Source organism: Peromyscus leucopus, chromosome 22 (assembly GCF_004664715.2).
Source record: "Peromyscus leucopus breed LL Stock chromosome 22, UCI_PerLeu_2.1, whole genome shotgun sequence".
Classification (NCBI taxonomy): domain Eukaryota; kingdom Metazoa; phylum Chordata; class Mammalia; order Rodentia; family Cricetidae; genus Peromyscus; species Peromyscus leucopus.
The window spans coordinates 1,407,251-1,474,434 of NC_051081.1; the positions used below are offsets into that span (position 1 = coordinate 1,407,251).

Genomic DNA, 67,184 nt, shown 5'->3' on the forward strand with positions numbered 1-67,184 from the left:
TCTTTCACGCTTGCTGAGTGATTGGCTTCATGACTGGGGCCAGGATAGGGGGAGTGGAGCGGAGAAAGGGCAGGCCAGGATAACTGTGCTGGCTGCCGGACCTGCCACCCCAGCTACTCCGGAGCCACCCAGGCTAGACAGAGAGTCTGTCTCAAAGAAGTTAGAGCAGGGCTGGGGGCGTGGTCAGGGTGGAGCCCCGCCTAGAATCCCCAGTGAGGGGCTGGGGGCGTGGTCAGGGTGGAGCCCCGCCCAGAATCTCCAGTGAGGGGCTGGGGGCGTGGTCAGGTGGAGCCCCGCCTAGAATCCCCCAGTGAGGGCTGGGGGCGTGGTCAGGGTGGAGCCCCACCCAGAATCCCCAGTGAGGGGCTGGGGGCGTGGTCAGGGTGGAGCCCCGCCCAGAATCTCCAGTGAGGGGCTGGGGGCGTGGTCAGAGTGGAGCTCCGCCCAGATTCCCCAGTGAGCGGCTGGGGGCGTGGTCAGGGTGGAGCCCCGCCCAGAATTCCCTAGTGAGGGCTGGGGGCGTGGTCGGGGTGTAGCCCCGCCCAGAATCCCCTAGTGAGGGTTGGGGGCGTGGTCAGGGTGGAGCCCCGCCCAGAATCCCCAGTGAGGGCTGGGGGCGTGGTCAGGGTGGAGCCCCGCCCAGAATCCCCAGTGAGGGCTGGGGGCGTGGTCAGGGTGGAGCCCCGCCCAGAATCCCCCAGTGAGGGCTGGGGGCGTGGCTAGTCGGTGGCAAGACTCCTGGCTCGTCCCACTCTGTGAGAACTGACAGTGCCAAGTGTCAGGGTGGCACTGAGGACACGCTGGCCGGGAACCGAGACTCCCCTGGCATGCCCAGGAGTCTGGAAACAGAAGTCGCCGGCCGCGTTCACAGTCACAGCTCTGTCCACTGCCCTCCCACTTCACACAGTCTGGGAAGGCCCGACTCGTTCCAGGTTCCCGGTCACCAATGCAGTCAGGAGAAGAAAAGGTCAACCAAACGATGTCCTGGCTGGAACGGCATCGGGACCCTGGGTGGCTGGAATGACAGCCCGGTCTCTAGTTTTTCTTTTGTTTTTTGTTTATTTTTATTTATTTATTTTTTTGTTTTTTCCGAGACAGGGTTTCTCTGTGTAGCTTTGCGCCTTTCCTGGAACTCACTCTGTAGACCAGGCTGGCCTCGAACTCACAGAGATCTACCTGCCTCTGCCTCCCGAGTGCTGGGATTAAAGGTGTGCACCACCACCGCCTGCCTAGCTTTTCTTTTTGAGACAGGGTCTCATACGTGAGATCAGGCTGGCCTCCTTGTAGCCCAGGATGACCTTGAATTCCTCTATGTCCTGCCTCCAGTGCAGGGGACACAGGCCTGTACCCCACATGTCTGTGTGGTGCTGGAGTGGAACCCTGGCTTCCTGAGTGGTAGAGGAGCCCTGGTCCCACTGAGCAGGGTCTTATACAGCCCTAGCTGGCCTCAAACCAACGACCCTCCTGCCTCAGTCTCCTGAGCGCTCTGCTTCCCAGAGGGTGTCCCCTGCAGGCTCAGACACCGATCTGGTCACTTGTGACCTTGCTTGGGTTAGCTGTGGTCTGGATTGTACAGGAACCTGCTGGAAGCTTTTGGTGGCCATTCTTGAACTGCGGGAGGGCAGGTTTTCTCCAACTGCTGATGTGTGGGTCCGTGGGTCTGGTCTGGGCTGTTCTCACATCTCCCTAAGCAGCTGATAATTTAGTCTTTCCTGTGGCTTTGGAAAAAATGTGTGCCAGGGACGCTCTGGCTCAAGGTCACCTTGGGATGACAATGACGTCCCTCTTGGTTACCCTTAATCAGCTATCTTACCGCCCACTCCACCTTCCGTTGGCTGCCACCCCCAGTCTTCGGAAAGCAGTGGGAATAAAAACCCATCCTAGAACACATTTTTGTAGCCTAAGATCATCGGCTTGGACGATCTTCCAGCACCTTCTATCTTGTTAAAACACCGCCTTGTCAGAGACAGCCGTCCCCATGCGTCCCTGGGGATGGAGTGACGATCCCCCCCCTTCAGGGTGCTGTTTGCTGCCCCTCGGCTCCGCCAAATCCACGTACTTATTTCACTTGCACTTGTGTGCTGTAAGCATGCCACAGTGCACATCTGCAGGTCGGGGCAGCTCTGGGTGCCGGCTCTCTCCTGGGTGGCACTGTGGCATCAGGCTCAACCGTAAGTGCCCTTACCCGATGAGCTGTCTCCGCCGCCCAGTACGTGTGCTCCACCGTGCCGGGTAAATGTATATGACATAAAACTTCTTACAATGTGAGGGGGCGCACGCCTTTAATCCCAGCCCTCGGGAGGCGGAGGCAGGGGGATCTCTGTGAGTTCGAGGCCAGCCTGGTCTACAGAGCGAGATCCAGGACAGCCAGGGCTACACAGAGAAACCCTGTCTCAACAGCAAAAGCCATTGTAAGCCAGGTGTGGTGGCACACACCTGTGGTCACAATGGTCAGGAGGCTGAAGCAGGAGAATCACAGATTCCAGACTGCAGACCTAGAGTCTGTCAAAAAGAAAAAGGCAAAAGCAAATCCAGAAAACAAAACAACAACCAGACCACCACTGCAGCACGAACCAGGCTGCTCTCCACCACACTTGCGTGGGTGGGTCAGGGCTGCTCCCTCCCGGAGCCTCAGGGAGCACCCAAACCCCATCCATCTCCGAGGCAGAGGCCCCCCATCCCTTGGCTTTCTGCCCCTTCCTCCCTCTTCCCAGCTGCTCCACCCTCCCCTGGCCCTGAGAACCTCATGGGGAAAGTGGCCCCTCGTGGTGACCCCGAGTGGTTCCCAGCCAAGTCCTCAGCCCAGGGCCACGGGCAGAGATCTGTTTCCTCACGCGAGGTGATATATTCACAGACTCTGGGGACCCGGGCGGCGCAGCCAGTGCAGACATCTTCAGAGGCCACAGCTCCCCAAGACCCCTAAAAAATGTCACTCAAGGACCCGCATGGGCAGGGGCTGCCGGGGGCTCCTGGCTTCTCTGATTGTCTCTGGCTGGCTTTGTTCCCTCTGTGCCATTTCCTGCCCTCGAGAGGCCCTGGCCAGATCTGGCCAGAGCAGCCCCAGGCTGCCGTGAGTCTGTCGGAGTCTCCCTGGGAATGTGGGCCCAGGGTCAGCTCAGGTAGGAGCAGCCCCTGCTCGCCGCAGAGCGGCATCTTCCCGAGTGGCCGTTGATTAACCACTCCTGGTACGCACGGGCAGCGTTTTTCTGGATGGAAACCAGCCAGGCCTGTGCCACCGTGGGGCGGCCGTTGGCTGCATGTCTCCTGGGCGCGGTCTGTCACCCCATCTCTTCACAGGTCAGTCTCTGGTGCCTGCGAGTCTGCCCCTCACTCCCTTTCTTTCTTTCTTTTCTTTTTTTTTTTTTTTTGGTTTTTCGAGACAGGGTTTCCCTGTGCAGCCCTGGCTGTCCTGGATCTCTCACTCTGTAGCCCAGGCTGGCCTCGAACTCACAGAGATCCTCCTGCCTCTGCCTCCCGGGTGCTGGGACTAAAGGCTGCACCTCCACCGCCCGGCTTGTGGCTGGCTTTTAAATTCTTAGTTTGTTTTGATTCTGTGTTTATTGATTCGTGTGTGTGTGTGTGTGTTTTGTGTGTGTGTGTTTTTGTGTGTGTGTATTTGTGTGTGTGTTTTGTGTTTTTGTGTGTGTTGTGTTGTGTGTGTGTATTTTTTTTTTTTGTGTTGTGTGTGTTTGTGTGTGTGTATTTGTGTGTGTGTGTGTGTGTGTGTGTGTATTTGTGTGGGTGTGTACCACTGAGGACAGGGACAGCTGTTGGAGCTCCCACCACATGGGTCCCATGATGGAACTCACCAGGTCTGACGGCAAGTGCGCTACCCACAGAGCCATCCCACCAGCTGGACTTCTTTTTCATTTTTCAATTTTTTTTTTTTAATTTTAAGTTTTGGCAGGTCACGATAGTACATGTCTTTAATCCCAGCACTCGGGAGGCAGAGGCAGGAGGATATCTGTGAGTTCAAGGCCAGCCTGGGCTACAGAGCGAGATCCAGGACAGCCAAGGCCACGTGCAGAGACCCTGTCTCAAAAAAATAATTAAGGTTTATTTATTTATTTATTTATTTATTTATTTTACTTGCATGAGTGTTTTCCCTGAATGCATGTCTGTGTGCCAAAGAGGATGCTGAGTCCTGGAACTGGGGTCACAGGTGGCTGTGAGCCGCCATGTGGGTGCTGGGAATCACAGTCAGGACTTCCACAAGCACAGCTGGTGCTCTAACCACTGAGCCACCTCTCCAGGCCCTAATAACAATTTTAAAAGACATTTATTTTTATTTCATGTGCGTTGGTGTTTTGACCTTCATGTATGTCTGTGTGAGGGTGTTGGATTTTCCGGAACTGAAATCACAGACAGTTGTGAGCTGCGAATTGTGAGCTCTGAGCTGTAAGTGCTGGGAACTGAACCGGGTCCTCTGGGAGAGCAGCCAGTGCTCTTAACCACTGAGCCATCTCTCCAGCCCTCCTAATAACAATTTTTAAACATGGTCAATTTTTGCCACACTGGTCTGAGAGTCCCTTGTTCCTCTGCGTCGGGCGGAGAACGCCACCACTTCCCAGTCTTCACTGCTGGGTGGCCTCCTTCGGTGGCCTGCCTGCTCACTAACCATCTCCGGGGAGACGTGGGCACGCCACTTCACCCAGACAGGGCACCAGCCACAGACCACAGAACTGATCCCACGGAGTGGAGCTTAAGCGACCCGTGAGTTCACTGGGGTTACTTGGTGCACGTGGGTGACTCACCCTGGCGTGGTGACTTCTGGGGTTCCCTGCAAGCCTTGGCCAGCTGCCCACTTCAGTCCCCTCCCAGCACTTGTGATCATGGAAGTTTCCGGAAGGTTTTTAGTCTCTGGGAGCCTTCCTGCGGGGTGGGATGCTTCCGTTCCGAGGACACCGCCACCCACCCACCCGCATCACCAATGCACAAAACTGCGGCTGTGGCCGAACGGACGCCACCGTCAGGTTAGATCTGCAGACCCGTCTGCACCAGAGCTGGCCACACAAATCCTGTGTGTTCCAGACCCTCAGCTACCATTCCCCTCGGTTTGGTGACGGCGTCTCACTCGGTAGCTCATGCTTGCCTGGAACGCGCCATGTACCCAGGGGACGACTTGGAACTTCTCACTGGTGACCCCTCTCATCCCGGTACAGGGATGACAGATGTGTGTCACCGCGTCCGTCCGGTAGTGTTGTTTGAAGGTTTGTTTGTTTTTATGTATCTCCCCTTAGTCTGGACCTTGCCATGTAGCCCAGGCTAGCCTTGAACTCACAGCAAACCCCCTGCCTCAGCTTCCTGAGTGACGGAAGGACAGGTGTGCCCCCTCCCCTGGCTCTTGTGGCGCAGTTCTCGGAGGCCTGGTCTCCCCAGCCCAGGGTTCCCAGGGTTCCCAGGGTTTGATCTGCCCCTTTCTGCGCTGTGTGTTTTGCAGCCGGGGTGGCCCCCGGGTAATTACGGGAGAGAAAGTGCTGAATGGTGCTTCTGTGCTCGCGCCCAGCAGCCACAAGTCGTCTGTGAGGGGGGCCACTGCTGGCAGGACTGTGTGCAGGCCGTGGGCACGGGACGCATGGGCACAGCGAGTGTGTGAGTGTGTGTGTGTGTGTGAGTGTACATACGTGTGTGCGAGAGCATGCGTGTGTATGTACCTGTGTGTGTATGCATGTGCATATGTGTTCGTGCATGTGTAATGTAATCCACGCAGTCTATTTAATGAGCAAAGGAATTTCTTTGGGGGTTAACTCACAACCATGAAGATTTATCGTAGGGTCCCGGGAAAGCTGAGCCATGTCCCACGCTGATCTGCCCGGTCCAAGATCTCAGCACCTGAAACCGTGAGGTGGCGAGGAGAGAGCGCACACGTGCATCCCAGGTCTTGAGGGGTCCCCGAGCAGCCACACCCCAGGAGCACGTACCTCAAGGCCATAGCCAGGTGTAACAGTTACCTGCCACCTCACAGGGGCGGTGCTTCAGGGCGAGGCTCTGTAGCCACCCACCACACATGTGCACATATGTGTTTGTGCATGTGCACGTGGGTGTGTGGTCTGGACCTCCCCAGCCGTTCCAGGCTGCAGCCTCGCTGCTCAGCACGTCTCTGTGGCCTTTGCGCCTCTCTTACTTCGTGGAGCGATTCGCACAGGCAGTTTCTCATCCTCCAGGAGCCGGGAAGCGAAGTGTAAGAACCCAGACGTGAGTGTGAGTGTTGCACAGCCAGGCTGCCCCTCTGCCCGCGGTGACCGCTTCAGGCAGACAGGTCCCCGAGGGCCGGGCCTCAGCCTGGAGGTGCCAGGATCAGCAGAGGGTGTCGGGGTGCCACCGGCACTCCAGGGTGGAGTCAGGAGGACCTGCCTCGGAATGAAACGAAACGGTTAATTTTTCCCTTTCTTTTCTTTCTCTGTTTTCCTTTTGTGGCAGGATCTCCCAATGGAGCCCTTGCTGGCCTGGAACTCACAGAGATCCTCCTGTCTCTGCCTCTGAATGCCGGGATCAAAGGCATGCGCCACCACACCCAGCAACTGAAGTGAAAATAAATATCTTTGTGCTTGAGGCAGGGGAATTGTGAGTTTGAAGCCAGCCTGGGCTACGTGAAAGAGAGGTGCTCAGAAAAAAAAGTAGAAACATTTCTTCAAGTGTGGGTGTGGGCGTCTCAAGAAGAGGAGGGGGAGCCGGGGGCCCACGGGGGGGGGGCAGAGGTGGGGGAGAGGGGCATGGGGGAGGCGCGTAGGGGGGAAGTGGGGGCCAGTGGGCTTTCCTTGTTTATTCCGAGTGTGGGGAGGTCAGAGAACCAACTGCAGGACTCAGCGCTCTCCTCCCTTCCTCCACGTGGGTCTCGGGATTGAACTCGGGTCGTTAGGCTTGGCCACAAGTCCCTCCACCCTCTGAGCCCTCTCGCCAGCCCTTCGTGTCTTTACTGGAGTATTCATGTGTTTGCTTTACTAAGTGTGTTGTTTTAGCTGGCCAGTGGTGGCGTGCGCCTTTAATCCCAGCCCTCGGGAGGCAGAGCCAGGCGGATCTCTGTGATTTCGAGGCCAGCCTGGGCTACAGAGTGAGTTCCAGGACAGCCAGAGCTACAGAGAGAAAGCCTGGCTTGGGGGTGTGTGTGTTTTGATAACAAAAAACAGATTTCATTCTGTAGCCCAGGTTAGCCTCAAACACACAGCGATCACTGTGGAGCACTAAATCACAGATGTGCACTAACAGTCAGTTTCTAGAGTAATTTTGTTCTTTTTTTTTCTCCTTTTTTTTTTTTTTCCTGGCTGTCCTGGAACTGTCTCTGTAGACCAGGCTGGCCTCAAACAGAGATCTGCTGCCTCCCAAGTGCTGGGGTTAAACCAGCTAGAGTAATTAAAAAAAAAAAAGTCCCGACAGCCTCACCAGAGTCTGATACAGGTGTGGATGCATTGCAAGGACAAAGTTCACCTACAGATCTGTGTCTGCCTCACTCACCTGGGCATTCTCATTTTTTAAAATTATTTAGTTAATTATTTATTTATTAAGATTTATTTATTTATTATGTATACAGCATGTGTCCCTGCAGGCCAGAAGAGGGCACCAGGTCTCATCACAGATGGTTGTGAGCCACCATGTGGGTGCTGGGAATTGAACTCAGGACCTCTGGAAGAGCAGCCAGTGCTCTAACCTCTGAGCCATCTCTCCAGCCCCTGGGCATTCTCATTTAATGAACATTTAGTTAGTCTGTTTTAATGTGTATGTGTGCACATGAGTGCAGTTCCCACAGAGGCCAGAAGGGGGCGTCAGAACCCTCTGTAGCTGGAGTCACAGATGGTTGTGAGCTGCCATGTGGGTGCTGGGAACTGAACTCCTGTCCTCTGAGAGAGCAGTCAGCTCTCCTAAGCACTGAGCCAGCCCTAGCACCCCAGAAGTATTGGCATGTTTTTCTGGGCGCATCCTCCATCCCACCGCCTTGGCCCCATTGGGCTACAGTGGCCAGGAAGAGCCCATCCGTGCCCTCCCTCCCTCCCAGAAGGCGCAGGCCCGGTGTGGCTGAATATCAGACAAATCCTGGTCTCTTTTTTGCAGGTGTCTGCCTGGAGCCTTGAGTTGCTGAGCCATGGAGCCCACCGCACCTGACTTACATCTCGTGCCGGAGACGGCAAAGGATGTCCACGTCCCTGCTCCGGACTCTGGCTGCTGCCGAACGGCGGTCACCGCGGTTGTGGCCATCAGTGTGGTCGTCCTCGCCCTGGGAGTCCTTCTGGGTAGGTGTCAGGAGGCAGGCTGGGTCCCCGGAGCAGGGGACACTCAAAAGGGCGCTCTGGGTGTCCCGAGCATCCATCCAGAGCCAGCAGCCCACACGGACGGGCCCCAAGTCGGGGAGTGTGCTGGGCGAGTGTGAGGTGGGTGTCAGTGTGGAGTGTGAAGTGGGTGTCAGTGTGGAGTGTGAAGTGGGCGAGTGTGAGGTGGGTGTCAGTGTGGAGTGTGAAGTGGCGAGTGTGAGGTGGGTGTCAGTGTGGAGTGTGAAGTGGGCGAGTGTGAGGTGGGTGTCAGTGTGGAGTGTGAAGTGGGCGAGTGGGAGGTGGGTGTCAGTGTGGAGTGTGAAGTGGGCGAGTGTGAGGTGGGTGTCAGTGGGAAGTGGGAACCCAGAAGGCGTGGTCAGCACTGGGGTTGAATACCCGGGGATGATCCTGTGCGTTTTACAGCTGCTCTCTCGGGGGCAGAACTAGAGGCTGCGACAGGAGGATTGCGAATTCCTGGTCAGCCAGGGCACCCGAGATGTGGCTCAGGGGTGGAGCTCCCACCTGGAGACCCCAAGTGAGGGCCTGGGGGCCCGGTCAGGGATGGAGCCCCTGCCGGGGGCGTGGCTCAGCCACAGCCCGTTGGAATGGTTATTCTCTGTGCGAGTGATGACGAACACAAATTGGGAAACCTTCTTGTGTAGCAAAAGAATAAACTCTGATTTCTCCAGCTACAATAATATTCAAGTTTTCTGCGCTGTGGCCGCCTGCCGTGGCTGCCTGCTGCCCTCTAGTGGCCGTGCCTGCCACGCAGCGGCATCCTCTGCCCTTGTGCCCGGATTCGGGCTTCCGGACAGTCTGCAAGGATTTCAAGACTGTTGGGACCCCGGGCTGGCCCTGGTGTGAGGCACAAAAAACTTCGCGCCATTTTTGAGAGCTTATCTTATTTTGAGAAGAAGAAGAAGGGTCTCATGTAGCCCAGGCTGGCCTCAAGCTCTTATTGCTGAGGATCCCCTGCCTCCATCTCTGAAGTGCTGGGACCACAGGTGTGCGTCACCACCCCTGGCTTATGGATGCTGTGGTGGTACCCAGGCCTGCATGCCTGCTGGGCGAGTGTTCTACCCACTGACCCACAGTCACTGGGATGTTTCTTCTACCCACGATTTCAAAAATCTATCCCAGGGAGTCACGGGGACTCAGGATTCACATTCTGTTTGATTCTGTTGTGTGTTTTTTTTTGTTTTGTTTGCTTGCTTTTTTTTTTTTTTTTTTTTTTTTTTCCCTGAGACAGCGTTTCTCTGTGTAGCCCTGGCTGTCCTGGATCTCACTCTGTAGCCCAGGCTGGCCTCGAACTCACAAAGATCCGCCTGCCTCTGCCTCCCGAGTGCTGGGACTAAAGGCGTGCGCCACCACTGCCTGGCAGACTTTGTTTTCAATTTTTATTTTCTGTGTATGAGTGTTTTGCCTGCAGGTATGTGTGTGCAGTGCCTACAGAGGCCAGAGGAGGGTGTCGGCCCCCCGGAACTGGAATTATAGGCGGTTCTGATCCGCCATGTGGACCCTGGGAACTGAACCAGGGTGCTCTCCAGCCTCTGTTTGAATTTTCGTCTGCGGTTGGGTCTGGCTATGGCGTCCAGGTCGGTGTTAAATGTCCGGGCTGCTGCCATCTCCCTGTTTTGGCGGTTTTTTTGACTTTTGCTCCTTTTTTATGATGTAACTCACAGTTGGAAACTCCTTTTGGGAAGCACAGGCAGGGACAGCTGTGGCGGGGGATTGTAATATCCAGGTTGGCACAGGCTACAAAGCAAAGCCCTGCCTTGAACGAAGAAACGAAGAGGGGCCAGGAGATGGCTCAGTCTGTGGAGGGTCTGCCTTGCCAGACCCTGAGTCCCATCCACTGCCGTCACAGAAGAAGCCAGGTGTAGTGGCAGGCTCTGTGATCTCAGCGCTGGGGGTGGGGGACGCACACCGGAGGATCCCCACGGCTCGCGGGCCAGCCTAGCTGAATTGACGAGCCCTGTGTTCAGTGAGAGACCCTGCCTCAAACACAAGATGGAGAATGAGAGAGCGAGGCACCCGGTGACCTGATGTTCACACACGTGACCGTCAGTGAAGGCCGGCGGCCCTGGATGAACAATGTGAGGGTCCGGAGGTCCCCTGGCTTGCTCTGCAGTAACTGCTGTCCCATCCTAGGGAGGCATTTGGGAACACACTGGCCTCCCGGGGGGCTCTCAGCTGTGATGTCATTGACGCGGGTCAAGGAAGCTGACTTTAGGGATACCCCAGGTCACTTGGCCTCTATAGGCTTTTTGCTTGCTTGTTTGTTTTTTGTTTTTCGAGACAGGGTTTCTCTGTGTACCTTTGGAGCCTGTCCTAGATCTCACTCTGTAGACCAGGCTGGCTGCGAACTCACAGAGATCCTCCTGCCTCTGCCTCCGAGTGCTGGGATTAAAGGCGTGCGCCACCCCCGCCCGGCTTCTCTATAGGCTTTATACTATATCTAGGGGTCCCAGGGAAGGCCTCGTAGACTCCTTCAGGAAAGGCACGCTGGTGCCCAGCCCCGAGGAGTCGGGTCTCCTGTGTGTGGAGGCTTGGCAGGTGCAGGGGTCCGGAGGCCAGCCTCACAGTGGGGCTCTCTAACGGCAACCGTCTCGCCCGCAGGCTTCCTCTCCGAGCAGGGGGTGCACGTGGAGCACACGGCACAGCTCCACGGGATCCGCTTCACCAGCTCGCTTCGGCAGGAGGCCTCCGACTACTACCGCCTGCTCACAGCTGCTCTGCAGACACTGGTGAGCCGAGCCGGGACACAGAGGAGGGAGCCGGCGGGGTGGAGCCTGTGGCCCGGAAGCCAGTCTGTGGGGTGGGAGGGAACATGGAGTGCTCGGATTCCACCTGATGAGCAGACATGATTGTGAAGCACATGTGTGAACTTCTGTCTGGACCTGATTTCCTATCATGGAGTCCATGCTGTGGGAGTCTCTCACTGAAAACAGTGTCCTCAGGGGCCTCCATCCTGTGGACTGTGACAGAGCCTTGACATGCTCATGACTGCATGCTGGTTGAGTGTGGGAATGGGTCTCCTTTTGTGGATCTGTTGTCCATTCATCTGTCCATCCACCCACCCGCCTGCCCGTCTGTCCATCCATTGATCCACCCATCCACCCACCCACCCATCCATCCACCCACCCACCCATCCACCCATCCATCCATCCATCCACCCCATCCATCCATCCACCCACCCACCCACCCACCCATCCATCCACCCATCCATCCATCCATCCATCCATCCATCCATCCATCCATCCATCCACCCATCCACCATCCACCCATCCATCCATCCACCCACCCACCCATCCATCCATCCACCCACCCACCCACCCACCCATCCACCCATCCATCCATCCACCCACCCATCCATCCATCCATCCACCCACCCACCCATCCACCCATCCATCCATCCACCCACCCACCATCCATCCACCCATCCATCCATCCACCCACCCATTTATCCACCCACCCATCCATCCATCCATCCACCCATCCATTCACCGACCCACCCGCCCACCCGTCCATCCATCTGTCTGTCCGTCCATCCACCCATCCTCCCACCTGTCTGTCCGTCCGTCCATCCACCCATCCATTCACCGACACCCCCCCCAACCCACCCCCCCACCCACCCATCTCTATGGACACAGACAGGCCACTGGCCCTGCCTCAAGGCACCGGATCCTGTGTGGCTCTGGAATGCCTGTAACTGAGGTCGCTGTCAGTCTTTGCGGTTATCACTCGGGAGTGGCACATAGTCATTTTCTTTTCCAGGGCTGAGTAATATTCAATGTGTGCATGGACTGCACTGTGTTGGTTTGTTAATTTATTGACAGGAGAGTGTTTTCACATGAGTACCTTCACAACACCCCCCCAACCCTATCAGTGGCTCTGGGGTCCTGTTTCACTGTGGTCCTCAGCATCACTGTGGCCTCAGCATCACTGTGGTCCTCAGCATCACTGTGGCCTCAGCATCACTGTGGTCCTCAGCATCACTGTGGACTCAGCATCACTGTGGTCCTCAGCATCACTGTGGACTCAGCATCACTGTGGACTCAGCATCATTGTGGACTCAGCATCACTGTGGACTCAGCATCACTGTGGCCTCTGCATCACTGTGGTCCTCAGCATCACTGTGGTCCTCAGCATCACTGTGGTCCTCAGCATCACTGTGGTCCTCAGCATCACTGTGGTCCTCTGCATCACTGTGGTCCTCAGCATCACTGTGGTCCTCAGCATCACTGTGGTCCTCAGCATCACTGTGGACTCAGCATCACTGTGGTCCTCAGCATCACTGTGGTCCTCAGCATCACTGTGGACTCAGCATCACTGTGGTCCTAAGCATCACTGTGGACTCAGCATCACTGTGGACTCAGCATCACTGTGGTCCTCTGCATCACTGTGGACTCAGCATCACTGTGGACTCAGCATCACTGTGGTCCTAAGCATCACTGTGGACTCAGCATCACTGTGGTCCTCTGCATCACTGTGGACTCAGCATCACTGTGGACTCTGCATCACTGTGGCCTCAGCATCACTGTGGACTCAGCATCACTGTGGCCTCAGCATCACTGTCTTTTTTCTCTTACAGTTTGTGAGCAGTTTCCGAAAAACAGAGTTAGAATCGAGCTGCATGGGCTGCACTGTGCTCAGTTACAGGTGAGTGAGGGCCTCCCTGAGGGCAGAACAACCTTGGTAGACATTTCGGAGATGCCAGAAGATTCTAGACAATTCCTGAACCTTCTAGAAGATTCAGAAGATTCTTGAAAATTCTGGCAGCAAGCATGTGTCCCGCCTCCAAGGCCCTGTCCTGCTTGCAGGGACGGGAACTCTAGCGTGTTTGTGCATTTCCGGCTCCACTTCCTGCTGCGAGCGCTCCAGCCACTGAGCCTGGACCAAGAGGAAGACATCCTGCAGAAAGGCCTCCAGGCAAGGCTGGGGGAACACGGTCTTCCCCTGGCTGCCTACGGCACCATCGTGTCAGTGGAGCTGACAGGTAGGTAGGTGGGCGGCAGCCCCAGTCAGGGAGACAAAGGCTGCTGGGCGGGGTGCAGCTCAGATTGCACAGAACATCATAGTTTTAAAAATCTCCCCCTCTGATGGAAGGAGGGAAGGAACCAGCTTCCCACACCCGCGGAAGCAGAGGGCTGGCCGCCTCTTATGGATGGGGACAGAGTGCAAACATCTTACTTTTGTGACCCGTGAGGCTCGGCTGTAAGAGTCCCCTCACATTCACGGACTATTCTCCATGGTTTTAGTCATACTTGATTCACTGTAGTTCCAAAGATAAAACAGAAAACTCCAGAACTAACCAGGCATGGTGGCGCACGCCTTTAACCCCAGCACTCGGGAGGCAGAGGCAGGTGGATCTCTGTGAGTTCGAGGCCAGCCTGGGCTACAGAGTGAGATCCAGGACAGCTACACAGAGAAACCCTGTCTCAAAAACCAAAAAAAAAAAAAAAAGAAAGAAAGAAAGAAATGCAGAAATGTCCTTCACTGAGAGGCCGGGTAAGAAGGGAGAGCCAATAAGAAACCCGTTCAGACTCCTGAGACCTCACTGTCCCCTGATCCTGATATAATGGCTGAGGTCTCAGTGACCGCCATCTTCTAGAACATTCCTCCGTGACAGTGTGTCCTCACTGGGATCGTGGCCGCCCACCTCAGGTGGCTCTTCAGCGCCGCCCCTGACCAGCCAGGCTGAGGACAGGGTTAGGGTTAGAGTTAGGCGACTCTGCTGCCACCTGCAGTGAGATGTCAAAGAATCAGCACGCACAGTGCACAGTTGACCTCGTCACATAGCCCAGGCTGACCTCAAAGGCACAATCCTCCTGCCTCAGCCTCGACGACAGGCGAGCATCACCGTGCCCGGCTCTCACTTGGTTTTGTCTGTTCCCCTTCAGGAAGGTGTGAAGGTCCGGTGACCCAGAGGGACTTAAAGTCAGGTAGGACTGTCCTCTGCCCGCGGCTCGGCTTCCGCTGAAGGTCCTCAAGGCTTCTGTCCTGGAATGGAACGTGGGCCCCTGTGGGCCTGGCTTCCCGGGGAAGTTAACACCGCAGGCCTGAGCCGGGGGACCGCAGAGAGGCACCAAGCGCTGTCCACAGCCGGGCCGGCCGCGCGAAGGCTGTTGGGTTATTTATTTATAAGAGTTGGGGTCTCATGCCGGGCAGTGGTGGCGCACGCCTTTAATCCCCGCACTCGCGAGGCAGAGGCAGGAGAATCTCTGTGAGTTCGAGGCCAGCCTGGGCTACAGAGCGAATCAGGAAAGCGCAAGCTACACAGAGAAACCCTGTCTCAAAAAACCAAAAAAAAAAAAAAAAAGTTGGGGTCTCACTACGTAACCCGGGACGCCTCACACTCAGAGCTGCCTCCGCCTCCTGAGTGCTGGGGTTGGACGTGTGCGCCCCCTTCCCCAGACGGTATTTACTCTGAAGGTTCCTCTTCATTCGTCTGTTACTGAGACAGACAGGCACACAGCGGCTGAAGAGAGGCAGGGTCTGTCCTGGCCGCAGTTAGCACCCTCCGTCATGGTGGGGAGTCACACTGAGTCCACAGTCAGGAAACGGAGAGGTGGCCCCAGCCCGTGGACCCCAGGCTAGCCCAGGACCTCAGACCACAGGATGGCAATGCCACATGAACCTCAGTTAAACCGGTGCAGAGATTTCCTCAGCCCGGCAGACACTCCGTAGTGTTTCTAGGTCCCACCAAGTCGCCGTCACAGAAGGTGACAGAATTCTATTGTAAAAACAAAATCAGGAGCCGGACATGGCAATGCACACCTTTAACCCCAGCACTCAGGAGGCAGAGACAGGTGGATCCCTGTGAGTTTGAGGCCAGCCTGGGCTACATAGGGAGTTTCAGACCCTCCAAGGCTACACAGTGTGACCCTGTCTCACACGCCAATCACTCATGGCTCTCACACATCCCTGCTGTCTAGCCCTGGCCTGTCCCCAGAGCTAAGCAAAGAGCTCGAGAGAGGTTTTTCCACTGTGGGGTTTCCCAGTGGACCCCTGCAGGTCCTGCCCCCAGCTGGGTTCTCTGTCCCCAGGCCGCTGCCCCGAGAACGCCTTCTCCTGTGCTAACAGTCAGTGTGTGAGCAAAGAGAACCCCGAGTGTGACAACAGGGTGGACTGCTCCGACGGGTCCGACGAGGCTCAGTGCGGTCAGTGTCACTGTGGCCTGGGCTTGGGGCTCTCGGGGCTCGTAAACAGGGGGGGCAGAGGGAGGGGTGGTGGTCTGGAGGGAAGCATGCCACCCACTAAGCACAGGTGCCCAGAGGACAATCCTCAGACTACAGCAGGCATGGCAGCCTGGAGCTCTATGCTGCCAGGAACAAGGACTGGTCAGATCTGAGCAAGGAGCGAAGAGAATGCTCTGTGGTCATCAACATGTTTCCGGCAATCTCAGCCTGTGCAGTAAGAGGACACCAGGGTCCTAGTCTGCTCCCTGCCGCTGTGATAAAACATTCTGAGCAAAAGCAACTCGGGGAGGAATAGGTGTGTTCAGCTCACCGTCCTTCGTCGTGGGAGTCGGGGCAGGGACTCGAGCAGAGGCCGTGAGGGGGCCTGGGCTCGCTCTCTCCCAGGCTCACTACAGTCCAGGACCCCCGCCTAGGCGCTGACAGCCCTCCAGCCTCGGTAGTCATTAGTCAAGGACGTGCTTGGTGGTGTGGGCATGTCATCCAATACTCAGGAGCTGAGGCAGGAGGATCAGGAGGTCCAGGGCAGCTTGGGCTGGAATGAGAGTCTGTTTTAAAAGAAAGAAATTATGCCGGGCAGTGGAGGTTTGCACCTTTAACCCAGCACTCGGGAGGCAGAGGCAGGCAGATCTCTGAGTTCGAGGCCAGCCTGGGCTACAGAGTGAGTTCCAGGACAGCCTGGGCTACACAGAGAGACCCTGTCTCGAAAAAAAGAAAGGAAGGAAGGAAGGAAGGAGAAAAAAGAAGAATGAATAAAAGAGAAGTGAACAATGGGTTTGAAGGTCACATGACCTTCATGTTTGGCACCAGGTGTGAGCTTTTCACTGACACTCACTGACCTGGGGCTTCAAGAAGACAGGGCGGCCCCAAGCAAGTGGTGGCGCCTTCAATTAGGGCCGAGTGATGAGTGACAGGCGGCCGTGGGTCCGGCGGGCGGCGGCCCTGTGTCTTGCAGACTGCGGCTGGCAGCCTGCCTGGAGGTCAGCGGGCAGGATCGTGGGTGGCGTGGAGGCGGCGCCCGGCGAGTTCCCCTGGCAGGTCAGCCTTCGCGAGAACCATGAGCACTTCTGCGGGGCCACCATCATCGGGGCCAGGTGGCTGGTGTCCGCCGCCCACTGCTTCAACGAGTGAGTCCCTCCTGGCCTCGGCTGTGCTGTCCAGCCTGGCCTGTCCGCCACCCTCCTGCTTCTCCCTCCTCCTCCTGCTTCTCCCTCCTCCGCCTGCTTCTCCCTCCTCCACCTGCTTCTCCCTCCTCCTCCTGCTTCTCCCTCCTCCTCCTGCTTCTCCCTCCTCCACCTGCTTCTCCCTCCTCCTCCTGCTTCTCCCTCCTCCTCCTGCTTCTCCCTCCTCCGCCTGCTTCTCCCTCCTCCTCCTGCTTCTCCCTCCTCCCCTGCTTCTCCCTCCTCCTCCTGCTTCTCCCTCCTCCACCTGCTTCTCCCTCCTCCCCTGCTTCTCCCTCCTCCCCCTGCTTCTCCCTCCTCCTCCTGCTTCTCCCTCCTTCCTCCTGCTTCTCCCTCCTCCTCCTGCTTCTCTCCTCCCTCCTCCTCCCTCCTCTTTTGGTTTATTTAATTTTACTGGTATGAATGTTTCACCTGTCGGTCTGTCTATGCACCTTGTGGCCAGAAGGTGGAGTTGGGTCCCTGGAACTGGAGTTACAGATGGTTACGAGACGGCATGTGGGTGCTGGGAATTTGAACCTGGGTCTTCTGTAGGAGCAGATGATGACCTAACCAGTGAGCAGTCACTCCAGGCCCTTTTCTTTTCTGTTGAATTGTCTTTTTTTTTTTTTTTAAAGACAAGACCTCAGGCGGTGGTGGCACACGCCTTTAATCCCAGCCCTCGGGAGGCAGAGCCAGGTGGATCTCTGTGAGTTCGAGCCCAGCCTGGGCTACAGAGCGAGATCCAGGACAGTCAGGGCTGCACAGAGAAACCCTGTCTCGAGGAAAAAAAAAGACGGGGCCTTGCTAGGTCTCCCAGGCTTCCCAGCAATTCATAATCCTCCTGCCTCAGTTTTCTGAGTGCTGGGGTTACAGACATCCACCTCCACAGCCCAGTCTGCATTCATTTTCATTTATTACTTATTTAGTTTTGAAAGAGGGTCTCATGATGTAGCTGTCCTGGATCTCACTCTGCAAGCCAGGCTGCCCTTGAACTCACAGAGATCGGCCAGCCTCTGCTCCCAGGTGCTGGGATCAAGGGCCTGCACAGTCCTGCTCACTTTTACATTTATGTGTGTCTGTATGCGTGTGGGTGCACGTGCCAAAGTGTGCGTGTGTGTGTGTGTGTGTGTATGTGTGCGCGCGCGTGTGTGTGTGCGTGGTGTGCGTGCGTGCGTGCGTGTGTGTGGTATGTGCGTGCGTGTGCGTGTGCGTGTATGGTGTGTGTGTGTGTGCGTGTGTGTGCGCGTGTGTGTGTCGAGGATAACTTGCAGTAGCTGATTCGCTCCTTCCACCCCGTGTGACCTTGTCAAGCGCCTGTGCCCCTGAGCCCTCTGGCTGGCGGCCCCTGCACCCTGACGTAGGCCGAGGACAGAGATGTCCGCAGTCACAGTCGGCAAACTTTACCCTTTGCTTGCCGACTCCTCCGAGCCCCACTTCAGCCGCACCCCTCGGCCCCCCAGATTCCAGGACCCCGCGCAGTGGGCGGCCCAGGCCGGCAGCGTGCACCTGAGCGGCTCGGAGGCCAGCGCCGTGCGCGCACGCGTGCTCCGCATCTCCAAGCACCCGGCCTACGACGCGGACACCGCGGACTTCGACGTGGCGGTGCTGGAGCTGGCTCGCCCGCTGCCCTTCGGCCGCTACGTGCAGCCCGCCTGTCTGCCGGCCGCCACGCACGTCTTCCCGCCGCGCAGGAAGTGCCTGATCTCGGGCTGGGGCTACCTGAAGGAGGACTTCCGTAAGCCGCGCGCATCCGCCACCCCAGACTGCCCCGTCCAGCCCTGGGATAGGAGCTTGGGACCGGCAATGGCGGCTCCGCCTCAGAGCCCAAAACCTGGGGCCCGAGGCCGGGGACCAGGCCAGCCAGAGGCTCAGAAAACTAAAGCCAGGGCGGGGCGTGGTCAGGGTGGAGCCCCGCCCAGAATCCCCAGTGAGGGGCTGGGGCGTGGTCAGGGTGGGCCCGCCAGAACCCGCCCAGGATCTCCAGTGAGGGGCTGGGGGCGTGGTCAGGGTGGAGCCCCGCCCAGAATCCCCAGTGAGGGCTGGGGGCGTGGTCAGGGTGGAGCCCCGCCTAGAATTCCCGGTGAGGGGCTGGGGGCGTGGTCGGGTGGAGGATTTATCCGACATGTTGGCGTCTGTGAGTTCAATATCTCTGGTAAGGAAAAAGAAAAACAAACTTGTAAAGCTAAGAGCAGCAGCACAGGACTCGAATTTGAGATGAGAAGTCAGGAGGATGAAGTCAGTCCAAGGTCGATGGGCTAGGAAGTCAGTTTAAGGTCAGTCTGGGCTACAAGAGACCTTGTCTCCTTTGCCACTCTTCCAGAGGTCCTGAGTTCAATTCCCAGCACCCACAAGGTGACTCACATCCGTGTGTGATGAGACCTGGTGCCCTCTTCTGGCCTGCAGGGATACGTGCAGACATACATGTAGACAGAACACTGTATACACAATAAATAAACAAATAAACGAATGAATAAATAAATAAATAAATGGAGAGAGAGAAGGAAGGGAGGGAGGGAAGGGAGGGAGGGAGGAAGGAAGGAAGGAAGGAAGGAAGGAAGGAAGGAAGGAAGACCTGGTGGTGGCAGGTGGAGAGTGCGGTTTATTTGGGGCTGGGACTGAGTTCCTGTCAGGAGGAAGCGGGTTCGTGCGGGGAGCGTGGCGAGGGACCAGCCCTGCGGTGTCCAGCCCTGGGGTGTCCAGCCGGGGGTAGTCCTGGGCCTCCTGGCTCAGCGCGGCTGCTGGGCTCCCGCGCCCTCACCCCGCTTTTCTCGGCGGCAGTGGTCAAGCCTGAGGTCCTCCAGAAGGCCACGGTGGAGCTGCTGGAGCAGAGCCTGTGCGCCAGCCTGTACGGCCACTCGCTCACCGACAGGATGCTGTGCGCCGGCTACCTGGACGGGAAGGTGGACTCGTGCCAGGTGCGCCCCGGCCGTGCGCCACCCTCCGCCCCTCTCCGCAGCGCCCGCAGAGGCACGGGCTGTGCCAGGACTGCGCGGGCCAGCCTGAGCTACATAGGGGGCTGAGGCCAGCCTGAGCTCTAGGGGCTGAGGCAGCCTGAGCTACATAGGAGCTGAGGCCAGCCTGAGCTACATAGGGGGCTGAGGCCAGCCTGAGCTACATAGGGGGCTGAGGCCAGCCTGAGCTACATGAGGCCCCGTCTCAAAAAGGAAAACAAGAAATACGCTGCCCGCTTTTGTGGCTGACTGAATTTTATGAAAACAGAAGTCACTGTATGTTTTTATTTTTAGTTTTCCGAGACAGGGTTTCCCTGTGCAGCCCAGGCTGGCCTGGAGTCTGGCCTGGCTGTAGCCTGGGAACTCACAGAGATCCCGCTGCCTCTGCCTCCCGAGGCCCGGGGCCAGAGGGATGGCTCCGAGGTTAGGAGCTTGAGGGGAGATGCCCAGGCGGACAGGCGCATAGACATTTCGGTAGTCAGCCGGTGAGGGTGAGGGTGCTGCGGCAGGGGCGAGGACCCCACGTTTGCGGTTCCGCGGGGCGCGCACAGCCTGGCCCCGGCGCTGCCCTGTGCCCTGGCGGCCCTGGGGACCCCGCCCGCGCTGACCGCGCTCCCCGTCCCCAGGGCGACTCGGGGGGACCCCTGGTCTGCGAGGAGCCTTCCGGGAGGTTCTTCCTGGCCGGCATCGTGAGCTGGGGCATCGGCTGTGCGGAAGCGCGGCGGCCGGGCGTCTACACCCGCGTCACCCGGCTGCGGGACTGGATCCTGGAGGTGACGCGCGCGGCTCCCACCGCGGCCCCCGTGGTCCCCACCGCGGCCCCCGCGCCCCTCGCCCCGGGCCCTCCCCGGCCCACCAGCCCTGACAGCTCGCTGCCCGGCACCTCGGCCAGACCCACGGCGGCGCCCAGCACGGCACCGCGACACCCCAGCACGGCGGCCAAGCCACAAGGTACGGCGGGGCGGCCCCCCTCCCGGCGGGGGTTGGAGAGATGAGGGAGATCGATCGATTGATCGGCAGTCGACTGTCGATGTCTGCCAGGAAGCAGGCGCTGGGGCGGGGGTCAATCGCTGATCTTGAAGCTCTCGGTGCTGCAGGGTCGGTAATCGATTGTCAATGTCTGTCACGATAGGCAGCAAGAAATTGGCGGGGTTGAGACAGACAGGGTCTCTCTGGGTAGCCCTGGCTGCCCTGGAACTCTTTATGTGCAAGGCTGGCCTCGAACTCACAGAGACCCGCCTGTCTCTGTCTGGGATTAAAGGCGTGCGCCGCCAGGACCAGCTGTGATCCACTGTTGATGTCTGGTTCAATACTGTGGAAGTTCTGCAGCTGATAACTGATTTATTGGGGCGGGGGCAGACAACTTGCAGGAACTGGCTCTCTCTCTCTCCCTCTGCACCGTGCACCGTGTGGGTTCTGGGAAACGGAACCCAGCAAAACTTAACAGGTTTGATGGCTAGTGCTCGGATGGAGGATTGGTGATTGATTGACAATGTCTGCCTTGGCTCCTCAGCGAGAAATTGGTGATTGACTATTGGTGTCGTCCTTGAATGCACTTGATGAGAGATAGGCAATTATTGGTTTCAGTCTTGACACTGGGTGCGAAATTGGTAGCCGTTTATTGATACCTGCCATGAAGCACTCAATAGGGGGTTGGCAATTCTGGTTGGCATGCTGGTGTCTGCCATGAGCACAGACGTCTATTACAGGTTGGTCATTCTTCGGGCATACATTTTTTAAATTTTAATTTAAATTTTTTGAGGCAGGGTCTCACTATGTAGCCCTGGCTGGCCCGGAGCTCACTTTCTAGACCAGGTTGACTTTTAGCTCAGAGCGATCCGCCTGCCTCAGTCTCCCGGGCGCTGGGATTAAAGGCGTCCACTACTATTCCTGGCTTCACTTTTCATTTTTTGGAACCGTGATGCAGGTGCATTTGAAAATGAAGCTGCAAAGACAGCATAGTTAGAGTGACCCACGGGGTCAGCATGGAGTTGGCTGTCGTGGCCGTGGACCCGCGTGGGAGTGAGACTGAGTCTCTGCGTGGCCGGTGTGGTCCTGCGGGCACTGTCTCTGCCCGGCATGCCTCTCTGCGCTCGTCAGCCCTGCGTCTCCTCTGGGGTTTTGTGTGTTCTGTGGTGCCGGGGTCTGGAACCGGGGCCCCCCGCCACACCCTGCGCAGACGGCTCTGCCTCCTCCAGGGTTTGCTGCTGCCTGCCACTCTTTCCCTTTCCAGCCAGCCCTGTCTCCCTCCCTCCCCTTCCTCCTCCCCTCCCTTCTCAGGCAGAACAATCCTCCTGCCTCAGCTTCTGAGTGCTCGGATGACAGGCCTGTGCCACCATGTAGATGTGACCTGTGGGTCCTGCGAACCTCCCGGGTGTGGTTGATTGTATCTCCGTCATTCCAAGCTCAGGTTTCCCTGGGACCTCCGGCCCTGCCACCCCCGGGCGATGTCCTCGATGTCCTCGTGGCTCTGTGTGTAGGTCACTCCGGGGCCAGAGCGGGTGAGCCCTGGGTGGATAAGGACCCCACCCTCTCTCCCCTCCCCCTGCAGAGTGTGGGGCCAGGCCTGCGATGGACAAGCCCACTCGGATTGTGGGTGGGCTCGGCGCCGTGCCTGGGGAGGTGCCCTGGCAGGCCAGCCTGAAGGAAGGATCCAGACACTTCTGCGGAGCCACGGTGGTGGGTGACCGCTGGCTGCTGTCCGCCGCTCACTGTTTCAACCAGTAAGGCCTCCCACGAGCCCGGATCGCAGACTCGCCGGTGGGATGGTGGGGTGGTGCATTCCTGTCCCTCTGTCTCAAAAACAAACAGCCAACACAAACCAAAACAGAAACGGAGGTCGCCCAGGCCCACGACCGTGCCCCTGTGGGCTCCACAGCAGGGACCAGCAGGGACCGATGAGTTGCTGGGGTCTGGGTCAGAGCAACAAAAAGCAAAGCCCCAGGGTACACTCTCTCTCAGGTCCCCTTCCAGGGCCCTCCCTGGGGTGCGGGTATTGGCCGGGAGGGGGCAGGGCCGGCATGCCTGAGGTCTTGTCTCCGCAGCACCAAGGCAGAACAGGTGCAGGCGCACCTGGGCACCGCGTCCCTGCTGGGTGTCGGCGGGAGCCCCATCAAGCTGGGGCTGCGAAGGGTGGTTCTGCATCCCCGCTACAACCCAGGCATCCTGGACTTTGACGTGGCCTTGCTGGAGCTGGCCCGGCCGCTGCTCTTCAACAAGTACATCCAGCCCATCTGTCTCCCCTTGGCCATCCACAAGTTCCCCGTGGGCCGCAAGTGCGTGATCTCAGGCTGGGGCAACACGCAGGAGGGAAATGGTGAGCAGGTCCCGGAGGGAGATGATGGCTAAATTCTCCAGGGCCTGGCCTGGGAGGGATGGGGTTTGGCTTCCCTTACCTGGGCCCTAAATCATTCCTCTGCGCTGACCCCACAGCCTAAGGGCCACTCAGTGTCTCCTAGGGGCTACATATGGACCCTCATTTGTGTGTATAAATAAAGTTTTATCGACACAATCTCCAGGCAGTGGTGGCGCACACATTTAATCCCAGTATTAGGGAGGCAGAGGCAGGCAGATCTCTGAGTTGGAGGCCAGCCTGATCTACATATTGAGTTCCAGGACAGCCAGGGCTACATAGAGAGCCCCTGTCTCTAAAAACAAAACAAACAAACAACAAAAACAGATGTCCATGGCTGCAAAAAACATCTGTGCTGACCCTTTGGCCACAGACTTGAGTCACCGGCCTCTGGCTATACCAGAGGCCACATGCAGCCCCCACCCCCCTGTGGTCCCTGCACCTCCATTCACTGACAGGATAAACTGAAAATGTTTATTCTCTAGCTCAGTGGTGCCCAACATTCCTGATGCTGCAACCCTTTAATACAGTTCATGTGTGGTGACCCCCAGCCATAAAACTATTTCGTTGCCATCCCAAAACTGTAATTTTGCTTTTTTTTTTTTTTTGTTTTTCGAGACAGCATTTCTCTGTGCAGCCCTGGCTGTCCTGGATCTCACTCTGTAGCCCAGGCTGGCCTCAAACTCACAGAGATCCGCCTGGCTCTGCCTCCTGAGTGCTGGGATTAAAGGCGTGCGCAGCCACTGCCCGGCTTTGCTACTGTTATGAATATGAATCGTAATGTAAATATGTACTATGGGGACCCCAAAGGGGTAGCGGCCCATGGGGTGAGAACCATTGTTCTAGCCCTTTGTGAAAATGTGAATGGTTGGCATGCAGCTGTCTTCCCAGCTTGGGAGGCAGAGGTGGGGGCATCGTAGGTTCAAGGCCAGCCTGGGTAACATAGTGAGACCCTCAAATCCCCAAGAGTTAGGGGTGTGTTGAGCACTCGCCTAGCATGTGCAAAGTCCCTGGGTTGCCCCCAAGCCCCACAGGAGAAAATAAGAATTCCTGTGACAGCCAGGCGAGTGGTGGCGCACACCTTTGATCCCAGCACCTGGGAGGCAGAGGCAGGAGGATCTCTGCGAGTTCTGGGACAGCCAGAGCTACACATTGAGACCTTGTCTCAAACAAAACAAAAATTCCTGTGAGATCTGCTCACTGTCCCCAGGATAGGGACAGCACCTGGTGGCCCTGCTTGGTGACAAGTCACTCGGTGGCATTCTGAGCTCTCTTTCCCGGCAGCCACCAAGCCTGATATCCTGCAGAAGGCGTCCGTGGGCATCATAGAGCAGAAGATGTGTGGTGCCCTGTACAACTTCTCCCTCACGGACCGCATGCTGTGCGCCGGCTTCCTGGAGGGCAAGGTTGACTCCTGCCAGGTGGGTGTCACAGGGACACCCACGTTCCCCCTAGGCTTGGGGTGCAGCTCAGTGATGAGCACTGGCCTAGCATGTGTGAGGCCCTGGGTTCCTTCCATCCCCGGTGCTGGAAAAAGAAGAGCCGGAATGAGCGGAGGAGGCTCAGAGAAGGCGCGGTCTGAGGTCACAGCCACGCCTGAATGCAGAGCCTCAAGTCCAGTGGGAGTGGAGCCTTGCTGTTCCTTCCATGACTGTCCCATGAAGATCCGGTGGGGTCTTTCTCCTGCAGGGCGACTCTGGTGGCCCGCTGGCATGTGAGGAGACACCAGGTGTCTTCTACCTGGCGGGCATCGTGAGCTGGGGCATCGGCTGCGCGCAGGCGAAGAAGCCGGGCGTTTATGCCCGCGTCACTCGCCTCAAGGACTGGATCCTGAAGGCCATGTCCTCAGGCCCCGGCTCCACGCCCCGCCCCCACACCTCCAGCACACGGCTTATCCCTAACCAGCCCCCCAGAACCACGGCTGCTGGCCTCACTGCCCAAGAGGCCACCGCCAGACCGGCAACCCCCAGGGCCACCAGCGGGGTGACCACAAGACCGCTCAACAGGACGCTGCCTGCCAGGAGCACCACCAGGGGACAGACACCAGCCCCCAGTGCCCCAGGCACCACCGCGCATCCCCAGCTGCCAGGTACGGTGACAGGTGGTGTGGGGCAGGCAGGTCCCCGTCACAGCTGGGCTTAGACGCAATGGCATTGAAGACACAGTGTCCCAAACTGCAGAGCTGGAGGTCAGTGTCAAGGCCCTGTGGCTGCCTGCCCGGCCTTCAGTGGGCACTCACTCTCTCCACGTCCCACCGTGCGCGCCTGCGTGCCCACATCTGTCCCTTTGGTTGTGTGCGCACATGCGTGTGCGTGCTGAGGCCAGAGGAGGGCGTCCGTGTCCCTCCCCACCGAGGGCACGGACGCCGTCCGCCATCTCTCCTAAATATTCCTCTGAAGCAAGGTATCTCATTGAACATGGAGCTTCTGGGCTTCGGCTGCAGCTGGCGAGTCCCAGCCATCCCCCTGTCTCTGTTGCCCTCCGAGCTGGGGTCAGCACGGCCATGCCCGCTGAACCGTGCTCCAGCTCCTGTTCCTTTCTTATTTGTTCACTCCTGGACCGTGGTGGGTGGACCCACTCAGTGTCTGAGGCTGACCTTGAACTCCTGATCCTCCTGCCTCAGCCTCTTGAGTCCTGGGATGACAGCTTGTCCTGCCAGGCTGCCTGTCTCCTCCGGTCTCTCGTTTCATTCTGTTGGCACTGGGGACAGACTCCGGGGCAGGCCCTGGGGTGCTCCCCTGCTGAGCCCCACCCTGGGGTCGGGGTCCTGGCGCTCTGTGGGCGTGCCTGCAGCTGCACGCTCGGCTTTCCGCTCCACATGTGGCAGGGCTGCGGAGGGGAAGGCTCTGAAACCAGACCTCGTCAGGAGCTTGTGTTCTGGGCTCCTCACTCCTCACACGGGGCAGCATCGATGAAGATGCCCGGAGGAGGCCCCTCCACCCACCAGGGCTCTGGCCAGGGCCCTAGGTGACGGGGGTGGTGGCGTATGGGGCGCTTTTCACTTGATGAGCTGCGGAGCCCGCGTGGGCGGCTGTCAGACCCGCGACGGGCTGTCACATCGCCCAGATGCACTCAGCCCCACGGCCCCAGATGCGACGGCTGGAGACAGTCGTAAATAGGCATTGTGGTACAAGGTGGTCGCTGAGCAGGTCCCCAATCTAAAGGGTGTCGTGGTGAGAAGACAGGCCATGCCGAGCGCAAACTCCTGCCGTCTCAGCCGCTTGGCGGGAGCATCGCAAATCCAAGGCCAGCCTGGGCTGTGAGGGGTGTGGAAGGGCAGTGTGGGCAACTTCGTGAGACGGTCTGGTCAGCAAAGAGCAATGAAGGACTGGCGTGGGGGTGGGGTCACCCTAGACACCCCAGTGAGGGCTGGGGGCGTGGTCAGGGTGGATCCCCGCCCAGAATCCCACAGTGAGGGCTGGGGGCGTGGTCATGGTGGAGCCCCGCCCAGAATCCCCAGTGAGGGCTGGGGGCGTGGTCAGGGTGGAGCCCCGCCTAGAATCCCCCAGTGAGGGGCTGGGGGCGTGGTCAGGGTGGAGCCCCGCCTAGAATCCCCAGTGAGGGGCAGGGGGCGTGGTCAGGGTGGAGCCCCGCCTAGAATCCCCCAGTGATGTGCTGGGGGCGTGGTCAGGGTGGAGCCCCGCCTAGAATCCCCCAGTGATGTGCTGGGGGCGTGGTCAGGGTCCAGTGTGGGAGGCTCTGGCCTTCATCATGGCCCGGAATGTTCAAATAAAATAAAAAGGGAGAGAAAGAGGAAAGAGCGAGCAAGTTCCAGAAAGAGACAGGTGAGGGCTGGAGAGGAAGGACGGCCCAGTGACGCCTTTGCGCGCGTGCTGGTGCAGAGCCACACAACTGCAGTCTCAGCTCTTGGGAGACTGAGGCAGGGGAGTTTCTCTGACTTTAAGGCCGCTCTGCCCGCGTACATGAGACAGTATCTCAACACCTTTAAAACCGCCGGGTAAAGCGGACAGCCACAGCCTGCAGATGGGGACAAGATGCCCGCCCTGCGGCCTCGCCCCGCCCTGCTCCTCCGCCTTCCTCGCAGTTCCTCCCGTGCGGACCCCCAGCCAGCGACACCATTCCCGTTACTTCATAACTGCGCTTCTCCAGGCGACCCTGTAAAGAAAGGGCCGGCGCACCCCACGGGGGTCGTGACCCACAGGTTGAGAAGCACCGGCCTGAGCCCGTGTCCCCTCCCTGGGTCCCCCGATAGCTGGCAAGGGGCTCGTGTTTCTTTCCACCTCCCGGGAACTCGGCTGAGTTCCAGTCCTCCGAAGGCCCCGTGTCTGGGCGCCTCAGCTGCGCCTCCCCGCGGCAGGGACGCCGGGGCTCCAGAAGTCCTGGGCCAGACCCCCCCCCACGGGTGCCACTCACGTCCTGCTGGGCTAGACACCCCCACGGGTGCCACTCACGTCCTGCTGGGCTAGACACCCCCACGGGTGCCACTCACGTCCTGCTGGGCCAGACCCCCCCACGGGTGCCACTCACGTCCTGCTGGGCCAGACCCCCCCACGGGTGCCACTCACGTCCTGCTGGGCCAGACCCCCCCCACGGGTGCCACTCACGTCCTGCTGGGCCAGACCCCCCCCACATGCCACTCACGTCCTGCTGGCTAGACCCTCCCCCCCACGGATGCCACTCACGTCCTGCTGGGCCAGACCCCCCCACACGGGTGCCACTCACGTCCTGCTCTAACTCCACGGACACCTCCACGTGCAGGGCAGCGTTGGGTGGTGGTGGAGCACAGAGCGGACCGTCAGGGCCACGCGTGAAGGGGGCCATCGGGGCCGCGCCAGGGCCTCCCGGGCACGCGTGAAGGGGGCCATCGGGGCCGCGCCAGGGCCTCCCGCCTCTGGGCACCGGGGAAGTGCCACAGCTTGGGTTGCCCGACCTCAGGCCTTCAGCTCGGGCCGACCGTGACCCCGGCAATGGCAGTGGCCTGTGGGCGCCTCGGCCAGGGGCCCAGGGAAGCCCAAGCTGGGACCCAGCGCCGGGCACTCCCCGTGGGGAGGCGGCCGCCCAGGGCTCCCAAGTCAGCTTCCTTTCCCCGGCCTCCTTGACGGGACCCCCCGCCCGGTGGCGAGAAGAGAAGGCCACTGTCGGGGACAGAGGGGCAGCTGGGGACACGAGGCCCCTCCGGCCCCCCCCCAGGGCTGGGTCAGCTGGATTCACCGAGGGGCCAGGCTGTGCGCGTGGGGAGAGTGGGGCAGGTCACAGGGTGGGGTCCCGCTAGGGGGGTGCAGCGGGCGGGCAGCAGGGGAGACCCTCTCCGGGGCTCACACAGCGCCCGCTCTCCTCAGACTGTGGCCTGGCGCCCCCGGGGGCGCTGACCCGGATCGTGGGTGGCAGCGCGGCCTCGCGCGGGGAGTGGCCCTGGCAGGTGAGCCTGTGGCTGCGGAGCAGAGAGCACCGCTGTGGGGCCGTGCTGGTGGCCGAGAGGTGGCTTCTGTCCGCCGCGCACTGCTTCGACATGTGAGTCCCGCCCCGCTGGGGGTCCCCGCCTCCCCCTGCCCAGTCCCCAGGGCCACCGGACGAGGCACGGCCTCCCTGGCAGGGCGCCGGGCGTGGAGGGTGTAGTTCCTTAAGGGGACCCCCAACATGCGCTCATGTGCCCGTGGGGCTCAGGGTGAAGGGGGCAGATGGTCCTGTGCTGGGTCTGAGGTGCTGGGGCTCCACTGCGGAGGACTGTGGTGTGCGTGCGCGCGTGCGTGTGCGCGTGCGTGTGTGCAGGTGTATACACAACAGCCCCGGTTCTCCTGGGTGACCTAGAGGGCTCAAGAGCCTTGTCTCCTCTCCGGAGGGTGTGGAGGGCAGGGGTGGGGACCATCCTCAGGTCTCGAAATGGTGCCAGCTGGCGGTGTCCCCTCAGAGGGGCACCCGAGCGGCTGGGTGAGCCCGAGTTGGGCAGGGGGACGGAGCAGCCCATTTCCCACCGGACAGTGACTCTGCCCATGCGCACCCCGCAGCTACGGGGACCCTATGCAGTGGGCAGCCTTCCTGGGCACCCCGTTCCTGAGCGGCGCCGAGGGCCAGCTGGAGCGGGTGGCACGCATCTACCGCCACCCGTTCTACAACCTCTACACGCTGGACTACGACGTGGCGCTGCTGGAGCTGGCGGGTCCCGTGCGCCGCAGCCGCCTCGTGCGACCCATCTGCCTGCCGGGGCCCGCGCGGCCCCCCGAAGGCGCGCGCTGCGTCATCACCGGCTGGGGCTCGCTGCGGGAGGGAGGTAGGCGGCGGCCGGGGGGGTGGGCGCGGAGCGGGGTCCTAGGGGACACGCCCCAGCCACTCCCTCGCCCTCCCAGGCTCCATGGCCCAGCAGCTGCAGAAGGCGGCCGTGCGCGTCCTCAGCGAGCAGACGTGTCGCCGCTTCTACCCGGTGCAGATCAGCAGCCGCATGCTGTGCGCGGGCTTCCCGCAGGGCGGCGTGGACAGCTGCTCGGTGAGTGGGGGGCGCTCGGTGGCCCCGGCTGGCCTGAAGGCTTGCGACACCGCTGTCATTTGGACGCAGGGTCTCACCCTCCGGTCTCGGGGCCCTGAGCGCTGGTTTCTCACCTGGGATCTGGGGTTTAACTCAGGTCCCCAGGCTTGTGTGACAAGGGCCCCGGATTGAGCCTCTCCTACCCAGTCCACCACTGACCCGGGACATGCCGAGGCACAACTGCTTAATCAAAGACAACACGCGGGGTTCCCACCTCCTCCCGGGGGGCCTGGCGGGGCACGGTTGGTCAAAGCTGGGGCACTGAGGCAGGGTTACTGTGTCTGAGACGAGGGCACATGCACACACATGCACACAACTCCTTACAAAGTACACGGCGGTCACTGTGTCACACGCTATGCGCCACTGGCTGCGCAGACACCAGGACCCGAGCTCGGATCCCGGGGAGGCACACAAAGGCCCGCGGTCACCGGCCACAAGCACCGGTCACCCCGTTCTGTGAGACAGGATGATGGCTGGGAACCGATGGCCACCACCCATTTCCGGGGCCACAGAAAGTCCCCACACCTAAAGGGAATGGAGCGCAATAAAGACCACTCTCCAGCACCCCAGGCCCTCATGAGCAGCGCACGCACACCGATGCGCATGCGCACGCACACCGGGTCCCGGCAGAGGGCGCAGCCAGAGGCTTTAAGAAAACACCCTAGCACTGAACCCATCCCGTCCACGGCTCAAGTGAGGCCCCTTGGCAGTTTCTCACATGGGGTCCTTTCCGGGTCCCAAGGGCTGCTGGCCTGAGCGCACTTTCTCCTTCAGGGTGACGCAGGGGGGCCCCTGGCCTGCAGGGAGCCATCTGGCCAGTGGGTGCTAACTGGGGTCACCAGTTGGGGCTATGGCTGCGGCAGGCCGCACTTCCCAGGCGTCTACACTCGAGTGGCCGCTGTGCTGGGATGGATAGGCCAGAACATCCTGGAGTGAGCACCGCGCGCGCGGCCGGCGACCCAGCCCGGAGGGGAGTGGGATGGGAACGGCGCCGCGGCCGTGTACACTGTTCCAATAAACAGAGTTCCTGTCCCAGCTTTGGCTCAGGACCGTGTCTCAGCCTTCTGACCCGGCCCGCTGGCGCCTTTCTTGTGTGAGACAGGGTCTTATGTACCCAAGGCTAACCTCAAACCTGACGCTCCTGTGCCCATCTGTCCGTCCGCCGCCCCGCCCCCCAGCCCCATGACAGGTGTGCACACTTAGTTTCCATGGAGCTGGGGTGACACCCGGGGCCTCCTGCATGACAGGAGAGCTCCACACAGAGCTATGGAGCCACGCTGTGTATCCCAGGCTAGTCCCCAGCCCGGAAGAGGGGCACCTGAGACCACTGTCAGTCATTCACAAGGCCGCTCCTTTCTTTTTTCTTTTTGGTTTTTCGAGACGGGGTTTCTCTGTGTAGCCCTGTCTGTCCTGGATCTCGATCTGTAGCCCAGGCTGGCCCTGAACTCACAGAGATCCTCCTGCCTCTGCCTCCCGAGGGCTGGGATTAAGGGTGTGGCCACTCCTTTGTTTCCCGTGGGGCGACACCGCCTTCCTGAGAGCCGGCAGGCCGCGGACACCGAGGGGGAGGGCACCCGGGAGGCGGGGGCCCACTCTGGGGAGGAGACCCGAGCGGCAGGACGCGTGACACGCCAGCTTCTCTGCCCCACCAGCGATTTTATTGGCCTGCGCTCAGGTCACAGGTCAGGTGGGGCAGCCAGATCCCCGCGCTCGAACTGTCCTCGGTCTCCCCTGAGACTGAGCTGGGCACAGCCACGGCGGGAGAGGCCGGGCCCCCCGAGCCCCCAGCCTGTGGGGCCGCCGGGGGCGAGCTGCAAACAGTTCCGCCCGTGGGCAAGCGCCCGGTGTCCCCCGGCCGCGGTCACATGTTGGCTCGTTCCCGCTGCAGCCGAGAGTTGTAGGCGCGGGACACGGTGTTCCAGGCGTCCATGTAGCGGTCCATGCACATGGCGATGCATTTCTGCAGGGCGACGAGGGGGCGCCGGGCTGCGTTAGGGTCGCGCGAGCCCGGGCTCCCCCCACCCCCGGGGCCCACGACGCCGCATGCGCGGCAGCCCGTTTCCGCACTCCGGCGCACGCGCAGACGCCTCACGACGCTGCGGCGCCAGGGTGCGCACGCGCCGAGCCCTCTACTTCCTGCAGCTCGTGACCCCGCGCCCCTCGCCCTGCCGGGGTCCCCGGGGAGCCTCACCTGTTCCGAGTTATCCAAGGAGCCCCCGGGCTTCCCGATGCACTTCCGGAAGCACTTGTCCGTCATCCTCTGTGGACACACGCGGGGGCTCAGCGGGGACCCACCCGGGGGAACCCCGGCCCCGACCCCGGCGCGCCCCGCACCTGCAGCAGCTCCTGCGCGTTGGCCACGGCGATCTGCACCTTCACCTGCTCCATGATGGCCCCCGGGTCCAGCTTCCCGCCGCCCGCGCCGCCGAAGTCCGAGCCGAAGCCGCTCTCCATGGCTGCGCACTCAACCGGGCCCGGCCGCGCGCGCCGACCCGCAGGCGCCGGAAGCCCGCGCGCTGACGTCACCAGCCCGACAGGAAGCTGAGCCCCGGGTCACCATGGAAACGAATCAAACTACATCTCCCATGACTCCGAGCGCGCCCCGCCGGGCGCTCGCCCGCGGCGGTGTGTGAAACCCCGTACTACAGTTCCCAGGAGGCCTTGCGCGCCGTCCCTGGGGTGAACCCGGAGCTCCGTTCGTTGGGGGTGTCAACTCCCAGAGGGCCACGCACGTCTCCGCATGCGCACACTGACTTCTGACGCCCCGACAAGGGCTGGTTCGGGTTTACTTCGCTGCCGCGCATGCGCAGTGTCGCCCAAGCCCCTGCATTACGGGAAAGCGTCACGGGCGCTGGAAGCTGTGGGGCCAGAGGATCCACTCCGAGGCTGGGGTTAAAATCAAAGTGTTTATTTGAGTGTACAAAAGTTTCCAGTCGTAAAATGTATATTACAAATCATAGGAGGGGAAAAAAAAAGGCGGAACACACGTTTGGCATGCATCTTAGAAAAGAAACCACCTGTAAAGCTGAGCGATGTGCGCAGTGCAAGCTGCTCCCCAGCCGCAGCGCCACCCCAATAACCGCCTGTCCCGCCGGGGCCAGGACGGGGCCCCTGTGGGACTGCGGATTACTCCAACCCCGCTCCCCAATCACCAGGTGCCCGTGCACCGGGGGGCGCCCGCCCCGTGGGCAAGGCTGCGTGTGACTGCGGCCTGTCACGACCATCCAGAAGCCAATTAGAGACACAGTCCAGGACCCAACACCTGTCACTTAACGAAAACGGAGGTATCGAGGAGCAGGAGGGGATGGCGGGTTCTGGGGGTCGGCGGCAGCAGTGGCCTCCTGTGGCCGCGAGCTCTTGCCTTGGGGAGACTGGGCCTGAACTACCACCTGAGACTCTTACCACGGGGCTGTACCAGGAGTCAGCACCCCCCAAGGCTCAGCAGAGGAAGCTGAAGGTCAGGTGACTTCCACCCCGGGCAGCCCTGGGCCTGAACCCCCAGAGCAGCAGCCCGGCAGTGAGCTGCATTACTGATGTAAAAAAATAAATATCCGTTAAAAAAATACTGTGTGTCTGTGGTGGGGGTGGAGGTGACAGGTGAGAGCCGGCTGGCACCCGGAGCGCGTGGAACCATGTTCCACCGCAGCACGTTCAGGCCAAGCCGGCAGGGCAGGACAGAGGGGCCATGCAGGGTGGACACGCGTGCGGACACACTCCTGCGAGCAGTCCCTGGCTGGGAACCCGCAGACTTTGCTCCTGAAGGTAGGCGCCCACGGTCTGTCTGTCCCTCAGCCTACGGAGTGACGATCTTAGGAAAGGAGTTGTCTCGGGTGTGGGCTGCCTCCTTCTTGGTCCTCGGCTTCAGAAGGGACTAGAATGTTCTAGAATCAGGGCCCAGAGCCGCCTCAGATGCCCTGAGGCTGGGGACAGTCACAGACCCTTCATTCAGGCTCAGGGCTGGCGTTCCTCTGTGCTGCCAACCCCAGGAGTGGAGGGTCTGCCCTGTCTGAAGAGCCACCAAGTCCAGACAGGCTGGTGATGACCTCTGCAGCCCAGATTCTGAATTTGATTTGATTTAAAAAGCTTCAAAGAAAATTCAATGAGTGAATCACTGTAGTTTCACGCTAGGTCTGCCCTGAGCCAGCAGCCACGCTCCTTCCTGTCCCTCAGCCTGCAGGCCCCTGGCCCGGCCTCTCTATCACCAAGGGGACATGGGGAGGACGGTGGAGAGGGTGGAGCCGCGGGCAGATGACCCACCCCAGGAAACCCAGCACAGCCCACCCACATTCTCACGGTCGCTTAACAGTCATCTAGAAATGTACCAAGGACTAGTTAGAGCTGACTAGAAAAAAATAATTTCAGGGCCTTGGGGACCTTGGTGACCATGGGGCAGGTTTCACATCAGCCGGCAACCCCTCGAGGTAGTCCTCGGGTCCCCCTGCAAGGAGTGAAGGATGGAGTTAGGGGGCCTGCTCCCAAGCCGGTAGACGGTCCCCGCAGCCCAGACTCGGGGCTGGAGCCCCTGTCTCCCCATCCCAAGCCCTGAGGAGAGGGTGTCCTGGCTGAAGGGTCAGACATGTGGCCACTGAGGCCTGTGGTGTCCCAGAACCCACACCGTGGGCGGGCACAGTTGTCTGAGGCAGGACCGTGGCACTTGGACCCCGAGACCCCACTAGGTGTGACGTCGGTCGCATGCTCTACCTGCTGGTGGAAGAGGTCCTCCTCGCCGAATTCCGCCTCCTCTTCCTCTTCCTCTCCGTTCTCGCTCACCTGAACGCTTGTCTGCTTCACGGCCTGCACAGCAACCTCCTACATAACAAAGGTCAGCAGTGTGCTTGGCACCCCGATGCTGGCGGCTGCACCCCGTTCAGTCACGGCTGCTGTGAGGGCACGGAGGGGACCCGACCACGCCCTGCTGTGTTCTCACCTCTCCATCCGCGTTGACCAGGACGGTGCGGGAACTCTCCCCTGAGCCCCAGCTGCTCTGGCTTTTCCACACCAGGGTGGATGGCGGGCTGTGGGCGACCCCTGCGCCAGCTGCCCACACCTGAGGACCCAAGACGGCCCTCGTGAGTCGCTTCAGGGCTGGGCCAGCCGACGGCTGCCCACCGTGAGGCCCTTCGGTGGGCTTGTCCATGCAGGATGGCCCCAGGACATGGAGGAAGAGACTCGGGTCCACAGTGGCCCAGAGCACTCCGGGGAGAGCCACACTGGAATCCCAGCACCTCGGGGCCCAGTGCCCCACCCAGGACTGTGAATTGCCAGGCCTCGGACACAGGGCATCACCTGGACCGTAAGGCACCCCGAGGGGTGTGGTGGCCACACAGCAGCTCGGTGGCCGCCGGGCTGGTCTCAGAGCACGCGGAACCCATACCATACCCCGCCCCCGCCCCCGGGGAGTCAGCGCTGGGAACCTCCCGAGCCCAATCGCTGGCACCTACCGTGACGGTCTGGCCGGCCCGCAAGACATACTTGGGCGTGAACTTGTAGGCAATGTCCTCACCCTCCAGGACCTGTCTCTTGATTCTCCAGTTCCCCAAAGACTGGTCCTGCAACCCAGACGGACATGCTCTTGACCCCAGGCCGTGGGGATGGGAGCACGGGTCCTCCACCCTGCCCCGGGCTCACCTTGTCCGAGGCGTTCTTGAGCCGCACGAACCTGCCCTCCAGGTCCACCTCGTCGATGCTCACGACACCCGTGACCGCGGCCTGCTGGGCCAGGCGGGAGCCGCTGCCCAGGCTGGAGCCCTGGCCGCCGCCGCTGCGGGAGCCTTGGGTGTCCTCGGTCTCCAGCCGCCGGCGCTTGCCCCGGCCCCGCCCCACGGACATGCCGACCCCGCCGCTGCTGCTGCTGCTGCTCGAGGTGGCCCGAGAGATGGTGACGCGGGAGGACGGGCTGGGGGACAGCTTCAGCCTGCAGGGAGGGAGGGGCGAGGGTGCCCGGGAGGGCCTCAGGGGCCTGCCGCTGGCCCCGCCCACATCCACAGGCCCCGCCTCCGCCTCCATCCCAGGCCCCGCCCCATCCCAGGCCCCGCCCTGCCGCTGGCCTGCCCGCCGCTGGCCCCGCCCCATCCCCAGGCCCCACCCCGGGCCCGCCCTCATCCCCAGGCCCGCCTCCGTCCCGCCGCTGGCCCGTCCCCACCTCCTGGCCCCGCCTCCGCCTCACCGCTGGCTCCACCCCATCCCAGGCCCCGTCCCACCCTGACCCCGCCCTCATCCCCAGGCCCCGCCTCCGCCTCACCGCTGGCCCCTCCCCACCCCAGGCCCCGCCCCTCTCACCCCCAGGCCCCGCCATCACCCCCGGCCCCGCCCCGCCCCTCCCCTGGCCCCGCCCCCGCCCCCTCTCATCCCCAGCCCTGCCCCCGCCCCCCCCCCCTCTCCCGTGGCCCCGCCCCCGCCCCCCTCTCGTCCCAGGCCCCGCTCACCTCTCTTCCTCGCCCTCCAGCAGCTTGCGGTAGGCGCTGATCTCCATGTCCAGGGCCAGCTTGACGTCCAGCAGCTCCTGGTACTCGGCCAGCTGCTGCTGCATGGCTTCGCGCACCTCCGTCATCTCCTGCTCCTTGGCGTCCAGCATCTTGCGGAACTTGTCACGCTCGCCGGCGACCACCTCCTCCAGTTCGCGGATGCGGTCCTCGGCAGCGCTGGCCTGGGGAGGGCATGGCCGGGTCACCGTGTGGCCTCTGCAGCCTGGGATGTGAGGGACCCGGAGAAGGGCTGGGGGTGGGGCAGGGCGGGGGCCCCGTCAGTCACCTGCTTCTGCAGGCCTGAGAGCTGGTAGCTGAGGGACTCCACGCGCATGCGGGCTTCCTTGAGTTCCTCGCGGGCGGCACTGGCCGCCTTGTCGTTCTGGTCCGAGCTCAGCTTGGCGTTGTCCAGCTGGGGAAGTCAGGGAGTGTGAGCGCGGGCGGCGGGGACGCGGGCTCCCCTCGGCTCCCCGCACCCCGGCCGCACCTTGGCCTGGTAGGTCTGCTCCAGCTCCAGGCGGTACAGCCGCACTTGCTCGTCATGCTGGCTGCGCAGGTCCTCCAGGGCCTGGGCCATCTTGAAGTCGTACTCCTGCTGCCGGCTGCTGTCCACCTCCACCAGGCGCCTCTCGTGTCTCCGCCGGGTCTCCCGCACCTCCTGCGAGGGGACAGGCCAGGGACCCAGTGAGCCGGGCTGCAACTCCAGGGGGCCGGCCTCCTGGCGACATGTTCACCAGTGATGAACTGTGGATGCTCCAGCCACGGTGGACGGCAGCCTGGGCCGTGGGCACGCTGAGTATTGTTCGGCCGGGAACAGGAGCAAGGCTCTGCTAAGTCCACAGCATGGAGGGACCCTGAAGAAGCCGGATGAGCCGGCGAGAGGACCAGGCACGAAGGGCCACAGTGTGGTTAACAGATCTCAGCACTTGAGAGCCAAGGGCAGGAGATGGCCGGAACCGTAAGGCCAGCATGGGTTCATAGCCAGACCCTTCTTAAACATTGTTAAAGGCCCGGGCTGTGGTGAAACACACCACACTTTGGTCCCAGCCTCGGGAGGCAGAGGCAGAAGAATCTCTTTGAGTTTGAGGCTAGCCTGGTCTACAGAGCGAGTTCCAGGACAGCCTCGGCTACAGAGAAACGAAAACCAAAACCAAAAACAGGATGCCAGCTAAGGGTGACATCTCGTGAAAGCTCCCCCAGGTGTGGCAGCACTCACCTGGAATCCCAGCACTCAGGAGGCTGAGGCAGGAGGGTCTAAGATTTCAGGACAGTTTGGTCTACTCGGCAAGGTTCAGACTAACCAGGGCCCCACGGAGGCCGCGTCTCCAAACAGTAACAGAAGACTTGTAAGGCAGGACAGAGCCTCCCGGGGGCCTGGAGTTCTGGGTCAGGGGGAGGACAGCGGGGGACACCGCGGGGAAGGAGGGCTGTGGCAGCGCCTTCCAGCGGAAGGTGGTGAGTGTGGGATCGACATCGATGGATCTTAGAGTTTCCTTTTCTTTTTTTTGGGGGGGGGAGGGGGTCCGAGATGGAGTTTCTCTGTGTAGCCCTGGCTGTCCTGTGACTTCTGCCTTGTAAACCATGTTAGAGATTTCTGTAAAGACTCCCTTACCAACGGCATAGTGCTGGTCGCCTTTAATTCCGGCACTTAAGAGGCAGAGGCAGGCAGAGGTCTGTGAGTCTGAGGCTAGCCTGGGCTACACACTGAGATCCTGTCCTCTTATTTTGTTGTTGTTTGGTTTTTCGAGACAGGGTTTCTCTGTGTAGCCCTGGCTGTCCTGGATCTCAATCTGTAGACCAGGCTGGCCTTGAACTCACAGAGATCCACCTGCCTCTGCCTCCTGAGTGCTGGGATTAAAGGCGTGTGCCACCACCGCCCGGCCAGATCTTAGCTGTCCTACAAAATGGCCTCTCCACAGGGACCTAGGATAAATGGCCCACCACAGGCTTCTCAGGATAGAACACACACCTTCCTGGCGCCCCAGACGGCTGTTTGAGAGGCGGTTCCCTGTGCGCTCCTCACCTGCCCCCTCGCAGGGACCCAGAGGTGGCTCTTCCAAGTCCTGGGAGTCCCCAGGGCTCTTTTTGAGGGCAGCTTCACAGGATCCTTCCCAGGGGTCTTCCCGACCCCCCTCAGACGTCGCCTCACACACTCCCTCAGGGGTCTCGGGCTGCGCTCCCCCTCACACCCCTCCACTCTGTCCTTCACAGGCTGGGCCTGCCTCAGGGGTCCCGCCACAGGACCGTGGTCTCCTGTACACCCCCTCTGAGGCCCCTCTCCAGCTCCCCCCATGGGTTCTGGCTCCCCCATGGGTTATAGTCCCAGACAGGACTCTCCTCTCGTGGCTTCCCTCACAGGGCTCTACACCAAGGCTCTCATGGCCTCGCGGGACTGTGGGGCGGTGGCCCCTCCTGTTAGCCCAGGTTAGAGCGGCCTGGGGTCCTCCTGTCCAAGCTTTTCCTCCGCAGTGAGCGCAGGCAGGGCCTGCCCAGAGACACTCCCCGGGGCTATGACAGCACAATGGGTTCTGTGACAGCCGAGTTCCCTGGGAACCTTCAGGGCAGATCACCTCAGCCTAGTCACCCCACCACGCCCAGTACCCCAAAGTGCTAGAGGGTTGGGGGGAGACCCTAAGGTTGGCTGAATGAGGTCGCACCCTGATCACAGACCCGGGATGTGACCTCAGGTTGAGGTTCTTTTGACATTGTTTCATATGTGTGTGTTTGTGGGGGACGTTACTGTGCCACAACACGGCTGTGGAGGTCAAAGGTCAATTTGTGGAGTCAGCATTCTCCTACCATGTGGTTCCCGGGGGTACAACGCAGGCTGAGTCTTTACCCACTGAGCCATCCTGCTGACCCAGCTTAAGCTGGAGTTTGTTTTTGTTTAGTCTGTCAAGACAGGGTTTCTTGCCAGGCGGCGGTGGTGGGGCGGCGGCGGCGGTGGCGCACGCCTTTAATCCCAGCACTCAGGAGGCAGAGGCAGGGGATCTCTGTGAGTTCGAGGCCAGCCTGGGCTACAGAGCGAGATCCAGAACAGGCATCAAAACTACACAGAGAAAACCTGTCTAGAAACACCCCTTCACCCCCCCCCCAAAAAAAGAGAAGGCTTTCTCTGTGCGGACCTGGCTGTCCTGGAACTCACCCTGTAGACATGGCCTGACTCTGCCTCAAACTCAGAAATCCGCATGCCTCTGCCCACCCTCATGCTGGTGTTACAGACAGGAGCCACCGTGCCCAGCTAAGTTACTCTTTTTTGATGTGAGATTCTCAGTGACTCAGATGGCCTGGAAATCTGGTGACCAGCGCCCCTGGACCAGCGTCAAGAGAGACCTGGGGCTGGCAAGATGGCTCTCAGGTGGAGGTGGCTGCCACCAAGTCTGAGCGCCTGATTTCGCCCCCTCTGACTCTGGACTCCTCCCACCCCGGGGGAACGAAGGAACGTTAAACAACAAAACTGATCGGCAGAGAGGGAGAGACCCAGTAAGAGGCTGCAGGGGGGCAGAGGTGGACAGCTGCTGGAGCAGACGCCGGAGGAGGCGGGCTCGGGGCTGGGGAGGATGCGCCCGCCGCCCCCCCTCACCTCCTCGAACACGCTCTTGCTGAAGCCCAGCTCTTCCTGCAGGCTCTGGCAGCGGTTCTCCAGGTCGACGCGCATCAGCGTCTCCTTCTCCAGCTGCTTCTTGGCCACAGCGTGGCCGTCCTCTGCCTGGGAGACACGGGGCAGTGAGCTGCGGCCGGCCCAGCTCCTCCTCCGGGCTCCTCCGGGCTCCCCCGGGTCACCGGGCGCCCGGACGACGGCGGCCCACGACCCACGACCCACCTTGGCTAGCTGCGCTCGGAGCTCCGCCACGTCGCTCTCCAGCCCGTGCTTGTCGCTGAGGGTGGAGGCCAGCTCCGCCTTGCTCCGGTGGAAGAGGGTCTCCAGGTCCCTGACGCGGCCCTGGGCCACCGTGAGCTCACCTTCCCGCTTCTTGGCACTGAAAGGGGGGGGGGGAATGGTCAGAAGCCACGTGGAGGCCGAGCCCAACGTCACCGTGGTCCCTGTCGGTTACCGCAGGCTGACTGGCTGCCTTCCCAGCGCCTGGGAGGCTGAGGCAGGAGGATGGCTTCAAGTTGGAGAGCAGCCTGTTCTACAGAGTGAGGCCCCGTCCCAGAGACAACAAAACTAGCAAACCAAACCCAGCCCAGCCCAAGCGCTGGACACTGTGGCCCACAGGACTCCAGCCATATTTGTCAGGGCTGAAGGCGCCCGCACTCTGCCCAGCTGCCAGGGAAGTGCAGCCCCTGAAAGCCAGCTCTGGGTGGGGCCCAGACACGCACTCTACAGTGCGGCTGCAATTCACTAAAGTCACAAAGGAAGACCGCCTTGGAGAAGAAGACCAGGCAGGCCGCGTCGTCCACACATTCCAGTCAAGGCAGCCGCGGCGGCGGCGTTTAAACACGAAGGTGTTTGTGGGACACAGACCTCAGCTTTGCCAGGGTCAGCAGGTGACAGGGGGTGGGTGGCACCGGCGGCTAAGCTGCCACACACCTTGGGGACACCAGGCTGCTCCCCACCGTGCCTGCCTGAGTGTGGGTGTGGGTGCAGAAGGACCCAGCCTCAGCGTGGGCCAAGTAGCCCCCTGTTGCTCACAGAGCTGCCAACCTGAGCCTGCCTGGAGGTGACCATCGGGCTGGAGTCATGTACCCAGAGAGCGCCAGCCAGGCGGCGAGGGACCACGAGGCCTGAAGAAGTGTGGGGGAGGCAGGGCCACAGGCCGGCAGTGCCAAGGCCCTGGGGTGCGGCATGCCCGAGACCAGCAAAGAGGCCCAAAGAGGGGAGAGTGGGGGGCTGGGGAATTCCTAACCCATCGCAAAGGCCCTGGCTCCACTGAGGCTGTGGTCTGCATGGGCCTTGGTGCCTGTCTCCCAAGAGTGGCAGGGTGCTAGGCACAGTCTTGGTGGAGTGTGACGATTCCCAGAGGACCCGTGTGGGAACACTTGGCCTGCTCAGCAGGTCCACACGGTACCTGAGGCCATCGTGACTCTCTGTGCAGGAAGGAGGTGAGTTCACAGGATGGGGGAAGCCAACCTCACTACGATGCTGTGAACCAAAAGGTCAAGGCAATCCTTGGCTACTTAGAGAGCTTAAGGCCAGCCTGAACTACATAGAGCCTGGAGGCCAGGGAGGGCTACATGAGACCCTGCCTCAAATAAATGAATGAATGAATGAATAAATGAATGAATGATGAATGGTCAATAACAAAAAGAAACCAAGATACAATCTGTGGAATGTGGAACTCTCTGGCGGCGGCGGAGGGGGGGTGTCTGTGGACAGGCCCAGGCAGGGGTTCCCCCCGAGCTGACTCCAGCCCACACGGGAAGCACAGAGGTGCTGGCTGCTGCCCGCCTGTGATGTGGCCTGGCGTCTGTGGACACCCTCGAGCTCCGACACAGTTTATTAAAGCCAGCGGCAGGCACTGGGGTACACAGCATGGCAGCCGGCTCGGGCGCTGCCACCAGAGGAGCAGGTGGGTCGCCTCACGGAGGCCAGGCCTGTGTTCCCGGGCTTGGGGCCACCATGAAGGTCAAATGGCCCCTGGAGCCCTGGCGGGGGCAGACCTTGGGCAGATCTGGACAGGGAGGTCCCAGGATGGTCCCACCGGCTGGGGGGACCTTCAGCAGAGCCAGGCCTGGGCTGGCCGGGGACCCTCTCACCCCGACCTGCGCTGAGGACTGTGATGTCCCCAGCTGAGGCGGGACCTGAATTCCACACCTAGCACAAGCCAAGGCTGGTGTCTAGGCAGCCGCTCTGCCTTGTCAACATTCTTTGCCACCGTCCTGGGTGGACCTCCGGTCCCCGGCGCGGCGTGCCAGAGCCTGCAAGGCACAGGGAGAGGGGGGCTTCCGGTGGGGGCACACTGGGACGCCAAGGGACAGTCACGTGGGGCACAGCGAGGGGTCTTGCGGCCTGCTGTCCCTGGGGCAGCGTGTCTGTGAAGGCTCACAACCTCAGGAGTCCCAAGGTGCCCACGGTCTGAACAGGCGTGTGCGTGCGTGAGACCATCAGCAGCACTCCAGGATGCTGGACTCGGGACTCCATTTCAACCCCTCGGGGGACCTGGGGGGCTACCGAGAGTGGCCGGGGTCCACCGGGGACCCGGGGTCCACCGGGAGCTGTGGACCCAGGGGCCCGCACCTGTCCAGCCACGGCCACCGACCTTCCTGGTCTCCTCTGATGTGTGTTCTCCTGTGCGCGTGTGCATGCACGCAGAGGTCTGAACTCACCGCGCGCCACGTTCTTGGTGGAGGCCGGCCTCGCTCACCCAGCTCACCCTGAGGGGCTCCTGCCCGCCCCCCAGTGCTGGCTCTGCCAGTGGGCTGCGGGGATCGGAACCCATCCTCACCCCTGTGGGGCGGGCACTTCACCCACCAACCCGGGTCCCCAGCGCGACCACCCACCTCTTCCTGGCCTCGTCCAGCTCGGCCTGGAGCTTGCCCATCTCGATCTGCAGCCGCGCGCGTTCCCGGGCCGTCTCGTCCAGCACCCGCCGGGCGTCAGCCAGCTCCGACTCGTACAGGGCCTTGATGCCACTCACCTGGGGACACAGACCGAGAACTGCCCTGTGCACCCCATGCCACCATCTTAGACCTTAGAGGGGTCCGGGCCGTCTCTGGAAGGAGCGGCTTCCCTTCTCCGTGGCTTAGCCTGTCGGGATGGTAAGGACAGGCCACAGCACCGCGCGCCCGGGTGGGAAGATCTAGCCGAAGCTAGCCCACCTGGCACCCCCCGCTCAGGGCCAGAAGGTTCTCTGCTGCAGGACGTCCCTGCTCTCACCCGGGTCAGCAGACATGCAGCACCGCCCCGCCCAGTCCAGAATTCCTGCTCTAATGTGTTTCCTTTCCCCAGCGCCCAGTGCCAGGCAAGCGCTGCCCACTGAGCCACAGCGGCCTCTTCAGTGTTGACTGTCTCTCGTGTGGTCGAGGTAACCCCTGAGTCCACAGGGCCTTCCCTGGGGCTCTGCAGGTCCCTATCCTGCCCTATCATGGCCATGTGGGGCCCTGAGTCTCCCTTCTATCCCTCGGGCCAGCCTCAGGCCTCCCGTACCCGCATCCCACCCCGTGAGGACCAAGACTGGGAGACCTAGGACCCCTGGCTGTCCCCAGGGACACCTGCGTGGGGAACAGCCTCGCTGAGCGGCATCCGGACTCACAAAGACTGGCAGCTGCAGGGGTCACCCCACCCCATCCACGGGGTCACCCCACCCCATCCACAGGGGTCACCCCACCCCATCCGCAGGGGTCACCCCACCCCATCCGCAGGGGTCACCCCCCCCCCAGGGGTCACCCCACCCCATCCGCAGGGGTCACCCCACCCCATCCGCAGGGGTCACCCCACCCATCCGCAGGGGTCACCCCACCCCATCCGCAGGGTCACCCCACCCCATCCGCAGGGTCACCCCACCCCATCGCAGGGTCACCCCACCCCATCCGCAGGGGTCACCCCACCCCATCCGCAGGGGTCACCCCACACCCCCATTCACAGGGGTCACCCCACCCCATCCACGGGGGTCACCCCACCCCATCCACAGGGGTCACCCCACACCCCCATTCACAGGGGTCACCCCACCCCATCCGCAGGGGTCACCCCACCCCATCCGCAGGGGTCACCCCACACCCCCATTCCTAGCAAGGGATCTTGGGGGACACTCAAATGCACATGTGCTTTGGCCTGTCCATCGACCCCACCGTGAAGACAGCTGCCACAGGCCACCGGGCCCTGGCCAGGCCACACACCAGCTGGGCTCAAGACTCAGATTCCTCCCTGGCCCTCCTCCCTGCATGTGTGGCTATGAGTTAACGTGTTTAAAGACACGTGGGGACAGACCGCAGGGGACAGACCGCAGGGGACAGGCCGCAGGGGACAGGCCGCAGGGGACAGGCCGCAGGGGCAGGGGCAGCACGTCACAGCCCAGGACGTCAGAGGGACCGGCAGGCACAGCAGGGCCTCCTGTAACCCCGGCACCCCAGGGCCTCTGAAGGCAGCCAGGGCCACTTCACAGAAAGAGCCGGGACACCCGATGGAAACCTACAACACGCACAGTGCCATCCGCCCGGACACCAGGGGACCAGCCCGGCGTCCTCAGGCTAATGATGGGCGTGTGCTGTCTGTCAATCACCTAACCCCGAACAGCGGTGAGGCTCTGATGTGCCAGTGCGGGGGACCCCGAAGACACGGTGCCTGTGAGAGAGCCAGACCCAGGCCACCCCGCGTGGGCTCCAGGGCAGGAAATGTCCAGAACAGGGGGTCCAGGGAGGGCTGGGTGGGTGGGGTGAGGGCTGACAGGAACGGGCTTCCGTTCAGGTGACAGAATGTTCTAGAACTGAACCAGGGTGAAGCTACGCAGACCTCACTGCTACCCTGAACTGCAGTGTGACTTTGGGGGGCACAAGCTCCACACCCACTGGCGCTCAGGTGTCTTGTCGGCCCAGCACAGGGATGGCGGGCTCAGCCCGGACCCGAGTGGAGGGGCTGCTGAGGATCTCCTGGAGGTGGGACTCAGGCCTCAGAGCACAGTGGTGTGTGTGTGTGTGTGTGTGTGTGCGTGCGTGTGTGTGTGTGTGTGTGTGTGTGTGTGTGTTCCTGTGAGCTGGCTAGGACTCCCCTGGGAGTAGTCGATAGTGCTCTCATCCCCATTTTACAGATATGAAAACTGAGGCACAATGGTCTGCCACAGGGAGGTGGGAGAGGTAATAAAAGTGCCCTCTGCTGGGCTGTGCCTGCCACCTCCCTCGCCCCAGAAGGGACAGGCAGGGTCTGGTATGGAGTGATGTGACCCTCTGCACCCCACACCCTCACTGCAGGCCCCAAGTCAACCTCAGGCCAAACCAAGACTTCAGACAAACCTCCCATCCTCACACGTCAGTGAGCTCCAGAATTTTCCCAGTGACGGACGCTAGCATAGAGCTGTCCTAGACACACACACACTCACAGACGCACACACAGACACACACACACACACACGACACACACAGACACAGACACAGACACACACACACAGACACACACACAGACACACACAGACACTGACACACACACACGCACACACAGACACACACACAGACACACACAGAGACACACACACAGACACTGACACAGACACACACACACACACAGACACACACAGACACACACACACAGAAACACGCACACACAGACACACACACACACACAGACACAGACACACACACACACACACACACACAGACACACACACAGACACACACACACACAGACACACACACACACACACACACACACACACACACAGACACACAGACACACACACACACACACAGACACACACACAGACACAGACACACACACACACACACACACACACAGACACACACACACACACACGCCCCGAAACCCCCCTGGTGCCAGGTCACTCCTCACAGGACGCGCACTCGCCAGGCCTCGGGCGGACAGAAGACAACGGCTCCTAAGAACGCAGCACTGGCCGTGACCACTGGACGGCCACACTGGTCAACAGCAGAAATGGGTGGGGTGGGTGACAGCGATGCACACTTGTCACCCCAGCAGCAGCGCAGAGGCTGAGGCAGGGGGATTTCACACGCACAGGAGCCCGCGCACCGACGGATGTCCTGCTGGCCCTGGATGGGTCCCGGAGCAGAAAGGACACTGGGAACCAGGGGAAAGCATGGACCATGGGTCTGCTCCACACCATTAGACCCCTGGGTGGGCCAGCCTGGGCTACTCTAGGCCTGGGAGCCAGCGGCAACCCTTGCCTGGGCCTGCCTGTCTAAGATGGCTTCTCTATTTGTTTTTTTTTTTTAATTTTTTTCGAGACGAGGTCTCACTGTGTAGCCCGGGCTGTCCTGGATCTCGCTCTGTAGACCAGGCTGGCCTCGAACTCTCAGAGATCGACTGCCTCTGCCTCTCCAGGGCTGGGATGAAAGGCAGTTTCTACCTATTAGTGTCTGGAACCGGGCTGAGGAGGCTGTGGCTGTGCCTGACTGCACTCATCAATAAAGCTTTATTGGCACACGGTCTCAAAGTGCGTTTGGGGTCCTATCTCGGGCGGATGTGGCCTTAATGCCGCTGCCGCTGCTCGGTCACAGAGGCCGCGTGGCCTGTGTTGCAGGAAAGACCGGGCCCTGTGGGATGCTCCGCCCCTGTGGGGATGCTCCGCCCCTGTGGGGAAGCTCCGCCCCGGTGGGAATGCTCCGCCCCTGTGGGGAAGCTCCGCCCCTGTGGGGATGCTCCGCCCCTGTGGGGATGCTCCGCCCCTGTGGGGATGCTCCGCCCCTGTGGGGATGCTCCGCCCCTGTGGGGGATGCTGGCTGCCCCGAGGCCCCGCCCCGCGGGGACAGGTGGTGCCTGGCAGGGGTCTCTGGAGCACTACCGCCGAGCACCCCCAACACACGTCAGTGCACGTCGGTCAGAGCCTCGGGGTTCAGCCGGCCTGAGGCGGCCTTTGCCGGGGTCACACGCGTGCTCAGCGCCCTTGACTGCAGAGCTTTGCCCCTCCAGGGCCCCCTGTGCCCCAGGAATACCGGCCCGGTAACGGGACGCCGGGCAGGAAGGAGGTGGGGTCCGGTTTCCTCGTCGGAACTTGATACCCAGCCGCCTCCAGCCGGACTGGTGCGGCCCCCCTGCCTTTCCCCGCGGCCTTCGACCTTTGCTCAGCTCCCCCTCCCCGACGGCCGCCCCAGTCTCCCCAACCCCAGCACAGCCTCACAGACAGCGACGCCCCTGCCACTGACCGATGCCCACGGATCTCACTCCGCGCCACCCAGAAGCCGCACGCGGCCCCCGTTCCGGGTGGGAGTGAATAACGGGTGAGCGGGAAGGGCCAGAGGGGCAGGGCGGCGACCGGCCCTCGGGGGCGCCCTCGAAGTCACCCCTGCGTGCCCCGTCTCTCCCACACCTCAGCTGCAACCCGATGGCCAGTGCCCTGCGCCTGAGGACGCCCTGGGGCAGGCCCCGCCCCGCCCCGCCGGCCCCGCCCCGCTGGCCCCGCCCCGCTGGGCCCCGCCCCGCCCCGCCGGGCCACACCCCTCGGTGCCACACCTGTCCCCGCACGCCTCGTCCAGCTGCCCGGCGGGCAACCCCGACAGGTGCGGCCTGTGCTGCCTGTGTGGCGTCCTTTGTGGCCGCTCCTCCCCCACCTCCTGTCCCCCGGCCACCCCGCCAGCTGTCCTCAGGCATCTGACAGCGCTGCTGGACGCGGAAGCTGGGCAGGCCGGCTCCTGGGAGGGCAGCGTGCCCGCCACCTGCTGCCAGCCGCCCCGGCTCACACTGAAGCCCCAGATCAGCAACACCGAGGAGCAAAAGCGCCGGGCGCCTCTGCCCCCCCACGGACAGGTGGCATCCACTGGGGCACGTGTTTGCAGAGCCGCGAGCTCCAAATGTCTGGGGGACAAAAGGGCCCCAAAGGTAACAGGAAAACAGCCAAGCTGGGAGGATGGCCCAGTGAGCAGGGCGCCTGCCACACAAGCCTGACTACGGACCTGTGTTCCGTTCCCCGGCACCAACATACAAAGTCGGGTGCGGGGGCTCACACCCGCAATCCCAGCTCTGCAACAGCAGAGACAGGATGGCTGGAGCCTGCTGCATGGCTAGCCCGGCTGAAAGCTGTGTTTAAAAAAAAAGACGAGGGTGGGGAGAAGCCGGGTATAGTGGTCACCCAGGAGGCAGAGCCAGGGGGATCTCTGTGAGTTCGAGGCCAGCCTGGGCTACAGAGCAAGATCCAGGACAGCCAGGGCTACACAGAGAAACCCTGTCTCGAAAAACAAACAAACAAGAAATAAAGAAAGGCAGGATTGGGGGCTGGAGAGATGGCTCAGCGGTTAAGAGCACTAATAGCTCTTCCAGAGGTCCTGAGTTCAATTCCCAGCACCCACATGGTGGCTCACAACCATCTGTGGTGAGATCTGGCGCCCTCTTCTGGCCTGCAGGGATGCATGCAAGCAGATCACTGTATACATAATGAATAAATAAATCTTTTTTAAAAAATTTAAAAAAAAAAGAAAGGCAGGATCATGGGGGACTCTAGGCGGGGCTCCACCCTGACCACGCCCCCAGCCCCTCTCCTCACTGAGGGATTGTATCTGAGGCCAGGGTCCTCCCCCATGTCCAAGTACCAACCAGGGCTGATAATGACATACTCTCCTGTCCTTTGAGTGGGTGAAGTCCTGAGCCCACCCAGACTCCCCAAATACCCCGTGGTTCTTACACAGCACACCCTGGGGGTGGAGCCCGCTGGGCAAACATTACCCAAGCCCAGGCACCCGGCTTCCCGGCAGCCTGTTACCTCCTAGCATATGAGGATGTCTTCTCAGCTCCCCAGTCACCACAGACCTCTGGGACACAGTGGTTCCTGTCCCATCCCAGTTATAGCTCCGACCACCTGGGACTCATCCAAAGTTCCGTGAGAACAGAGATCCCATGATTTGCCTGAGACACCCAAACAAGGCCCTCTCAGAGGGCTTGAGTTCACCCCCTACTCAGAGACCAGAGACCATCCCCACAGCACCCCCCCATTCCTCCTCATCAGCGGATCCCATGCTGCCCGATGTACTGACTTCAGAGGCCCCCGCCAGCCCCATGCTATCCATTCCCGGACTCTTGGTACCCTTCCCAGAGCGCCCCAAGATATCCTTGAACCCTGCAGTGGGTGGAGGCTGCCCAGCCCCTAACCCTGTCCATTGGTGACCCTTAACAACAGCTTCCTCGCTCACTCAAACCCTAGAACTTGGGGGTCCCCAGGGCAGCCCCCCAACATGCACTCCTCATGGGTTTCCCAGAACTGCCCCAATGCACCCTCACCTAGTGGGTCCCCAAAAGTCTGAATTCCTCTGAAGGATGGCCCCTGACCGACACTTTTTTTTTTTTCAGGATCCCTCATCAAAATCCCCTCCTGAGATCTCTAGGATGAAACGACTCCACGTAGTCTGCACCCCAAATCTCACACCCGGAATAAGGACAGCCCTTGTCCCTTGGGGTTCCCAGAAGAGCTGATTCCTTACTGGGGTCCCCAAGACCTGTGAACCCCCCAGTGGTTTGGGTTTGGCATGCTTGTTGTCTGTTCTTCAGGCACCGTCCAAGCCCGAGGTCCCCAGGACAGCCTCCAGCCAGCACTGGTTTAGCAAGGGTTCTGGGGGGATTTGTTCAGTCTCTGGTATACATCTGGGGAGTCCTAGGAACCACCCAGGGTCCTTTAAACCTATGACCTTGGGTGGGCGGGGCTTTCTTGCCTATTCATGTAATGTGAAGGGTCCCCAAGGTCCTTGAGGCCACCTGGGGAGCATCCCCCAGATCTCTTGACCTCCACACTTGTCCTTCGGGGTCCCAGGGTGAGCATGGGTTAGCTCCATCAGGACCTGTCCCAAGAGTCTCAGGGGTGGGTGTGGGGTGGAGTTTCAGGGGGCGGGGGCTAACTTTGTTTATACCTGTCACCTGTCTCTAATGCCCCTGAGGTGGGCGGGACAAGGGCTCATCTGCACCAGTCCCTAGCCCCCCACCCCCCACCCCAGTGGGCAAGCCTGTGCTCTTTGCACTTGTTGCTGGTATCCTGGTGGGCGGAGCTTAGCGGTCTGCACCAGTTTCTGGGAGGTCCCCTGGTGGGTGGGGCCTAGCGGTTTGCACCTGTAGGGGGGTGTCTGCACACCCTCTCCCGGTGGGCGGACCTCGGCGCTCTGCAATTGTTCCTGGGGTCTCCTGATGGGCAGGCTTAGCCCTATCCACCCGTCCTAGGGTCCCTGGTGGGCAGACCTTAGCTGTCTGCATCTGCGCCAGGAGTCTGCATTGGGCAGGACTCAGCCCTGTCCCTGTTCCTAGGGTCCCCGGTGGGCAGGGCTCAGCCCTTTGCACCAGTCCCTGGGGTCCCCGGTGGGCAGGTTTCAGCCCTTTGCACCCGTCCCTGGGGTCCCCGACAAGCAGGGCTCAGCCCTATGCACCCTGGGGACCCCGATGAGCAGAGCTCAGCCCTTTGCAGCGGCCCCTGGGGTCCCCGGTGGGCAGGGCTCAGCCCTTTGCACCCGTCCCTGGGGTCCCCGGTGGGCAGGGCTGAGCCTGCACCGCCTGGGGTCCCCGGTGGGCAGGGCTCAGCTGTCTGCACCTGTCCGCAGGGTCCTCACCGGCCAGGGCTCGGTTTACCGCCCCTGTCACCGGAGCCCATCTGCCGGCTCCCCACGTCGCGGGCGCCGACCCACGTACCTCGCGCGTGGTCACCTCCTCCTTCTCGGAGATCCGGAGCAGCAGCCGATCATTCTCCAGCTCCAGAGCGCGGACGCGGTCGATGTAGTGCGCCAGGCGGTCGTTCAGCTCGCGCAGCTCCTCCTTCTCCTGCAGCCGAGACAGGCGCGCGGGCGAAAGCGGCGTGGCGGGCCCTGCGCGGGGCGGCAGGGACGCCATGGCGGAGGCGGCGGCGCGCGGATCCCCTCGGCGGCCCGGGTGCGGCGCGCTCATTCAATCCGCGCCGCGGAAGATGGCGCCGCTGCCTGCCGCGCGCGTGGCTCGCCGGGACTTGTAGTCTTCTGTCCGGCGCGGAGCACCTTGGGAGAGGGAGTCCACGAGGCCCGGAGCGAGGCATGCCAGGAGATGTAGTTTCCAGGGTCCGGCCGCCTCCCGGGTTCAATCCCCGGTAGGGGGTGGAGGCAGAGTCATGCCTTCCACGTGAGCCCGTGTACACGCACACACAGAAATAAACGATAAATTAAATAAATGCAAAGCCATCAAGAAGACCGCAAGGGCAGGCGAAATGTCCTAGAGGTTAGGCCCACGCTTCCGAGCCTAATGATCCAAGTTCGATCCCCGGGTCCTACACAGAAGAAAACCGATTCACACAGTTCTCCCCTGACCTTCACACGTACGGAAACACACGCAGTAAAGAAATGGAAATTAAAAAAAAATTAAAGAGCCGCCTCAAAGCAAACATCCACTGTCTCCCCAGCCGAGGCAGGAGGATGGGGAGATTGAGGACAGCACAACAAAAATCAAGGCTACGAATGTGACTCTGGGTACAGCTCCTCTCCGGACGGTCCTACTGTCCAGAGGGGACTTCAGGAACCCAACCTGCCGCTCTACCCGCCTCCAGCAGGCCTAGCCCGGCAGCCTCTGAAGCCAGGCAGGTGAGAACGACTCGCTGAGCCGGGACTGCTCTGTCTCCGAAAAGCTACTGAGTGTCAAAGGGCCGGCTACTGTTTCTCCTTTTCTTACAGCTAGAGCTACTGCTGTGTACAATGTAAACACGGGGGCGTGGTCAGGGTGGAGCCCCGCCTAGAATCCCCAGTGAGGGGCTGGGGGCGTGTCAGGGGGGCAGATGGAGGGGGGGGCGTGGCAGGGGGGCTAGATCCAGTGAGGGCGGGGGCGTGGTCAGGGTGGAGCCCCGCCCAGAATCCCCAGTGAGGGGCTGGGGGCGTGGTCAGGGTGGAGCCCCGCCCAGAATCCCCCAGTGAGGGGCTGGGGCGTGGTCAGGGTGGAGCCCCGCCTAGAATCCCCAGTGAGGGGCTGGGGGCGTGGTCAGAAGAAGAGCACTTAGTAATCCCTCAGTGTCATCTCCAAGAGGGCAAACAATTCCTTTTACCTGTCCTGTCCCCCTGGCCTGCATGCGCTTCCTCTTCTCAGGTCCAAAGGCTACACCGCCACCCCCCACCCTGCAGAAGGGCCTGCTGACCGGAAGTGAGGCCCAGCTCAGCCTGGAGCCGGGGGATTTCTGGCAGTTCGCTGACAGCCCGCCTTCCTCGGGAATGTCTGAAGCCTGCTCCCATGGCAGGAGGGACACGCGGGCCTCCAGTTAGTGCAAACCTGTGGCCTATGCTCACATCAGCGTCCGAGCTGGCCTGCAGACTCGCCCGGCCCGCTCACAGGACACGCGTCAAAGCCCGCCGCGTCTCCCCGTCCAGCTCCCCGGGCCCCCAATCTCTTTATAACCCTCCAGATTGTCCCCCATGATGTTCCTCTCTGCTTTCCTCGGGAGACAGCCTTGGCAGTGCAGAATAAACCTCTTTTCCACCCACAAAGCGGCCATCTCGGGTCCTTTACTGAGGTCCTCGCATCCCTGCTTTGGCCTTTGATGTCTTCTGCGCCCCAGGGGTGATGCTAGGGTTCCCCCCAAGTGTGTCCCCCAACTTGTGTGCATCTGTGCTCTGCAGCGCCAGGGCTTGCACTGGACTTCCCGCCCTCTTCCCCCTGCACTGGGCGGAGTTCTTAGGGCTCCCCACCCCTGCTCGTCTGGACTCTAAGTCCCAGAAAACCCCGCGGTGCCCTGGATGGGGCGGGACCCTCTCCTCCCACGTGCACTTTGGGAGCTGTCCTGCAATTTTCAAATTTTGGCGCTGAGCGCGTGGGGCGGTGACAGCGCCCGCCGCGGTGTCCCTTCTCTGCCCGGACCCTCCGGCCTACCCACCCCACGGGCCCCCAACACGGCGGACCCGGAGTAGAGGACCCTGATGCCAGGAGTGGAAACTGAGGCCCATGACCATCAAGGACCGGCCTGGAGAACACCCCGCCCCGCCCCCTGTGCCTGGGGCGCGGCAAAGTGTCTGCTTGCTGTCTGCTTTGGGGTGCAGAGCTGTGGACAGGAAATCCGCACCCTAATCCCCCAGCGCTGGAACTCCCTCTACCCTCCATTCCCTGGCGCCGCTGTCCCGCCCAGGCTGGATTTTGGCGCCAGTTTTAAATAATAATAAAAAACAAATAAGTCGCATTCCAAGTGATGTCGCTGGCTTCTGGCCCAGAACACTGGGCTTCATTCGGAATTCCGGGGCTTGGATCTCTGGAGAAGGTGGAATCCGGAGTCTGGATTTGAGAGGCTTCAAATTCTGGAGCCTGGATTTCAGGGAGATTTGGGTCCTGAGTTTGGGATTCAAATCATGGATTCTGTATTTTAGGATCCTGGATTCGAGAATCAGGAGAGTGAACTGTTTTTTTTTTTTTCTGGATCTGGGGGAGACTGGATTCTGGATTTGAGGAGGGGCGGTTTTGGAGTTTTGATTCTGGAGCTGTGCCAAGCTTACTCCCTGAATTCAGGGACTCGATCTACTATCTAGTATCATAATTTAACAACCTGGGACTGTGGGTAGGAGGCAGAGGCAAAGGGATTTCTGTGAGTTTGAGGCCAGCCTAGTGTACATAGTGAGCCCCAAGCCAGCCCGAATCTAGGAGACCCTGTCAGAAACAAAAGAAAAAAAACACCATCCTGGGACCCGAGCCAGGAAGCCCGAGGGTCGATTGGACACTCACTGGACGATGAGCTCCACAGATGGGGACGTTGGTCTGTGTGCCTGGCACCAGAGAGGCCAGAGACTCAAGGATACCTAACAGGGATAAGTTCTGGGTGGGTTAGAACATTGTAACCTTCATGGGAGATTGCAGCAGGGTGGAGAGGTGTCAGCTCGTGTGCACTGGGAGAGTTCCTTTCTCCATAGAGCCCAAATCTTGCCCACGGAGGAAAGCATGGGGGACGGGACAGCAGCTACCGAGTCAGCACTAAGAGAAGCCGAGAGCAGGAGTCCCGCCGGCTAGTTCAGAAAAATAAGTGAAAATAAAGACCAGAGTGAAAGATACACCTGGGTATTAGTCAGCTTTCGCTGTGGAACACATACCCTCTCCAAACATGTATTTAGGGCCAGTGGGTAAAAGAACTTGCTGCCAAGTCTAATGTCCTGTTAGATCCTGGGGACCCACACGGAAAAGGACGGAACGAACACCCGCACCCCTGACGTTGCAGCCCGTGCACACCCTCACACCTATCCTCCCCCTACAACAAACAAAATGATATATACATTTTAATTCAGTATCTAACAGCTGTGTTAATCCCACTGTCGGCAAAAAGGAAGATATTTTGAGACAGACCACATTTACAATCATTGGGTCCTTAATAATCTCTTTCTACCCCCAATTTATGAATTAAAACTACAATTTTTGTTACATTTTAAATTATTTTAATGTGCATGGGCGGGGCTCCCGTGCGACAGTGAGTGCTGGAGGACAGATGTAGCCTGTCTGTCCCTGCCTTCGCTGTTCAGATCCCCGGCATTGACCTCAGAGCAGCAGGCTTGGCGGCAAGCTCCCTCTGCCCTCTGAGTCGGGTCACCAGCCCCAGAAATTAAACTTGATCTAAGCCGCATCCGTGTAGGAAAGTTGACATTGACAGCGGAGTCGGCTCTGGGTGTGCGTCAGCCCACCCGGTTCAGAAGCGCCTTCTCTCCAGCCTAGGGGCAACGTCAAGGCTTCGCTGCCATTTTGTGCTAACTGTGTCTTCTCTGTGTGTGTACATGCGTGCATTGTGCATGACGTATGCACTGACGCAAGGGCCTCTTGCCATGACCTTAGTGTAGGGGTCAGAGGACAACACTGTCTCCTTCCACCTCTACATGGGTCCTTCTGTGGATCCAATGCAGTTCTTCGGTCTTTCACAGCCAGCGCCTAACTGCTAAGCCGTCTCCTCCTGCCTTATTTTGTTTTCCCCGTGCTGGAGATGAAACCCAAGGCCTGGTGCACAGTAGAAAAGCTCTGGACCCCTGACCACGCCCCCCCCCCCCCCCCCCCCCTGACCACGCCCCCAGCCCCTCACTGGGGATTCTAGGCGGGGCTCCACCCTGACCACGCCCCCAGCCCCTCACTGGGGATTCTAGGCGGGGCTCCACCCTGACCACGTCCCCAGCCCCCCCCCCCCCCAGCCCCTCACTGGGGATTCTAGGCGGGGCTCCACCCTGACCACGCCCCCAGTCCCTCACTGGGGATTCTGGGCGGGGCTCCACCCTGACCACGCCCCCAGTCCCTCAATGGGGATTCTGGGCGGGGCTCCACCCTGACCACGCCCCCAGCCCCCTCACTGGGGATTCTGGGGGAGGGGGCTCACCTGACACGCCCCAGCCCTCAGTGGGATCTGGGGGGGTGATGGGGTGGGAGGGGCCTCCAATCCTGATCCACTATTGGCTTCTAGAAAAGACTTTCTCCTGCTGATCCACACATTGTTTCCCCTACACACACACACACACACACACACACACACACACACACTCTTTTTGAGACTGTGTCAAGCTGGTCTTAATCCCACTTTATAGTCCAGCCTGACCTAGAATCTCAGATGCTGAATCAGTAGGATTATAAATTTGAACCAAACTTAGGATCCAGAATTCCTGTCCCCACAAAAAACAAAACAAAACAAAAAAACCCACACAAAACGCAGACAGGGAGGGCTGGCCTCCGTGACTGTCCTGGGGGTGAGGTGGAGAGGTGTCATGAATAGCTTTTAGTTGCAAGTCCAGCCTATGTGGCGATTTTGAGAAGAATTTTCCAGGCAGACAGACTTTCAGGGAGGTCAAGCCAGCAGGCCAAGGATGCACAGCCCTGAGTCTCTCTTCCCAAAGTAAGTGAGACACCAAGGATTGAGACCAGGAGACGCTGACTGAAGCCATTGGCCACCCTGTCCCCGAGGGCGACACAGGGGCTCCTCACCCCCAGCTTTCCCGGGTGCTCCCTGAGTCCCACACCTGTGCCAGCCCCACCGCTGGCCGCTGGTTCCTGTCTGGACCTTTGTAGGGTGAGAGCCTGAGTCACCGGCCCGGAAGCCTCTCCTTGGGGACAGGACCTGTTCCACTGTGTGAGAAAACATGAGGTCAGAGCCCAGCCCTTCAGACACGCTCACAACTTCCTGGCCACATCAGGGGAAGCCGTCCAGACCCACAGGGCCAGGCTCTGCCTCCCGATCTCCTGCTCGCTCTGACCGCCTTTGCCCGCGGACCTCTGTGGCTCCCACCTTCCTCAGGTTCTAAGTCCAAGGCCCAGGCCCTGCAAGGCCTCTGCCCCCTCCCTCCTCCCCCCGCCCGCCCCCACGCCCTCAGCCTGTATCCTCTCTGCTCTAACCACAGAGATCTCTTGGATCCTCTCCCAACACGCCAAACGCTGGCCTGCCCCAGGACCTTTGCACAGTCCGCACTGTGTTCTTGGCATTTTTATTTTCCAGGCTCAACTTAGATGCCACCTCCTCAAGGGAGGCCACCACGACCTCCTCACACACAGCCGTACCAAATGTTACGTAGCGGCTCCCCACCGTGGGCATGTGGCCCCTTCTTCCTTCCTTCCTTTCTTTCTTTCTGCACATGACCCTCTTAGAGAAGAATTTGCCCACTTCATGCCCAGAACTAAGACCATGTGTTTATTCTGATTTCTGGCTTTCAGGATTTTCTTTTATTTGACTATTTGGGTTCCTGGGATTGAACTCAGGTTGTTCGCTTGGCAGCAAAGTGTCTTCACAAATTAACTCATTCTTTAGCCATGATTTTAGCCTTTTTTCTTTTTGTTTTGTTTTGTTTTTTGATTTTTCGAGACAGGGTTTCTCTGTGTAGCTTTGCGCCTTTCCTGGAACTCGCTCTGTAGACCAGGCTGGCCTCGAACTCACAGAGATCTGCCTGGCTCTGCCTCCCGAGTGCTGGGATTAAAGGCGTGAGCCACTGCAGTCTGCCTTGAAAAAATCTGTATGTGAGCATGTGAGTGCAGTGCTCTTGGAGGCCAGAAGAGCTGGAGTTACAGGTGGTTTTGAGCTTCGTGATGTGGGTGCCAAGTCCTCGGCATGAGCAGCAGGTGCTTATAACCACCGAGCCAGCTCTCCACCCCACCCCACCCTCAGCAGGTCAGCTCTGTGCCTTTGAGGGAGAAGGTGGAGGCAGGGGAACCCTGTCACTCACTGGCCAGCTGGCGGCACCTACTTGGTGAGGTTCCAGGTCATGGAGACACTGTCTCCGGGGAAATGTGGAATGAGCTCAGGGGAGGTTGTCCTTTGCCCCACACTCTGCTGTGAATGTGATCAGAGTCAGCGACTCCAGGGGCTCACAGCTGCAGAGGACCGCCCATGGAGGCGGGGAGTGGAGGCGGGACTCACAGGGGCCTGCTCTGTCCCCTTTCTCAGGCCTGCTGTCCAGGATCCCAGCTGGGGACGGTGCCCCCCAGGCATCTCCCCACATCAGTTAACATAAGCACCCCAGACATCCCAGGAGATTCCAGATTCTGCTAGTTAACCATTAACACAGTAGTTGTCACTTCACAAGAAAAGAAAAAAAGTTCCTTTGCCTCGGGCTCAGTGGGTGGAGCCGGCCCAGGGTCCCCAAGGTGCTGGAGCGCAGCATAAGCCAGCTGTGGCGGCCCAGGCCTCTCATGCTACAGGAGGGTCAGGAGCTCAAGGCCATCCTCGGCTACATAGTGAGCTTAGGCCAGCCTGGGCTACATGAGGTCTGTCTCAACAACAACAACAAAAAACAGAAAGAAAGAGAGACAGACAGAGACAGAGGGGGTGGAGACAAGGAGGACTGTGGTGTTTCTGGGAGTCCAGGCCCTTCCTGGCGGGTCCTCCTGACTGCAGCCAAAACAGCCGCCCCGGGAGCTCCGGCCTTTGTCTGCAGTTTCCAGGACCCTAATGCCATTTCCGGTCCTGTTGTGAGAGCCCTGCTCATCTCTCAGACCTCTGTTTTGTCTGCACAGACTCACGTCACCGCCTCCCCACCCTTCTGTCTAGACCCCAAACACTAGGCCTCGGTATGGCCCAGCTCCGACTCACTGTGTCTCCCCTGGATACAGAGCTTCTGGGTTTTTTGTTTGTTTGTTTTTGTTGAGACAGGGTTTCTCTGTGTAGCCCTGGCTGTCCTGGATCTCACTCTGTAGACCACGCTGGCCTCGAACTCAGAGATACATCTGCCTCCTGAGTGCTGGGAGTAAAGGCATGCGCCTCAACCGTAACTTTTCTCTTTCATTTTTTAATTTAAAAAAATGTATCTTGCCGGGCGGTGGTGGTGCACGCCTTTAATCCCAGCACTCAGGAGGCAGAGCCAGGTGGATCTCTGTGAGTTTGAGGCCAGCCTGGGCTACCAAGTGAGTCCCAGGAAAGGCGCAAAGCTACACAGAGAAACCCTGTCTTGAAAAAAAAAAAAATTATCTTTATGGGTTTGGCCTGCATCTGTCTGTGCACCTTGTGTATGCCTGCCCTGAGAGGCCAGGGGAGGGTGTCAGATCCCCTGCGACTGGAGTTACACTGTTGTGAGCCCCCATTTGGTTGCTGGGAAGTGAACCCAGGTCCTCTGGAAGAGCAGCGGATGCCCTTAACTGGTGAGCCGGTTCTCCAACCCCCCTTCCCCTTTTTGAAATTCATGCAGCCAAGGCTAGCCTCAAGCTCACTACGTAGCCCTGGATGATCCTGAACTACTGACTGATCCTCCTGCCTCTACCTCCCCAGTATTGGGATGGCAAGTGTGCACCACCACAGGGTTCATGTGGTCCAGAGGAAGGAAGCCAGGACCTCAGGCAGGTGCAGGAGCGCTCTACCCCGGACCACAGCCGCAGCCCGGAGGCCAATCCAGATATGCATCTAATAGAGTTATTTATTTGTGTGTGCCGGCGCGAATGTACGCCTTGGAGCACGTGGCGGGGAGCTCAGATGACAGCTTGTGGGGGTCAGTTCTCTTTCCGTGGGTTCCACGGATTAAACTCATGCTTGGCAACAAGCTCCTTTCCCTGCCGAGCCAACTCTCAGGCCCTCCATGGTTGATATTTAAAATATTGTATGTATAGCATATGTCGGGCTGGGACATAGTGTATATCGATATCGGTGGAGCCCTTGCCCGGCGTCATGAAGCCCTGGACTCATCCCCAATATCGCAAATAATAATAATAGTGATGATAATAATAATCATGATGAAATTAAAGAACCGAGAAGAAAGAAATACCTATTGCAGTGTCCTCTCCCCCGCCCTTTCCGGAAGCTGCGCGCGCAGAGACCTCATGAGGCCGCCAGGTGTCGCCGGCGCGCCTCTCACGCCAGGGACATTTCGCGCGCTCGGTGGGCGGCGCGGAGGAGGCGCGATGCGTCACCGCACTCGGGGGCCGGGGATCCGGGGAAACCGAGCTGCGCGGCCGAGGCCAGGCCCCAGGCTGGCGGAGGAGGGGACGCAGTGTGAGTCACCGGGAGCCCCCGTGCACCGTGGGAGAGTCCCACGCGGGGTCTGCCCGCCCGCCTCGTGTCCTTGCCGTCTGAGTCTGCTCCCAGCAGCCACGGTGTGGCTCCGAACAGAACGCCCTCGGAAGCCTCAGTTTCCCTTTGGCACAAGGCAGACATGAGTCCCTTTGCTCGCCAAATGCCGGACGAGATAAATGTCACGCGCGGCGGAGGGACCCGCGGCTCCTGTTGAGCACCGAGAAAAAAAACCCGGGGGCGAAAGAGCGGCCGCCATGCAGACACCCTGTCCCGGGTGGGGGTGGGGGCAGCACACTCGCACTCTGCCTCGGTTCCCCCGCAGGGGTCAGGTGTGGGGAAGCGGTCCGAGGCTAGACCGGGAGGCAGCCGGCAGGGGGCGGGGCCGCTCCGCAGAGCGCCTGCAGGCCTCTTCACCTGCGCCTCCTCCCACGCGCACCCCACCCTGAAACTCTCGGGGTGCCGGGAGGGAGAAAGGCTCCTGATCTCTTCCCCAGCGATCCTCCAGTGCTCTGCAGCCCCGGCCTCCGGGCGGGGGGACCCCTAAAGCCACCTACCCCTGCCTGCCCCTCGCGCGAGCCGGCTGAGTCCTCGGAGCGGTGGGGGGGGGGCGCTGGGTAGCTGTCACTTTGGGGTGAGGATCCCAGCGTCCTCGAAATTACAAAGCGCTTACTGAGCACCCTGGACGTGACTTAGAACACTCCCCAACCCTGCAAGATCGGGATTGCATTCGCAGGGGAAGTTCAGTTCACCCAAGGTCCGGGGTCTCCGAAGATGGGCAAGACCCCCCCCACACACACTGACACCCACAAAAAGTCGCCGTCCTGGGAGGGGTCGGGCTGCAGACGGCGCCCTGGGCCCATGCACAGCCCTGCCCTGCGCAGAGCCTGGGAAAGGCTGGGGACTCTCCCGGGACCGGGAGGGGATTCCAGACAGCCCTCCCCGAAAGCCAGGCCAGCCTCGCGCGCTGGAAACCCCGCGCGCGGCCTGCGTAGCGCGGCTGCCGGGAAATCAGGAGAGAAACTTCTGTTTTTTTGTGTCTGTGTGTGTGGTTTTTTTTTTTTTTTCTCGCTTTTCTGGCACTCGCGGCTGCCCGGGTTCGCCCTCCTCCTGGCCCGGCACCCCACGTGGGGCCAGGGCGCTTGAGCTCCGCCCTCTCCATCCCCGGCCAATCGCAGCGCCGGCCAGTCAACTCTTTGTGTATCCACCAATGGGAGGGCGGCGCAGGCCCCCCCCGAGGCCACGCCCCCAAGTGCGGGCTATATAAGCGGCTGCCGGCGGCCGCGCGCTCACTCCGCTGCAGACCCGGGACCTGCGCCGCCTTCCGCATTCTTGGATTAATTGTCGTGGGGATTTTGCAATCTTCTTCTTTTTTTGTTTTTCCTTTGCCTTTTTCTTGGGAAGGGAAGCCCCGCCGCCGCCGGAAGACCTGGGACGCTTCTGATCGCACGGGAAGGTGTTTTTCCTTTGGGGTCGGATCTGCGCGCCTGCTCTGCCCTCGGGGACCTGCCGCGGGGGTCCGCTGTGGCGTGTGACTGCATCATGACGCTGGAAGAGCTGGTGGCGAGCGACAACGCGGCACAGAGGTGAGTACGGCGGGGGCCGAGGTCCCGCCCGCCGCCCGAGGTCGGCCGGGCTGTCACCGGCTCATCGCCTCCTCTTCCTTGGCCCCTTAGGATGCAGGCGGTGACGGCCGCCGTGGAGCAGCTGCTGGTGGCCGCGCAGCGTCAGGATCGCCTCACCGTGGGGGTGTACGAGGCGGCCAAGCTGATGAATGTGTGAGTCAGCACCCCCCCTTCTCCCGGGCGTGGGTGGGGGCGCCCCTCGGATGCACGCGCGCTCCCAGCACCCTGCGGGGCGCGGGTCTTCGGGGGACTTTCCCGGTGCGCTCTGGGTCCTGGGGAGCGGAGGGCGACATTTATTTCAATGAGGATTTCTCTTTTGGGGGGCGCGGGGCGGGGGGGGAGACGCGCTGCAGAACCCTGACGTTGCAAATGCCAGGGGTTGCATTACGCTTTGTTTTGACAAGGCCACCCCAGTCCTTGGAGCCGCGCGCCCCCGCCCCCACCGCCGCCTGCATTTGCATGGTGGCCACCGCGGCGACCGTGCAGGGACGGGGGACGGGGTGACGGGGGGGCGTGTCCTCGCACACTCCCGGTGCTCCGTGGGTCCCGTCTGCTGGCGCCCCTCTCCGGCCCGCGCTCCCCGCCCTGACAGCCCAGCCCTCCCCCGCAGGGACCCCGACAGCGTGGTGCTGTGCCTCCTGGCCATAGACGAGGAGGAGGAGGACGACATCGCCCTGCAGATCCACTTCACCCTGATCCAGTCCTTCTGCTGCGACAACGACATCGACATCGTCCGCGTGTCCGGCATGCAGCGCCTGGCGCAGCTCCTGGGGGAGCCGGCGGAGACGCTGGGCACCACCGAGGCGCGAGACCTGCACTGCCTCCTGGTCACGGTGAGCCCCAGCTCGCGCCCCGCCCCGCCCTGGGCACCGCGGCCCCGTGTTTGTCAACAGAGCTGGGCGGGCCGGTCCGACACCAGCTCACTGCCCAGCCACGCTCGGCATGTCCCGTGGGCCGCCTCGTCACCCGGGCAGCTATTTTGAGCCGGCCTGTTTTTCCTCAAAGGGGCCCCTGTGCGCTGGAGGGAGGCGCCCTACCTACCGAACTCCTAGGGCTGCTACTAAACCCTTCCTTTTTGTCCCCTTCCACAGAACCGTCACACAGATACCTGGAAAAGCCAAGGCTTGGTGGAGGTGGCCAGTTACTGTGAGGAGAGCCGGGGCAATAACCAGTGGGTCCCCTATATCTCCTTGGAGGAACGCTGAGGCCCTCTCCAGACATCTAAAGCAACTGTTGAGCTGCTGTCCCGTAAAAAAAAAGCAAATAAAACACGTGTCTGACCCCCTCCCCTCACCCCAAGAACAATCCCTCCAGAGCCACCCTGCCCGTGAGGCCTTCCGGGAGGGGCGGAGCCACCGAGACTGAGATGCGAGGGGAGAGAGCGCCCGCCCGCCCTCGGGGCGGTGGACCCGGAGCAGCGCCGCAGGTGGTCGCCGAGACAGGAAGGAGGGGACCCCGGGCCGGAGGAGACGGGGACCGTGGAGCGCAGGCCCGGGGGTCCCGCACGCAGCCTCCGCAGGCAGCCGCGGCCGGGAGCGCGCAGGGTCGCGGCGTCCCCGCGCCCGGGGACGGTGAACTGTGCACGGCGGAGGCGGCGACGGTCGCGGGAGCCGGGGCGAGCCCGGGGCGCCGCGACGCCGACGCGCGTCTACTTTGTTACTGTGCCGAGCGAGACAGGTCGCTTGCGTATCTATTTTTCTAGGTTTCTACTGCAGAGACATTGTAATAAATTCGTTAAGCCTCCCTCCGCGCTCTCCTCGTGTTTCCTCTTCCGCCCGCCGGCCCCCCGGGGACCCCCCACCCCACCCGGTGCCGCGCGCGGCCACCGGGCCTCGTCGGGTCCCCGCGCTCTCTCGGCGGCTGGAGACTCCGCTGGCTCGGCTGCCGGCGCCGCCACCCGGCTCCTGCTCCCCTGCAATTAGCAGGCGGGTTTATGACGAGGCCCGGCCCCCCGGCTCCCCGCGGTGCTGGAGCGGGCCCCGGGTCGGGGCGCACCGGGGAGGTGGCTGCCGTCCCTCCCCACCCGACGGCCCGGGCCAGAGAGGCTGCCAGGGCGCCTGAGGCCACACAGCAAGGGTTCCCCGGGGGGGGGTCCCCGACCGCGCCTGGGGCGCGCCCTTTTCCCACGCGCCCAAGCCGCCCTGCCCGGGACGGGCCCGGGGGATGCGCAAGAGGGAAAGGATGGTTTTGGTTTTCCATCCTTTCCCGAGCTAAGATCAAACCGTAGGGAAACACCCCGCGGAGGCCTCGGCGCCCTCTGCACCTCGCTCCAGACCGAAACCGCACCGCACGGCCCCTCCCAGGGCCTCCCTGCCCGCCCGGCCTCAGTTTACCCGCGACCTTTCCACCGAGCCCCGGGTGGGCGGAGGAAATCCCCAGGGGCGCCCTGGGAGTCACGTGCAGGAGGGAGAGCACCCGGAGGGGAGTCCCCGGGGTGGGGGGGAAGGGAGGAGTGGGGGAGGGGGAGCCACCGTTGAGGTGCTCGCTTTCAAGAGCACTGCCCAGGGGCCCGGGGCGTCGGGTTTGGGGGGCGGAGGGAGGTGGGGGGTGAGGCTTCGGGCTCAGCGGTCCTGAGTGCGACCCGGGGACGGAGGTCACCACGGGGGGGGGCACCCAGAGGCATTAGGGTGGGGACGCGAACGCACGGCGCTGGGTGGGTGGGTGGGGGACACGGAGCCCGGGGGTCACAGGCGAGGCCTCCCCGGCGGTCTCGGTGTGGAGTATTGGGGGGCACCGTGTCCGCCTTGACCTGCAGGTCTGCGCCGGCCCTGCCCGCCCCTGACCTGGTGGCCTCTGGGTCCCCAGCCCAGGTGCCCACCCGACTGCCGGCACCGCGACCAACAGCAGTGGGCTGGGGGACAGAACTGTGCTCCCACGCCGGGACCTTGCCTCAGTTTCCCCCCTCACACATGTCCCCCACGCCCGGTCCGGAAGTCCTCCCGGCGCGGAGTCGCTTTGAACCCCTGGCTCCCCGGGTCCACGGCGCTCAGCCGCTTCCCTCCCCACGCAGAGCTGCGCCCGCCTCCCCCCCCCAGAAAGGGAGGCCGAGGCTCAGGCTGGAGGCCCGGCCCGGAGTCTGGCATCGTGGGCGGAGGAGGAGAGACCGTCCGGGTCACCAGCTTGGGTCCTGTCCGGGACGGCTGGTCCCCTCGGGGACGCCGGCGTGCGCCAGGACACGTGGGTGTGTTCCGTGGACGGTAAGCAGGAAAAACTTGGCAACGCGGGCTGCAGGCAGATGGGCGTGGCGCACGCGCACGCTTGCACGCGCGGCCCCCGGTACTCGGTTGGAGGAACACGGACCCCTGCGCCTGGCTCTCCCGCGTGACCGGTGCGCGTCCACGCCGGGGGGCAGCCGTGGAACACAACCTTCCCGACGGATGGACACCCGCCCGCCTCTGCAGCCCACGGGGGGACACGTGTGGGAGGGTTTAGGTCTCCCCGAACCCCGCTTTCCAGGGACAGGTGACGAGGGCGGCGTGAGCCTGTGCGGCTGCCCTCAAGGACCAGGCTGGGCAGGCGCAGGGCGGATCAAACGCAGAGACTCTGGGGGAAACCATTTGAGAAGCTGCTTTAGTATTTAATCTGTTTTCGCAGGGTGAAAGGTCAGAGGTGGGGGGGGCGCTGGGGTGGAAGGGAGGGGAATTTAGAGCCTGAAAATGATCTGCTCCGGGGTCTTCACCCCTGACCACGCCCCCAGCCCCCACTGGGGGATCCTGGGCGGGGCTCCACCCTGACCACGCCCCCAGACCCTCACTGGGGATTCTAGGCGGGGCTCCACCCTGACCACGCCCCCAGCCCCTCACTGGGGATTCTAGGCGGGGCTCCACCCTGACCACGCCCCCAGCCCCTCACTGGGGATTCTAGGCGGGGCTCCACCCTGACCACGCCCCCAGCCCTCACTGGGGATCTAGGCGGGTCTCCACTCTGACCACGCCCCCAGCCCAGCTCAGCAGTTCCATTTTAATTCTGCTCTGGACATCCCCAGGAGGTGGACACCTTGATTAGTGTCCCTATTTCAAAGAGAAACAATCCGAGAAGGTGGAGCCACCTGCCCAAGGTCTCGTGACTGGCCACCTCCTCAGGACAGGGTTCCCTAAGCGGCGTGGTGTCACAAGACTTGGCGAGGACACAGCACGCTGCAGGCTAACATGAATCCCCGAGGGACAAAACAGTCTGTCCCGAGGCTGGGACACAGAAAGTCACCTCTGCGTCAAACTCTGCTTTGATGTGACTTGGTTCTCCGTGTCACCTGCATTCATTTTGTGCGCCTGACTGTGCGCCAGGCCCTTTCCGCTCTTCTGGGGACGCGCAGCCAACACCGAGGCCACCAGCAGCCTCGGGGCTCACAAGGGGCTGGGCGGGGGCGGGGGCGGGGCTAGAAAGGGGGCGGGCCTCAGCCAAGGGCTCCTGGGCGGGAGTCTCAGTGCCAATCAAACCCGCCTGGAATCTGGTTCGCGTGCGTGTCACTCGTGTTCGTGGACCCTGGTTGTGGGCCGACCACGTGGATGCTGGGACCTGACCCCGGGCCTCAGCAAGAGCGGTCAGTGCTCTTAACGCAGAGCGGTCGCTCCGCGTTTTGTATTTGAGACAGGGTTTCTCTGTGCAGCCCTGGCTGACCTGGAACCTGCTGTGTAGACCAGGCTGGCCTCGAACTCACAGACATCCCTAATGCCGGCATGGCACAGGCCAGCATAGCTAGCTTTTATTTTTCATTAAGAAAATTTTTTAGTCCTGCAGTGGTGGCGCACGCCTTTAATCCCAGCACTCCGGAGGCAGAGGCAGGAGGATCTCTGTGAGTTCGAGGCCAGCCTGGGCTACAGAGGGAGTTCCAGGAAAAGTGCAAAGCTACACAGAGAAACCCTGTCTCGAAAAACAAAACAAAAAACAACAAAAAAGAGTTTTTAAATTTTATTTATTTTTTTCCATGTGGAGGTCAGCGGACAACTTGGGGGAGCTGGTTCCCTGTGGGTCCTGGGACTGAACTCAGGTCCTCGGGCTTAGCCGCAAGCCCCTTTACCCTCTGAGTCCTGTCTCCCTTGTTGTCTTTGAGTTAATGACTGTGTCTCACTCTGAAGTCCAGACAGGCCTGGGAGTCCCTGCAGGTCCTGGGATCCCAGACCTGTGTGTCACTGCGTCCCAGACAGTTCTGACCTTTCTTCCCGCCTCTCAGCTCTGGAAACCTCATCCTGGGCCCCACCCGGTCCACGAAGGGGGTCAGTTCTCTCCCAGCACCCTCGACTGGCGGAGGGGACGGGGGCTCATTGCTCATCCTGTCCCTAGGGGGTTGCCCAGCCCTGGAGCAGGAAGCAGCAGAGCTCAGAGAGGTCGATTCGGACCAATTAGGGTCCCCCCCAACTGAGTGACACCCCCCTGGCCCGAAGCCTTATCAGACAGACGCCCCAAAGGCTCTGGCAACCCACGATCCCTTCCAAAGACCCAACACAACCTCTCCCCAAAACCCACGGCACGCCACTTGAAAGCCAGCCCTCCACCAGGGACCGAGACTTGGTTCCCCGCCCCTCGTCCCCGCCCCACCACATCTGCAGAACCCACGGGGGGTTTCCTCTCTCTGCGGTCCCTATTTTTTCCCTAGGCTGTTCCCACCCCACCCCCTCTCTGACTCTGTTGTTCCCAGGACCCTGGGAGTGGGTGGGGTCAGCAGCTTCCGGCGGCAGAAACCGAGACCCTCCGTGCTCTTGGGGAGTGCGCGCTCCCGGCTCGAGCACGCACGCGCGCACGCGCGCGCACATGGGAGGCCAAACTTGAGATCACCGGGCGTACGAGTGCGTGGGAGTGACGTTTATGCCTTCGTGTACACAGTAGGAGCGCCATAAATGCTTCTCTGCTGGCTCCAGGGCGGCGCGGAAGGGCCGAGCTCGGCACTCCCCGCAGGAAAAGATGAAGGCTGAGGCTGACTCTTGCCTCACACTGACGGGTTACTAGAGCCAGGAGAGCCCAGCCAACTGTGACTCAGTTTCCCCACCCATAAAAGGGAAAGTGCAAAGGCCCTCCCACGTGGTAAGGTGACCTCCATGGGCTGCAGAGAGCTCAGCAAACAGCGAGTTGCTTCCAGAACCCTCATTACGGCTTGCAGCCACCCCACCCTCTCGCCAGACACTCTGGGGGTGGAGCGGGGCTCTGACCCAGACCCCAGACGCCCCTCCCGCCCTCCCCAGTAGGCAGGAGTCCCGGGTTCCTTGGTCCTTAAATTGGATAATTGGAGACAGAGGCGGCTGCCGGAGTCACAGACAGTGCTAGTGGGCGACTGTGCAGGCGCTTGACGCCCTCAGGTTCCCCAACCTGGGGTCACCACGACCCTCTCCAGCGCCCGTCCCGGGTGCGCCTCGGGCGCACGCCGCCGACCCCCTCCGGAGAGCACCGGTGCCAGCCTCACTCTGGTGCCCGCCAGGCCGGGTGTCTGCGGCCCGCAGGGGTGGGGGGTCCGCCCCGGCGGCGGGAGGGCGGGGCGTAGGCACAGACCCTCCCTTTGTGAGCGGCGCCTTCCCTGGGACGCCTGGCGCTCACGGCCGGGCAGGGAGCCAGCGCAGGAAAAGCCCTGGGCCGCGTGCCCCAGCCCCAGCGGCTTGGCCTGCCCCGGGGCCGTCCGGGAGAGCCTACTGTGTGCAGCCCCTGAGCTCAGGCAAAGCGCAGGACCTACTGTGTGCAGCCCCCAAGTCATGCAAAGTGCAAAGCCTACTGTGTGCAATCCCAGTGTTCATGCATAACCTACCGT

The 67,184-nt window shown here is 61.2% G+C and overlaps 4 protein-coding genes across 6 annotated transcripts; 2 read left to right on the top strand and 2 right to left on the bottom strand.

Annotated features, from left to right (window-relative positions):
• Positions 1-8,065: 8,065 nt before the first annotated feature.
• Positions 8,066-30,421, top strand: Tmprss9 (transmembrane serine protease 9). The gene is made up of 18 exons (XM_037198224.1): positions 8,066-8,225; positions 10,863-10,990; positions 12,838-12,905; positions 13,067-13,242; positions 14,147-14,188; positions 15,293-15,406; positions 16,398-16,569; positions 18,063-18,337; positions 19,381-19,517; positions 20,180-20,504; positions 22,105-22,276; positions 22,598-22,869; positions 24,190-24,326; positions 24,595-24,994; positions 28,206-28,377; positions 28,872-29,134; positions 29,211-29,347; positions 30,161-30,421. The coding sequence occupies exons 1-18, from the start codon at positions 8,078-8,080 to the stop codon at positions 30,320-30,322; spliced, it is 3,300 nt and encodes a 1,099-aa protein (XP_037054119.1). The 5' UTR covers positions 8,066-8,077; the 3' UTR covers positions 30,323-30,421.
• A 601-nt stretch (positions 30,422-31,022) lies between these two features.
• Positions 31,023-31,903, bottom strand: Timm13 (translocase of inner mitochondrial membrane 13). Its single transcript, XM_028862923.2, has 3 exons — positions 31,721-31,903; positions 31,578-31,646; positions 31,023-31,346 (listed from the first exon to the last, which is right to left on the bottom strand). The coding sequence occupies exons 1-3, from the start codon at positions 31,838-31,840 to the stop codon at positions 31,248-31,250; spliced, it is 288 nt and encodes a 95-aa protein (XP_028718756.1). The 5' UTR covers positions 31,841-31,903; the 3' UTR covers positions 31,023-31,247.
• Positions 31,904-32,278: 375 nt separating this feature from the next.
• Lmnb2 (lamin B2) lies at positions 32,279-50,356 on the bottom strand. 3 transcript variants are annotated; one of them, XM_028862918.2, is made up of 12 exons: positions 50,078-50,356; positions 42,295-42,431; positions 39,674-39,830; positions 39,434-39,559; positions 36,338-36,508; positions 36,137-36,262; positions 35,812-36,032; positions 35,015-35,300; positions 34,828-34,935; positions 34,314-34,433; positions 34,088-34,195; positions 32,279-33,824 (listed from the first exon to the last, which is right to left on the bottom strand). In XM_028862918.2, the coding sequence occupies exons 1-12, from the start codon at positions 50,327-50,329 to the stop codon at positions 33,783-33,785; spliced, it is 1,854 nt and encodes a 617-aa protein (XP_028718751.1). In that variant the 5' UTR covers positions 50,330-50,356; the 3' UTR covers positions 32,279-33,782. The 3 variants fall into 3 exon arrangements, with proteins under 3 accessions (XP_028718751.1, XP_037054096.1, XP_037054095.1); XM_037198201.1 differs by lacking the exons at positions 39,434-39,559; positions 39,674-39,830; positions 42,295-42,431; positions 50,078-50,356 and adding an exon at positions 37,874-38,757; XM_037198200.1 differs by lacking the exons at positions 39,434-39,559; positions 39,674-39,830; positions 42,295-42,431; positions 50,078-50,356 and adding an exon at positions 37,820-38,757.
• A 9,742-nt stretch (positions 50,357-60,098) lies between these two features.
• On the top strand, positions 60,099-61,710 carry Gadd45b (growth arrest and DNA damage inducible beta). The gene is made up of 4 exons (XM_028862915.2): positions 60,099-60,412; positions 60,503-60,604; positions 61,062-61,284; positions 61,543-61,710. The coding sequence occupies exons 1-4, from the start codon at positions 60,369-60,371 to the stop codon at positions 61,654-61,656; spliced, it is 483 nt and encodes a 160-aa protein (XP_028718748.1). The 5' UTR covers positions 60,099-60,368; the 3' UTR covers positions 61,657-61,710.
• Positions 61,711-67,184: the final 5,474 nt, after the last annotated feature.

Excerpts from the sequence above, each read along its gene's own strand:
- Tmprss9 (XM_037198224.1), top strand. The coding sequence starts at position 8,078 with ATGGAGCCCACCGCACCTGACTTACATCTCGTGCCGGAGACGGCAAAG. Across the intron at positions 12,906-13,066 it reads TGCACTGTGCTCAGTTACAG|GGACGGGAACTCTAGCGTGT; the intron begins GTGAGTGAGGGC and ends TCCTGCTTGCAG. Across the intron at positions 29,348-30,160 it reads GCGGCGTGGACAGCTGCTCG|GGTGACGCAGGGGGGCCCCT; the intron begins GTGAGTGGGGGG and ends TTTCTCCTTCAG.
- Timm13 (XM_028862923.2), bottom strand. The coding sequence starts at position 31,840 with ATGGAGAGCGGCTTCGGCTCGGACTTCGGCGGCGCGGGCGGCGGGAAG. Across the intron at positions 31,647-31,720 it reads ACGCGCAGGAGCTGCTGCAG|AGGATGACGGACAAGTGCTT; the intron begins GTGCGGGGCGCG and ends GTGTGTCCACAG. Across the intron at positions 31,347-31,577 it reads CCTTGGATAACTCGGAACAG|AAATGCATCGCCATGTGCAT; the intron begins GTGAGGCTCCCC and ends GTCGCCCTGCAG.
- Lmnb2 (XM_028862918.2), bottom strand. The coding sequence starts at position 50,329 with ATGAGCGCGCCGCACCCGGGCCGCCGAGGGGATCCGCGCGCCGCCGCC. Across the intron at positions 39,560-39,673 it reads TCCGAGCGCAGCTAGCCAAG|GCAGAGGACGGCCACGCTGT; the intron begins GTGGGTCGTGGG and ends CGTGTCTCCCAG. Across the intron at positions 36,033-36,136 it reads TCTCAGGCCTGCAGAAGCAG|GCCAGCGCTGCCGAGGACCG; the intron begins GTGACTGACGGG and ends TGCCCTCCCCAG.
- Gadd45b (XM_028862915.2), top strand. The coding sequence starts at position 60,369 with ATGACGCTGGAAGAGCTGGTGGCGAGCGACAACGCGGCACAGAG. Across the intron at positions 60,413-60,502 it reads AGCGACAACGCGGCACAGAG|GATGCAGGCGGTGACGGCCG; the intron begins GTGAGTACGGCG and ends TTGGCCCCTTAG. Across the intron at positions 61,285-61,542 it reads TGCACTGCCTCCTGGTCACG|AACCGTCACACAGATACCTG; the intron begins GTGAGCCCCAGC and ends CCCCTTCCACAG.